Source organism: Salvia miltiorrhiza, chromosome 4, assembly GCF_028751815.1.
Source record: "Salvia miltiorrhiza cultivar Shanhuang (shh) chromosome 4, IMPLAD_Smil_shh, whole genome shotgun sequence".
Lineage (NCBI taxonomy): Eukaryota > Viridiplantae > Streptophyta > Magnoliopsida > Lamiales > Lamiaceae > Salvia > Salvia miltiorrhiza.
Window position 1 is genome coordinate 14,970,814 of NC_080390.1, and position 72,089 is coordinate 15,042,902.

General features: G+C 37.6%; 4 protein-coding genes and 1 long non-coding RNA gene across 10 annotated transcripts; 3 read left to right on the top strand and 2 right to left on the bottom strand.

The window, feature by feature from the left end:
* Positions 1 to 6,017: 6,017 nt before the first annotated feature.
* On the bottom strand, positions 6,018 to 9,987 carry LOC131019785 (uncharacterized). Its single transcript, XR_009100457.1, has 3 exons — positions 8,790 to 9,987; positions 6,770 to 6,833; positions 6,018 to 6,259 (listed from the first exon to the last, which is right to left on the bottom strand). It is a non-coding gene; the product is annotated as an uncharacterized LOC131019785 (long non-coding RNA).
* A 9,145-nt stretch (positions 9,988 to 19,132) lies between these two features.
* LOC131019786 (uncharacterized) lies at positions 19,133 to 20,122 on the top strand. Its single transcript, XM_057948348.1, has 3 exons — positions 19,133 to 19,547; positions 19,638 to 19,823; positions 19,909 to 20,122. The coding sequence occupies exons 1-3, from the start codon at positions 19,272 to 19,274 to the stop codon at positions 19,933 to 19,935; spliced, it is 489 nt and encodes a 162-aa protein (XP_057804331.1). The 5' UTR covers positions 19,133 to 19,271; the 3' UTR covers positions 19,936 to 20,122.
* Positions 20,123 to 26,958: 6,836 nt separating this feature from the next.
* Positions 26,959 to 30,840, top strand: LOC131019788 (probable serine/threonine-protein kinase PBL11). Its single transcript, XM_057948356.1, has 5 exons — positions 26,959 to 27,255; positions 28,358 to 29,051; positions 29,403 to 29,660; positions 29,792 to 29,911; positions 30,003 to 30,840. The coding sequence occupies exons 2-5, from the start codon at positions 28,398 to 28,400 to the stop codon at positions 30,627 to 30,629; spliced, it is 1,659 nt and encodes a 552-aa protein (XP_057804339.1). The 5' UTR covers positions 26,959 to 27,255; positions 28,358 to 28,397; the 3' UTR covers positions 30,630 to 30,840.
* A 49-nt stretch (positions 30,841 to 30,889) lies between these two features.
* Positions 30,890 to 36,916, bottom strand: LOC131019787 (B3 domain-containing transcription repressor VAL2-like). 6 transcript variants are annotated; one of them, XM_057948350.1, is made up of 14 exons: positions 36,397 to 36,916; positions 35,672 to 35,924; positions 35,434 to 35,555; positions 34,770 to 34,851; positions 34,562 to 34,663; positions 33,745 to 34,334; positions 33,557 to 33,653; positions 33,289 to 33,463; positions 32,967 to 33,046; positions 32,472 to 32,885; positions 32,338 to 32,387; positions 32,114 to 32,227; positions 31,949 to 32,016; positions 30,890 to 31,820 (listed from the first exon to the last, which is right to left on the bottom strand). In XM_057948350.1, exons 3-14 carry the CDS (start codon positions 35,544 to 35,546, stop codon positions 31,066 to 31,068), a joined length of 2,640 nt encoding a protein of 879 aa, XP_057804333.1. In that variant the 5' UTR covers positions 35,547 to 35,555; positions 35,672 to 35,924; positions 36,397 to 36,916; the 3' UTR covers positions 30,890 to 31,065. The 6 variants fall into 6 exon arrangements, with proteins under 6 accessions (XP_057804333.1, XP_057804332.1, XP_057804334.1 ...); XM_057948349.1 differs by having other exon boundaries at positions 32,472 to 32,888; XM_057948351.1 differs by lacking the exons at positions 35,434 to 35,555; positions 35,672 to 35,924; positions 36,397 to 36,916 and adding an exon at positions 35,258 to 35,417 and having other exon boundaries at positions 32,472 to 32,888.
* Positions 36,917 to 49,916: 13,000 nt separating this feature from the next.
* LOC131023049 (protein FAR1-RELATED SEQUENCE 5-like) lies at positions 49,917 to 52,525 on the top strand. The gene is made up of 4 exons (XM_057952591.1): positions 49,917 to 50,016; positions 50,289 to 50,381; positions 50,467 to 52,322; positions 52,472 to 52,525. The coding sequence occupies exons 1-4, from the start codon at positions 49,917 to 49,919 to the stop codon at positions 52,523 to 52,525; spliced, it is 2,103 nt and encodes a 700-aa protein (XP_057808574.1).
* Positions 52,526 to 72,089: the final 19,564 nt, after the last annotated feature.

Consider the following 72,089-nt stretch of genomic DNA (forward strand, 5'->3'; position numbering starts at 1 on the left):
AAACATTTAAATTAAAAACAGGCCCAAGTTCTTTAAATAAAAGAAGCCCATCAGATTTTTTTTATTTAAAAGGGCCGAGCCCAACAGATATTTATTTAAAAGGGCCGAGCCCAACAGATATTGAAGCCCAAACATTTAAAATCTAAGCCCATCAATTAATTAAATAAGGGCCCAAACACTTATTAAAATCGGCCCAAGTCTCGGCCCAACATTCAAACCCACTCCCCAAGCCCTAGCCTTTCTTTTCTTCCTTTCCTCCCTCAAAGATGCGCCTCTCACGCACACACACATAGCTTCAGCGCCTAACTCTCCCTCTCAAATCACACGCAGACACACACTCACGCATACACAGACGCGGCGCGGCTTCTCCGGCGAAGCAGCGAACCAGCCGCCGCCCGTCGACTCACCACATCTTCCTCGTCTTCTCTCATTCCCTCTGTCACACTCTCACACGCGCACGGACATGGCGTAAGCCACGCCGCCGCCGGAAACAGGACAGCAAACGCCCCACCGCGGTGCGCCGCCGCCTGCTCCTTCTTTTCCGATGAACAGCCGAAGCTACCTCCGCCTCCGTCGACCGCCGACAGCCAGGTAACCCCTATCTCCCTATTCTCATTTTTTTCCTTTTCCTCATCTTTTTCTCTTTTCTAGATTAAAAATCTGAAATCCCTCCTCTCTTTCTCTCTTGGCAGAACGGAGACAACGGCAGTTTCGCCGCCGCCGCTCCGACGCTGGCAACTTGCCTCCGCGGCAGCCGCCTCCCTGAACCCTTCTCACACACGAATCAGGGGATTCAGCCCCGATTTCAGTCAACACATAGAAATAGGCTTTTTAATGAATTCATTTTCAAATACTGTAAATGTACTTCAATAAAGCGTACTGCACTTAAACATTCATTCATGTAATTTCAACCCTCCATTTGTATATGTAAATTCTGTTTATAACAGGCTGCATATGCACATAAAAAAAATGGAATATGAGAAATTCGTATGTGTTGGTGGTTCTCTGAAAATTGACAACGAAAGGGTGATGATACCTTGAATAGGTGGATTTTTGTCTCTGCATAATTATGTGTATAGCATAAGTTAGAAATCTGCAGTGAAGAAAATTGAAAGAGGGAGAAATTTCCCTTCATTATTACCGTAAATCTTGCTGTTGAAAATGGGCTGCAGTAGTTGAAAATGGTGGTGTGAGAATGGTGAAGGGTTGGGGAAAACTTTTAAAGATATAGAATTGGAGACTTTAAAGATATAGAAAATCTTGCTGTTGAAAATGGGCTGCAGTAGTTGAAAATGGTGAAGATGGTGAAGGCGTGGGATTGGCTTTAAAGAAGAATGAGGATCGTGAAAATTCAGCTTGATTGGTATGAACATGAAATTCTTTTTCAGCATGCTTAGTATGACTGAAATTCTTCAGCATTCTGAGTATGACTGGGGAATTTCTTCAGCATGCGTAGTATGACTGGGGAATTTCTTCAGCATGCTTAGTATGGTTCCAACTTAATCATCAAAATATCTAAGAGATTAATACATTAATCATATGGTTCCAAACTCATTTAAATACATTGACACATACAAGACTAATTCTTATTTGAAGTATAAAATCCATTTGGGCTTGTCAATTTAATAAATTAACTAACCACATGGATCAACTTTAGTAATTAATAAAAATTCATATTTAACACTTCAATGTTAAATCCTCATTAATAAATTAATGGACTCAAAATATATTTTGAGTGCATCGTCCACTGAAAATAAAAATAAAAATAAATCATCACGTATATAAATCATCAAATTCATATAAGTTCGTATTTTATTAATGGATGCCGAACCCTAATTATCATAATAAATCCTTAATCAGTCATTAGAAGATTTTAAATCCTCAATTAAAAGTCGGGTCATTACATACTATCCCCCTTAAAAGAAATTTCGTCCCGAAATTTGTACCGCAGAAAACAACTCTGAGTACTTCACTTTCCTGTTAGACCGTAGTCTATTCTTGACCATGATATATTCATAGGTCCCTTACTATCGGTATCGACTTAGTCCTTAGTACCTGAACTTCCCGATCTAAGATAGATTTGGATCTTCCTTCGTAACTCAAATATTGACTAATAACAATGTTGTTCTTATGGATCATATGCTTTGAATCGTAAACATACTTCTCTATTCGCGACACAAGGGATACGTTACGCACATTCTCAAAGCTTAGCGCTAACGCTAACCAATAAGTTATTGGGCTCATCCTTTCTACAATCTCGTATGAGCCTATAAAACGGGGTTTAGGTTTACCCTTCACATTGAATCCAATGATTTCTCCTGATGGAGAAACTTTTATGGAAATTATCTCTCCACTTTGACATCATAGGTTAATTCGTCATTTGTCAACATATGACTCTGTCAATCATGGCCCTCTTTTATTCACTATCAAATTTTGACGGATGATTTCAATCGTCTAGCCATTTCATCCCAACAAAGTGGTGATCTATATTTCCTAAGGTATAACGCCTCATTTGCCAACCTATCGATAGTCGATTGATAACTGGTATTATATGTCTCACAAAGAGTGGCAAAAACATGTTCTCAGCTTTCACCCCGGTTTAGCTCGGTCGTCTTCAACATACCTTATTAGTAATTTCTATGTCGTTTAAGCGGAACTATAATGACTAATATCTCTAAAGCATTCTTAAGGCAACTTAAACAGTTTGTAAGGAGACCAACCATTTCGAGCATGTAGGCAGACAGCCTAAAACGCCGTTATAAACTTTTATTCATTCTTCGACGGAATCTCGAGTCATGTGGGCATTGGCTACCCCCTTTCGTGACAACCTTTGCTTAAGTCTGAAGGATTCGAAAAATCCATCTCGACAAATCCATTAGTTCGTTAAGGGTTCGGTTTGTCCCAAACACGATATTAAGCTCGACTTTATGAGCTCAAAGACTCAAAGCAACAATATGATATGTTATAAAACCTTCACTTGCTAGCACGCAAGACATATTTCAACAAATGAGGTTACATCTCGTTTCATTCCTCCTAACTAGAATTTTTTTTTTTTTTTTTTTAGATCTTAATACATCTTAGTACTTCCTGGTGATAGTATAAGGGTGCTGTGGCTTTATCTTATTCTTAAGTTCATTGTCATGGAGATGCATATCTTCCCTTCAAAGAAGTTAGCATTATTTGATTCCTCGTGGTAATTCTTGAAACTTTTTATCCTTATTCTTACTCTTAACTTCTCATCCTTCCTTCGTGCTCCTACCACCATTTTCCTCAAGCTGGGTGGTTTAATCACTTCTATCATCATCTTATCATATCTTAGACGAGGCCTTCCGGCTCACTATATTATCTACTACATTGGTCTTGTCCATGTGATGGTTAATACCAAAATCATAATCCTTTACGGGTTCAACCCATCCTCTTTGTCTCATCAGCTACTACAAATTCCTTATCAGGTTTTAGAATCTCTAGCACTACAATTCAAAATCATCAAAACTCTTTATCAGTAAACTATCATTTATACTCGACACCAATTGTTCGAGTATCAGATACCAACATTTATGTGCGTTATTCATAACTCTCACACTCACTCCATTTAGACACATAATCGATATCAAACTCAAAATAATAAATTATATCTTAACCATTTATCATGCTCATAGTTCTCGATTAAATCTCGGACTTTGTAATTAAATACTAAATTCCAACTATAATTAATTATCATGCTTCTCTAATTTATTTATCTCATTTAAACTAATAAATCTAATCCATGCTAATTTCTCATACTTAGCCATTTTATATGCATTTCTCATGCAATTCAAAAAAAACTCAATAACTTACTAATCATGCTCATCTCATAAATACTCAAATAATTCATATAGTCTTACTAACATAGCATTAACTCATATGCATTGCTAGTTCACTTACATGACTTCACATACTCCACATATCTCAACTTAATAAATCATCGAATAGTTAGAAAATTTGTATTTAATGGAAATAAATTCCAAAAATTTAAATACAAATATTTTTAATTATTCTAAACACATTGGCATGCTCAAAATAACTCAATTAAAATTGAGCATCGCTCGTCTCTGGCCTTATGACTCACGGCCTTCATCAAATTTGAACCTTGGTGTTCAAATTAATCTAAGTAAATTATACGTGCAATATTTAATAAATATAAACACATATATAAACTCAAATCATTCAATATGTTCCAGAAAATGCCACTTCCTTGAGCAAAACTCACACCTACTGATTTGGCATAAATTCGTTCACCCAATAGTACTTGTGTACATGGTCCCTAAATGTTCCTTATGTTCATCTTCATTCTTGGAGTCACTAAGACGAACTTATCCAGGTGAAGGTAGAATACTCTATCAATGATGCCCATGAATATATCTGGGCATTTGTTAGCCTGAATGGCACAACTACAAACTTGTAGTGGTCATAACCCGTTCTAAAAGTTGTCTTGGGTGATGACATCCGATCCTCAATCGATCTTGGAAAACACATTTGCACCTTTGAGTTGGTCAAACAATTCATCTACCCTCAGTAAAGGATATTCATTCTTGAGTATTAATTTGTTCCACGCTCTATTGTCTGTGCGCCTTTTTAAAGTACCATACTTCTTCATAACATACAAAATATGCGCTCCTGATGGGAATGCACTAGACATGATTAAACTTAGGTCTAGTCGTTTTCTGCAATTGGATCTCTAGGTTCTCCAACTCCTTTGGAGTCATCTTGTTCGATGCTTTTGATACACGTGTCGATCTTGGTACTAGGTCGATGGTAAATTCTACTTGTCTATTGGGTGGCAGTCTTGGTAAGTTCTCCGGATAATCATAATGGAATTCACGTATAACTTTTACGTCCTCGACTGTCCTTTCTGTTCTAGCTCCTCCGTTTAGGTATACAAGGAAAATTTGGTAATGTTTCTTATTTATCACTTTCATGGCTTGTATGTATGAAATAACTGATATTCTCTCCTTATACTTATATCTTGAAAACTTAATGCGTCTATTCTTGAATGTTTGAAGGAGATTTCCCATTTAATGCATAAATCGTAGCATATAGTTCTCAGCTAACCAGTCCATTCCTAGGGTTACATCTACGTTCCATATTGGTATAACATCAAGTTATTCGCTACCACCTTAAGTGATCCTACATTCAATTAAAGGTTCATATAACTACGTGTTACTATCATCGTTCCTTCTATGGGTGAAAAGTTTCTTATGTCTTGATCACCTTGTTCAGTTTGAATTTGTGTCGGGTGATCCCCGTGCATAACTACCTGGACGTCTAGAGTTTTGCTGAGCAATTCAAAGTACGTAAACTCAACGTGGTTGGCGAATGCCATTCTTATCTCATACTTTAGGCCAGGTCGAAACTTCTTCTGGATCTTTTCATTGGTGTCCACCTATTGTGGGGCATAACGGACATGCCACAACAAATGTGGTCATACTGGGTCATAGATATCCTGTTTTGCTTTAGATTGAACATTTTCGTTTCTCTCCTCCTATCGCAGATATATAAAAAAATATATATGTAATATGTGTCCGTCTTAAAGTCATTCTAAGACAAGTTTGCTAACCACATTCTTGAGTCATTGCTTTTCTTTTGGCCTCCCACCAAAATCTGTAGATCTAGTCAACTGGAACGCAACACATGGAGTCTTTCTTGTGCGGTACAAAGAAAATCAAAGGTTTTCTTCATCGTCTTAATCTAGAGTTTACCCTCAACTGGATTTTTGGTTTCATAGCTATAACAAGCTTTACTCGAGAAAAAGTTCATCCATCTTTCGTAATTGTCGCAGCCCGATTCCCGACACTAGTGATAGTGGGGTACGAGTATCGATACGACTATTTTTAAAAGAATAAAAGATAAGAAGAATAGGTCGAACATCAAGCGGAAGCTCGCATCAAAGTATGCTAAGGAAAATCATCATAAATGAACCCAAGGGTAAAATCGTCAACGTCGTTATAACTTTTTAATTATCAGGAATTTCACGAACAAAAACAAAACGGGTATAGCTCATTTTTCATAAGGAATCATAAAATGCAGAGTATCGCAGCAAAAGGCGAATCGATTACATGTATGAAGACACATAACCGTGAGTAAATTGCTTGATTTCAAAAGAAAACAAAGTATCTCAATCCTCAAGACTCTATTAACATGAAGGCAATACGAAAACATAATTACATCGATTGAAACGTTTCCCCCACTAGCACCAGACCAATCTCGCTCCTCGCTTAGCCTGCACATTTAGCAATACATGCAGGGCATGAGTACATAATACTCAGTGAGCAAACGCCGAAAAACAAGAAATGTGCTCTTAGAGCTATAGGTTTGAAACTTGCCCCATCTCAGCAATACACAGGAATAAATTTAGCGTAAATGAACCTGTGTAAGCAGTTTTAATAATCATGATATCATAAAGAAACGACTGCAGTCAAAGATCTCAACATGTATGCACCACATCTACAACTCGTTATTATCAAAGGTACTGAGAAGTAGGCCTCCCTCTCAAGTACCGTGACCGGCCGACCCGAAGACGGCTCACAGTCACCTCTGTGCACAAAATCCCGCTTGTGGCAGGACCGAATTCGTCTCAGTAGAGGGTAACACACAAGTCATTATCAACAAAAATCGGCAAGTCAAACAGTTCTCAAATATCATTTATCTCAAAGCATTTGATAAATTCATAACATCATCAAAACAGTTTCGAAAGCTCGTATGATATATGTATACTCAAAATATTGCCCACCTGAAGACCTTACTCAAACACTCCCGTCAAAGCGGAGTTACTTACTTCCTTGCTCTGCTCGTGTCTTCAGGGATCATCGTCATCATCGAAGGTTCATGTCATAAAATGAATCTCGATTAGAACTCAACGACAAAAACTCATGCCTTAACTCATGCTCTATCTTATATTCTATCTCTTGATCGACTCTACATAAACTTTTTCACTCATTTCAAATCCTTAAGTCCAAGGATAGGTTTCAAGAAAATCATGGTTCTAAGTCTCGATTTATCTCTCATATAAGACTCGTCTAATCTCATTAAAACACTTAAGCAACATAAACACATAAGGCACATAAGAAAATACAATCAAACATCAACAAATCATGTTCTGTTTTCCCACTGACTCAACTTCAAAATTTAACACGTTCTGACTCCGACATCTTCTAGACTCCAGACTCATACCAAAAGAAAGGTATTTGAGTCTAGTTTCATTCAAAAAAAAGTATAGTCAGAAACTCCAAGTGGTTTGGGAGATATGGCGTTTTTACCACGGTCTACCATATTCGGCAGTTTTGAGCAATCGGAAACATTGATTTTTGAAAAATAGTAAACGTTGTCAAACTGAGCTTAAGTTTGGTGGATATCTAGACCATACAGTAAGGTTGATACCATAAAAATCTGGAAAGCTAGATCACACAGGAAGCTACTGAAATGAATGACTTTGTCCCCTGTTCTCTGAAATTCCCGGTAGAAATGTGCAGATTTGGTTTTGCATTTTTTAAAAATAGTAAATCAAGTCCAAATGACTTGAAATTTTACCGGTATGCTCAAGACTCATGTAGGGACATGCTGTAAAATTTTCAAAGCCATTAGACATCGACAACCCGTCGATCACAGTAGGTCAGTAGCCTACGAAAAAAAATCACCAAAACTCATCTCAAACTCTTAAATGCTCAATTCAACATTTCTTCAAAGAAAACCAATCAAAGTTCATTTTAAACACATATAACACTCAAAAACATTCAAAACATTTAAAATACTCATCATACTCAAATTAACTCTCCTCTTTTACATCTTAACTCAAATTTCAAGGAAAACGTTTCTACAAACGTATCAAGTCAATCCTCTTCTCAATTTCATGCTTAAAAACACTCAATCATTCAAAATGACCTCATACATCATATAACTCATTTTATACACATAAATCCCCTTTAATCATACCAACCAAACTTTAATAAAAACTCATATATTCACATAAACTCTCAACAAAACATGACAACTTCACAAAATGGTCATAAAGCAAATTAGACCTCATTTTATCAATTATTGACTTCTCAAAATATGAAAACTCAAAAACTCTCATAAACTAACTCAAGTCAAAATTTTACTTAGCTTCCAAAAGACTTAATCAAACATATTAAAACACCAACATCATGCTCAATTACACATATCTTAAGCCAAATCATTTATTAAACACATAGACAAGAAAGTCCCAATTTTTATTAAACTAAACTCTTTGAAATTTTATGAACTCACATGGATCTTTAATCTCATCATATATCTATTAATCTTAACCCATTTAACTCACATATAAACCATCAATTTACAAATTAGAGCATAGATACACATAGCCCTAATTTTAGTAAACTAACTCATATCAAAATCATCATTTGACATCATATACTCAATTTACTCCATCAATCATCATCATATACATCTCATAGACTCATTTACATCATCAATTTATCTATTAACTCATTGACTCAAAATTTCCCATTTTTGGGTAAACTAACTTCCATCAAAAATTCAAATCTCAAAGCATAGCTTTGCAAAACACACATCAATCATCACCAAACATATCATAGATCATTTTTCTCACCCCAATTCAAGGAAAGAAAAAGAAAATTTTTTGAAGGGTATAAGACCCATATTTTCGAAAATTTAGAGAAAAATGAAGGGGGTGGTTTTCTTGCTTCAAACTCTCAAGAATACTTATATATAATCTCAAACAAGTCTAATCTATGAATATGGAGATCACTTACCCAAACTTACACCCAAAACCAAACTTTCTCTCTCTAACTTTGAAGATCAAACTCCAAAGATCTTCTTGGATTCAAGGAGGTGGAAGTGTTTAGTGTAAGATTTAGAGGGTGATTTGTGTTTTTGGTGTGATTTTGTGAAGCTCCGAAGGTCTTGTTAATGGTTGTCAATGGTGGAAAGTAGAGAGATGAAGGGAGGGAGAAGGTGGTGATCGAAAATTTGGGGTGGAGTGAGAGAGAGAATTATCTTGAAAGATTTGAGAGGATTTTGCTAATCTTATAGAAGATTTGGCAATCTTAGTGAATATTGGCATTAATTGCCTTGATCTCTCTCTCTCTCATAATCTCTACACTCTCTCTAATCTCTACTCTCTAAATCTCTACTCTCTCAATCTCTACACTTAGTAAATTTTAGTAATTAGTCTCATACTTGGGAAATTAAAAATAAATCATGTGAGAAGGGTGATTAAATAATAATCACAAAAACTATGGAAATATTACTCATTAATAAAGTACCATAGTATAATTATTCATGTGACCAAAATAAAATAATTATAGCACTAATATTAGTGCACTCACTCAATTATAATATTCCTCATCATAGGAAAAATAATTTAAAAAATATTATGCTTGGAAAAATTTCCATAAACCGGCATCATTCGATTTCTTGGTAAAAATAAGCCGCACTTTCTTTGGAAACTTAATAAAAATTCCCAAGTGCTAAGGTTTCAAATAAAAATCATAATAATATGGTCATATTGACACACGTCACAAAATCACATAATCACTCAGTCACGTAAATTCACATAACATCACATCAAAACAGTCGGCAGACTCAAATAAGCTAGACGTCTCTTTGACCGACTCAATTTATCAAGGTTTCTCACTCTTTCTTCCTCGACTCTATTTCCAACTCATTATTCCTATTTTTCTTAATAGGACAGTCAATCTCTAATAATTCAGTATCCGGTAACTCTATTCCCGGTAGTTGGAAATAAAATAAAATCTCAGCTCAATTCAATCAGCATCTCTATCTCAACTCATTTCTCAAATCTCATCACTCTAATTCCATCATCGGTTTATTCACTCGTATCTCTATTTAAAAGACAATCTGTCTTATCTGCTCATAAAAAAAAATTAGTCTCGTATTTCGACATCTCAGTACTCTTATTAGTGTTAAGACACTATCCCACAACATGAGGAAAAGTACGGGGTGTTACAGTAATGGTTCATTTTTGTCCCCATCTCGTTTCTAGCTTCTCATCTACCAGACATTCTATTTTTCAAAGAAAAACGATCATCAATACATTCCTTTTCTCATATCACATGCGTAACACTTTTTCCATGATTCCATCGTGAAATCAGCATAGACAAAATAACTCAAGTCCTTATTCTCAAACCTTACGGTTTGTACTATAAATTGTTAACAAAAGGAGTGGTCGATAATAATCAGAGGAGAAATACTAATCTCAACTAATTTAGACACAACTGAAGGTCAATTAACCATGTTATAGTTTGGGTGACTTACTAAGTCAATATACTAACACTTCTTAGTCGTATACCTCAAAAGAATCTACTAGGGCAACTCAAAGTTGCAAAAGCTCAAATCTCAAATGATATTAAAATAAAGTGTTGCAGAAAATTTGTTCAAGATACTCAAATAAATAACCAGAGGGTAGAAAGGAGTAACTACCAGGTCGAACAAAATGACCTAGAGTGAGAACCCATCTGATTTTTAAACTGAAGTTGAAATATAGGGGTTTATAAACCCAAAAGACGTCTACTGAGATTTGGATCATGTGGACTGGCCAGGTCCAACATAATCACTTCCCAGTTACACGGGAAACATCATCCCGAACTTGGTAATTCTGGGTCTTCTAAACCCTCAAGATACTATATATAACAAAACTTCAGCTCGCAGTAAGCTAAAAGTTCAAACTTAGGATCATTTGTTCTAGACTCATATTCTGAACATTTAACATTCTTACATAAGTAGACATATTACAACATAGTAATGTAACAATCAAACCATATTCTTTCTACAACTCATCATGAAACGAAGTCAATTCGATGTTCTGTCATGTGTGAACTATCTAACGTAAAGACTATGCTTAAAAACCTTTGTAGTGTAACGCCTATCTTGAAGTTGTCTCATGCCACCTTTCGTTGACTTACTATCATCGTGGCACGTATCTTTTCAGTCTATCTTTGAGTTTTAACGAAACTACAGTCTCCCGAAGGAGACCAAAACATTCGAGGTGTTCAGTCATTTTTCTCATTCAACATATCAAGCATCTAGAATATAGGAATATCCTATTGATCCATCAATCTATGTTATTTTCCAATTATGATCAAGTAACTCATAGCAATCTATGTTCCTTGAAAAACGTGTCCATGTCCTTTCATTCGTATAATCGTATCAACATAATATGCACAAATTGTGCCATAAAAAGGTAAAGTATCAACATATCATTCATAACATGCGTTTCACAATCACATCCTTGCAACTGTTTAAAACCATAACATAATTAAACATTGTAACTTCAGTTACCTTTTCCTTTGATTGAGCGTGATGCAATGGAGTGTTGAGCGGTGTCGTTTGAACCCATATAAGTCTAGTGACTCGATCTAGGCTTTACTTTGAAGGAAAATTCTTGGGCCAGAGCAAACGAACTGCTCTGATACCACTCTGTCACAGCCCGCAATCCCTAAGGATGGCTTAACCGGGGTTATGACTCGGGAAGGGGATTAAGAAGCGGGGAAAGAAAGGGGCATTTACTTAACAATCAAACATTTTACGAAAAGAGACATTTATTATATAACACTAGGATCATAACTGATCACTTGAGCAAAAACAAGACGTTCGTTCGGGAAGGCCCGTCGAAGTGGATTACCCAACAAAAGAGTATCATACTTAAAATAAAACATTAGCATAATCAGAGTATCTTGCAGCGGAAATACGTGTGAGTTATACATATGAAGATGTATACTCAAGGTTACATTACTGTTCTACGTCACAAGGGTACATCCGCTCAACTCCACTCCATTCCATTACCCGCTCAACCTGCACATTAGGGAAAACAACATGCAGGGCTGAGTAAAAATACTCAGTGAACATATGCCGGAAACATAACATTTTATATTATTTATTGTACTGCCAACAGTAACACACAGGGTTTTACTTGAAGGACCTGTGCTTACTAAACATTTTCTTTCATTTCATAAAGTTGGATGGCCATCCCATTTTCAGTCTATATGATCCATATCTGTTTCTTTCACACACCGGGAAGGAGGCCTCCTTCCACGGACGCCAAGACCGGTCGCAAGCGACACACAGTCTCCATGAGTGTACACGTTAACCCTTACTAGCAAACCTTCGTCTAGCGTAGGGTCCGAATTCGATTTCCTTTATAGTTGGCGAACCAACACAGATAGGATACATACATAAAACATAAACATTTTTGGCAGACAATCATTTCATAAACATTTCCTTTCCTTTCATAAGAACCATTCATCAATTAATCATTTCCATAAACATTTCATTCATCATTTGAAATAATACAGTCATATCATGTCATTCATTTCATTTCGTATAAGAAGCCTGTATGCAGGGGATCTCTATATACGTGTTTTAAGAAAGCCCACCTCATTCTGTTCCCACTAGGGGCGTAGAGTTACCTCCTTCTTTAGCTTTCACTTCCCGTCTGGACCTTTATTGACGAAGAGTCGATAAGTTCGAGAAGAAAGTCGTGTAAGAAAGGAAGATTGATCTCTAAACTAAACTATCTCCTTTTTAATGATTTTAGGGTTCTAGCATCCATATTAATCTTGTCTCGTTCAAAACCTTAAACTCAAAACATCTATCACATAACTAACATTTAGGTTCGAAACCGTTTATTCGAACATCAACATGCGCATCAATCATAATTTGTCCTACTCACGCCATCAAGTTAAATATTCCATCATTTAATAACAAATCATATAATATCACATAGACAAATTAAATCATCATAGATCATTCTTTCTCATACTTAAAATAATTTATTCATTTTCAAATAACCCATATTAATAAGTCATTTGAAAAGAATTAATTAAATAAGAGTTTAACTCAAAATATTTTATTTTAAAGTTCATTTATAAATACTTGAAATAAAATAACTTCATTTATATAATTAATTTAAAGGTTAATATATAATTAAATTAATCAAGCTCAATTTAAATTAATAATTAAGAGCTCAAATAATTTAAATAGATATAAGCCCAAATTAATTAAATAAATTAGATCCAATTTTATTTATCAAGAAGCCCAAACATTTAAATTAAAAACAGGCACAAGTTCTTTAAATAAAAGAAGCCCATCAGATTTTTTTTATTTAAAAGGGCCGAGCCCAACAGATATTTATTTAAAAGGGCCGAGCCCAACAGATATTGAAGCCCAAACATTTAAAATCTAAGCCCATCAATTAATTAAATAAGGGCCCAAACACTTATTAAAATCGGCCCAAGTCTCGGCCCAACATTCAAACCCACTCCCCAAGCCCTAGCCTTTCTTTTCTTCCTTTCCTCCCTCAAAGATGCGCCTCTCACGCACACACACATAGCTTCAGCGCCTCACTCTCCCTCTCAAATCACACGCAGACACACACTCACGCATACACAGACGCGGCGCGGCTTCTCCGGCGAAGCAGCGAACCAGCCGCCGCCCGTCGACTCACCACATCTTCCTCCTCTTCTCTCATTCCCTCTGTCACACTCTCACACGCGCACGGACATGGCGTAAGCCACGCCGCCGCCGGAAACAGGACAGCAAACGCCCCACCGCGGTGCGCCGCCGCCTGCTCCTTCTTTTCCGACGAACAGCCGAAGCTACCTCCGCCTCCGTCGACCGCCGACAGCCAGGTAACCCCTATCTCCCTATTCTCATTTTTTTCCTTTTCCTCATCTTTTTCTCTTTTCTAGATTAAAAATCTGAAATCCCTCCTCTCTTTCTCTCTTGGCAGAACGGAGACAATGGCAGTTTCGCCGCCGCCGCTCCGCCGCTGGCAACTTGCCTCCGCGGCAGCCGCCTCCCTGAACCCTTCTCACACACGAATCAGGGGATTCAGCCCCGATTTCAGTCAACACATAGAAATAGGCTTTTTACTGAATTCATTTTCAAATACTGTAAATGTACTTCAATAAAGCGTACTGCACTTAAACATTCATTCATGTAATTTCAACCCTCCATTTGTATATGTAAATTCTGTTTATAACAGGCTGCATATGCACATAAAAAAATGGAATATGAGAAATTCGTATGTGTTGGTGGTTCTCTGAAAATTGACAACGAAAGGGTGATGATACCTTGAATAGGTGGATTTTTGTCTCTGCATAATTATGTGTATAGCATAAGTTAGAAATCTGCAGTGAAGAAAATTGAAAGAGGGAGAAATTTCCTTTCATTATTACCGTAAATCTTGCTGTTGAAAATGGGCTGCAGTAGTTGAAAATGGTGGTGTGAGAATGGTGAAGGGTTGGGGAAGACTTTTAAAGATATAGAATTGGAGACTTTAAAGATATAGAAAATCTTGCTGTTGAAAATGGGCTGCAGTAGTTGAAAATGGTGAAGATGGTGAAGGCGTGGGATTGGCTTTAAAGAAGAATGAGGATCGTGGAAATTCAGCTTGATTGGTATGAACATGAAATTCTTTTTCAGCATGCTTAGTATGACTGAAATTCTTCAGCATGCTGAGTATGACTGGGGAATTTCTTCAGCATGCGTAGTATGACTGGGGAATTTCTTCAGCATGCTTAGTATAGTTCCAACTTAATCATCAAAATATCTAAGAGATTAATACATTAATCATATGGTTCCAAACTCATTTAAATACATTGACACATACAAGACTAATTCTTATTTGAAGTATAAAATCCATTTGGGCTTGTCAATTTAATAAATTAACTAACCACATGGATCAACTTTAGTAATTAATAAAAATTCATATTTAACACTTCAATGTTAAATCCTCATTAATAAATTAATGGACTCAAAATATATTTTGAGTGCATCGTCCACTGAAAATAAAAATAAAAATAAAAATAAATCATCACGTATATAAATCATCAAATTCATATAAGTTCGTATTTTATTAATGGATGCCGAACTCTAATTATCATAATAAATCCTTAATCAGTCATTAGAAGATTTTAAATCCTCAATTAAAAGTCGGGTCATTACAAACCTTTCCTCCGATGTTGTTGACCAGTCTTTTCGATGGAAAGTTGCTCATCATGGGAGACTGCATCATGCAGTTCTTGACTGTTTCTTCCAGCTTGTGATTTAGCCTCTTGATCTCATGTGATGCTCTTTCACATTCTGAGTTGGAGATTCTGAGCTCTTCTTCCAGTCGGCTGTTCTCCATGATTAGCTGATCAAGACAAGTTTCATCCGGAAAGTAGATGATTGTCTGATTCTTAGCTCGTTCATCATTGATCTCCTTGTCCATTTTCTGATTCTGCTTGAGGAGATCTTCGAACATTTTCCTCAGCTGACAGTGATCAGTCATGAGCTGTTCAAACTCGTCAGTTTCATCGGATGAGCTATCTCCAGATTCTGAGTGGTCTCCTGAAAGCATCAGGAAGTTATCAGTAAAAGGAGTTTTTGAGTGAGAGTTTACCTCTGAGCCATTCATTCCATTGTCGTAGCTGTTGTCAGCCACGTTTTCTGATTCATTGGCCATCAGGGCTCGGCTCTCATCATCTGAGCTGGAACTGTCAAAGTCGGATGATTCTGATGTGTCCTTGGAAGAGTCAGCATCGTCAGCAACCATCGCTTTCTTCTTCGAAAAGCTACGATCTTTCTTAGCTTTCAGTTCTCTGCGCTCAGCTGGAGTCAGATCAGGGCATTCATGTCGAAAGTGCCATTTCTTTCTACATCCAAAGCATTCCATATCTTTGATGTCGTAAACGGATGACTTCCTTTCTCCGCTTCGATCTGTGGAATGTCTGGAGTTGCCTTCTCTTTCTTTTCCTTTGTAGTGCTGCTTGTGGAACCTTCTGTACTTCCGGAACTTGGACTCCATCTTGTTGAATCTTTCAGTCAACAAAGCATATTGACTGAAGAAGTCCTCTGGGTTGAGTTCCGTTGGTTCCTTGATCTGCTTCTTGCCTTCTCTGGTTGAGGCTTTCAGTGCTACTCCTCTTGAGGTTGATGGACCATCTTCGTCTGATCCTCCAGCCTTCTTGTTACCAAGATTTCTCAGAAGGTCGAACTCATTTGCCATGAGATCGGACAAAAGCTTGTTTGTCGGGAGCTGACTGAATCCTGGCTTATGTTGATGAGCGACTGAGTAGATCTTCCATTCTCCACGTGGCAGTGCTCGAAGAATCTTCAGGTTGATTTCTCGTTGAGTGTATTTGTCTTTGGAAATGGATTGAACTTCATTCAAGATAAGATTGAATCTTTGTTCCATTTCCTCGACAGATTCATTCTTGAGCATGAGGAAGGAGTCGAACTTCTGGTAAGCTATCGATAGCTTATTCTCCTTGATTTCCTCGGAACCTACGCACATTCTTTCCAGAATGTCCCACATCTCCTTTGCAGTTCCGCACTTGATGATCTTCATGACATGCTTATCGGGAACAGTGCCGGAGATGATGCTTTTGGCGAGATTGTCTAACTCATCTTGCTTCTTTCCTTCTGTGGTGAAGTCTGCCTTTGACTTGGGCTGGACCTCATCGTAAGGATCCTGATGGAGATCATTAGGAACCCTTTTGACAGTTTCGGTGATGGTGATCGGTCCGCTGGTGATGACTTCCCACATTCGGCAATGCTGGGCGGTGAGGAAGCTTTCAAGCCGAAACTTCCATATGTCGTATTTTTCAATACTAAACATAGGTAGAGAAGATAATCTGTTGTGGTTAGTCTCCATCAAAAAAGAGAGAACAGATAACAGCAGATAGAGCAAATAGCAAGCACAAAAAGAAAGAGTAAAACTTTTTCGAGACATTTAAGAAAAAGGATCTAGTTCAAATAGAATATAGTCAGATGCAGATAGTTCTTGCGAACAACCTGCTCTGATACCAATTGTTAGGTCCTGAGGGTCTCGAATAGGTGTATGGGGGGGAGAATACACCTATAGGCTATTTTTGACTTAATCTACTGACCTCAATCAGAGGGATCTCAGTCAGAGATCAAAACGAAACTTTGCACGCAAACAAGGACTCATGTTTTTCTGAAATCAGTTTTGACCAACAGGGTTGACGACTGATACTGAAAGCTCTTCAGTAATGAGTTATCAGTTAAGTTACTGGAACTTAACTGATCCAAGTAAGGGCTTCAGTCGTGTTTGCAAAGATAGAGATGATATCACTCTTCCTTACTATCAGATGATAGTTCAGTCAGATTGATATCATACACAGCGGAAATTAAACTTAGTTTCGTAATAGCCTCGGTGGAGCAGGTTGTTGGATTAAGGTTTCTCTTTGCTGTTATTCAGTGTTCAGTTTTATCAATTGAAATAGCGCAAGTAAGAATGTAAAACTGAAAGCTGTAAATAACACAAAGACTTTTACGTGGTTCGGAAAAACCCTTTCCTACATCCACGGTTGGTTGATCAGACCAACAATCCACTCTGCAAATGCTTCACTGGTGCACTGCAAACCGTACCCGTGTGCTTGCCTGGTGCACACAACCGTAAACTGAAGAAAACCCTTCTTCAGTACCCACACACCTCGCGTAGGATTTCCCTGCTAAGCACACCTCGTGCTCAGACTTTTCACTCAGAGTTCAGAGTACCTTCCTGAACTCCGAACCACTCAAACACTCTTATGGGGAGGAGGTTTGAACGAGTGCCAACTATACTTACAAAGAACAAGTTATTTGAAGCAAGTTTGACCTTTGGTTTCTGGGTAAACAGATATATGCCTAGGGTCTAAGAGAATGTATGTAATCAGTAGTGACTGATTTTGGCTTTGGAATTCTCTTCTTCGATTCAAGCTTTGGGGCGGTTAAGCTTTAGGCTGAGTAGCAATTTTGGCAGAGCTTCAGCTTATGTCGTTGAATCGGTGAAGGTTGAAGTGATCCTCGAGCGCTATTTGTAGGAGAACTCATAAATAGATCCGTTGGCGTAAATCGTCCTCAAGATTTCTTCCGTTGGAGAGCAATTCGAATTTGGGCTGAGGCTTCAATCTTCGAGGTTCCTTGTCTGTGTGGAAACGACTCTCTTTGATGGACAGGAGATGTGACATCTCTGAAAAGTAACCACCAGATAGGAATGACCTCTGCAGAGACAAGATATTCTGAGATCTCTGCATTTAATGCGGCTGTACTTGTGCGTACGTGGCTTCCTCTGAACGTTGGAAGATCAGTCCTAGGAGGAATGTTCAACTGATACTTGACTTTAGTATCAGTCCTTTGCGCGCATTAAATAATCAGTCTTCAACTGATTCTTCAACTGATACTTCAGTTGGTATCTGCAGTCTTCAGTCTTCGTTCTTCAGTCTTCAGTCTTCGACACCGCAACTAAACTAGAAACGAACTCTAACACTTGAGTTCTAAACGATTCTAGTCTATTACATATAAGTCCTATGAATTTTGGTATCATCAAAACAAGGGTTAGGATATTCCACAAGGTTCCCAACAGTAATGATAAAAAAAAATTAAAAATTAAAAAATAAAAAAGAGAGGCAATTTTCAATTGAAAATCAATTTCAAATCAATTTTAAAATTTAGTGACAATTTTATAATTATGATAAAATTGAAGATTTATTTATAAATTCTATTCTTTTTTTATTTCCTTTTCTTTATCTTCTTTTTGTTTTCTTTTAGTATTTCTTTATAAAATTATGAAATTCAATTAATTATAAAATATTCAATATATATATAAATTAAATATCACGACAAGAGCTTTAATTTGATACTATATTTTATGAAGATATTTTATTTAAAATGTAAAATTTATATTTATAAAAAAAATTCTCTCCACTCTCATCTTTTTTTGAATAAATCTATTTTTTTTTTCTATTTTCATCTTTTTAAACTTTTTTGCCTTTTCATAATAGCAATTTTTATTATTGTTAATTCTTCTTTATTGTTTTTTTTCAATATTCAACTCAAATATATTCAGTTAAAATTAATATTTTATTATATTTTTAATTAGTATAATTGATTTTATAACAGTTTTATATAAATATAGAAAATATAAAAACGTTCACGTGCGTTGCACGAGGTGCAAATACTTATATAAGTAAACTAACAAAACTATGAATGTCCTAAAAATGAATTAAAAAAATCAATGTTGCAATTTCATGTATGAATGTTTATCTAATCAATTAAGCACAACTTTTTAAAAAAAATGAATCAAATACAACTTCAGAAAATGTTAATATAGTGATGTATTATGCATGAATTAATTGTTGAGACTATGCAGTAACGGCTAGTTGGAGGGTGGAGAGAGACAAAGGCTAAAAATGTAAATTCGAAACGGCATTTTGGCGTCTCTGCTGATGAAACAAGCAGATGAGCTGCAGCCATGGACGCTCAGCATCCGAGCCAGGGCAAAACGCTTCCATTTCAATCTCAAGTATTCGAAAACCTTCCCCATTTGCAAACTCTTCCGCCTCTCGATCCGCTTCAAGCTCCGCCCTTTTACATTCAAGTTCGAATCGAAACCCGGACCCGCATTTTCCTTGAAACGGGAATGTCTTCGGATATTCAAGGGTTTTCGCCGCAAACGATCTGGAAAGAAATGGATTGTCAAAACATGGCTCGCTCGTCGTGAGGTACCGATTTCGCCTCATTTTTAATGTCAATTTCATCTCGCGCTGCGTATCGATTAATGAATTTGCTTTTTTCTGGGTTGAAATTTGAAGAATTATTGGTTTGGGAGAAGAAAATTTCGTGCTTGGTTTTGGGTTCTGCTTTTCGCGGCCGTGGGCTGCTTCGTGATTATGCAGCTGCGCTCTTATTTCCGTTCAAGATTTCTGTGGAATTTTTTTTGGATGATTTGGAACTATGCCATTCCTGCCCCTTCTGCTTTATTCCACCAATTTTTCAAGGTAATTTATTTTTATTATTATACTAGCTTGCAATCTTTTCTCTTTTTTATATTGTAAATTGAAAAAAAAAATCAATATTTTTCAGGTGATTTTCGCTGGGTTTTCTGGATAATCCGGATTAGTCGCTCTTATCATTAAACACTTTATATCACACACTATTTTGTGATTGGTATCATGTACTAGTTATTTTATTTTATACTGGAGTATTATTTAATTTTGAAATCTCGAGTGCGTGTTAATGTGTTATACTATCAGCGATTTTAAAATAATATTTGATGGATGATAATTCATGCATTAAATTTGTATCGTTTACACCTCTATTTGCATTCCACATTTGACATCATCATGTTTTTCTTTGAATTCATGCATTAAATTTGTGCTGTTTGAAATTTGTGAGCAGTTTTTCAAACAGTATTTTCTCTGTAGCTCATGGTTGTTTTTGATTTTGGAATTATAGTTTTTGGGGGGGCTGAATCTTTGTATATTCGGTTGTATACATTGAATGTTTTGGGAAAAAAAAAATCTATGGATTTTTGTGTTGTGGTTTGAGTTTTGAAGACTCTATGAATTGAAATTTTCTGCTTTGGTCAATTTAGGCTATTTTTTCTGCGGCGCCTTAAGATAAAATGCTGTCTTTTGATCATTATTCTTGATCAAATTAGTACATTGACTTTCAAATACTACTTCTGAAAATACTATGAAGATTATACATTTGAAAATGAGAATAACTACTATTATTGTTTACAATTTATTATTATAAACATAAACGATAGATATGTTTTAAATCTGTGTGCGATCATTATTCGTTTTAAATATTGGTGTATTGTGTGATAGTTGTAATATAATTAAACATAATACAATTTGATTGGTCGAGCCACATTGAAGGTAATGCTTACTTGGAAGTAAAAAAACTAACTTCGAGGATTAAAAAGCAATAAGTTTTGGTGATTTCTGTGTTTGTCAAATGTGGTTTTGATCGAGATTGATCAGACCCTTAATCAAATTTATTATATCATTATAAAAATAAAATAAAAATTAGGGTCTTTATTAATTCAAAAAAAAAAAAAAAAATTGGGGTCTTTATCAACTATCAAGACTAGTAGTACTAGCAGCAGCAAAGTGTGATCATACGATTTACCTTATCCGAATATAATAATTGAGGCATTACAAATGAGGTAGAAAAATTAATACTCCACATAATAAAATAGGCTACGCATATTGGTGGATTTAAAACCACATAATAACTAGGCATATAAAGGTCAATCCATTATATTCATTTTCAAAATAACTAGCGAGTCGCCGTCGAAATTCGACGAAAATCTATTACTATTACATAATTTTGTGATGTTTTATTTTATTAAAATAAAATATTAAATAAATTATTTTAAAATAAAAAATATTTGATATTTATTTAAAGTTGATTTAAATTATTGATCTATAAAATATTAAGAGATAAAATGTTGGTCTACTACATTTATTTGAATTTTATTTAAATTAGATGTATGTGGCTGCAATCAATTACTAAAAAATATTAAAACAAAATGAATTAAATAATACATTAATTATGACTTCAGCTTTCAAACTTTGAATACATTTTTAAATTTACAATTACCTTTTAATTTATCAAAAATTTTATCATACACACGTTAGTTGTTGTGTCATGCGTATGACCATTCTCATTTGATACTAAAATCTTTAGACCTGTTTTTCTAGTTACTCTTGAGATTTCCACGTACAGTTGTTCATGACTGAAAATAGGTTTCAGTATGTATAACCATATGCTCGAAAGAGATTGTCTCTAACTCTTGCTTATTATCATAATAAAACAAAAATTCTCAAGGAATTGCTCTGGAACCTAGCTGACAAATTTTTTTGTGAAATCAGATGGACTTATAATCATTCTAGTTATAAGAAACTTGTTACCCACATTTTTTTCCTAAATTTTGTTTGCCTTTAATTATGTGTTCCCCAAGTTAAGTACTATCAGTCTAGTGCTATTGCATAGATAAAAAAAATACATTTAATCGCTTCTTTATATAGAAATAATATTCATTTGATTGGAATAAAGATCATTTGAATAAATTATGCATGCTAATATAATTTATTAGATTATATATTGCGATTAAGAGTGTCTTACATGCAATCTCATCTTCTTAGTTAACTTGAGAACTTAACACGTATTCGTTAGTTTAAGATGAAATTATGATGGCATGCACGATATCAAACCGACTTCCCTTAGGGATCACAGAGAGTATATGTCGAAAGTCGCCTCCTAAAACAACCACCAAACCTTCAAAAGGTCTTTTAGCCCTATCGGAAGATCTCATAATATAATTCAAAGCAGTATCTGTGAGTAATCGGTGCCTCATCCCAAATAATAAATTTTATTTTCTTGTGACACGTGTATCTCTCATCCTATAGATTGGAAATACATTATTATAAAGCTTTATACGACTAACATGATTTTTTGGGCATCTTTTTAAGCACTTTGAATTCACCATGCAAGGTGTTTTTTTTTTAGTAATATTTTTCTTGCTTTTCAAATGATTTAGTTGTTCATATTTTTATGATCTAAGGGTCGGCTGGATGTAACAGATCAATTGTAACCTTTGTATTTTCATCATGGTGTATCGGTCCACTAATTTTTCCTTCATGATATATTTAAAAACTAAATATCTAAAAAATCATTATATAAATATTCTAATAAAATAAATTATATCCTACGTGGCATCGTATAATCACTCCATTATAATTTTCCTCAATTCTCATCCATTCTTATTTTTTTAATTTTTAATCACTTTCCATATCCAAAAACTATTAAATATCTAAAAATCATTATATCAATATTTCACTGATCAATAAAATTTTATTTATATCTATTCACGAAAAATAGAAAGTACGCAAGTATTTGTAATTTTGAGGTTGTAATGATTTGTAATATTATACTTCATGATATTCAACTTTGCAATTTCAATTTAAAAACGTACATGATTTACTTTAATATATATGACTTTGATGTTATTAATTCTATTTATATGTTTTAGATTTGAATTTCATAAATTAATTTTATGTTTAACAAACATAAAGATTTGAACATGTTGTAAGTTATCTATAGGTTTGTATGATTATTTAATGGTGTAGGATTTTTATTAATAAGTTTATATAATTATTTAATAATTTTTAGATGTAAAGATTGATTACAGATTTATAAATAAATAAGAATAAATTAGAATTGAGGAAAATTGAAATAGAATGATTTTTATATAGTTAATGATTTTTTTTAGATATTTTTCACTTGATCCACCGAAAAATATGTTTTAAAATTTTATTTTATGCATATTGATGGCCAATATTATAGTATATATCTTTGTTTAATAGTAGTATGTATTTTTGTTGTTTAAAATTAAACGCACAATAAATAGATATATACTTTAATGGCATGATGAAATTTCGTTGAAATAGAAAAATATTACTAGTTTTTTTGAAATTTTTGGATTTATTCTATTCAACAATATTATATCGAAATTCTCAAAAGGAAGAATGGTTGAGTCGAAGTTATTGGAGTTTATCATTTGATAATTTAGAATTTTTCAAAAAGAATAATGGTTGAATTGGAGTTCTAGCATATATATTACTCCCTCCGTCCGCCAAAAGTATGGCACTTTGGCCGGGCACGGAGATTAATAAAATTGGTGATGATGTTGATGTAGTGGAGAAAGGGTCCCACCACTTTTTGAGATGTGTGGTGGAGATTGATTTTGGGGTGGGTTTTTTGTAAATAAAGAGTGTTTGTAAGGATAAAATATAAATGTGGATGGTGGGACCATGGCTTAAAAAGGAAAGTGGAATACTTTTTGCGGACGCCAAATATAGTAATTGTGCCATACTTTTGGCGGACGGAGGGAGTATTTAATAGATATCGAAATTTATTATTTAGAAAAAATAAAAATAAATGAGAATTGAAGAAAATTGAAATAGAGTGATTATATGATATGATAGAATTTATTTTGCTTTTAATATATATATAGATTAGGAAAAGTCGAAATATAAATCTAAAGTCGATCCAAAGAAAAAGACGGCAGGGCCAGCAGAAGGCGGCAACCTTGCAAAGAAATAATATTACCACTATAAAAAATTAGAGTTTTCATGATTACTGAATTATAAAAAATATATATTCTAAAGTAAATCTATTAATGGATTACATGTGTTTAAATCTTTCAATCTTAAATATCCGATCATCAGCCAATCGCTTTGTCGTAGAGTCAAAGCCCCATCTTGTAAGTATCTTTGACTACACAGAAAAAAACTAATCAATATTGATAATAAAAAAATAATACAAGCACAATATATTAATATGCACAATATACGTATATTTATTAATTATATGGAAAAAGGAGAAAATATAAATATGTCACGACATTTCTATACTTTGACTAGGCTGTCACTTCAATCGAGGCCCTTCTTTGTTGAAAATTGATAGCGGTGTTTGTTGTGGGAATTCATTGACTATAATACCCCTCAATTCACCTCTAAATTTGTGGAGAAATGTCTTCTATGCCCCCAAATTATTCTTCTATGAGAGGACACGAATTTTAAGAAAATAATAGAAGATGTGTATAAAGTAGAGAAAAGATCTCATTGAAATTGAATTGTTAGTTAATTAATAAAGTGTTAATATATAAGAGTAGCCACTTTTATATAGTAAAAATAAATTTTATCAACTAATATAAAAACTTAAAAAAATACCCACATTTACCATTTTACCCTTACATATAAAATTTTACAAATATCCACTGTTCATTGGTTGTGAATTCAACTCGAATTCACAACTAAATTCAAGTATTGGTTGTGAATTCGCGTGAATTCACAACCGATAAAACTTGAATTCACAACCAACATTATTTCAAATTGTGCATTCACAACCAATGAAACTTGAATTCACAACCAACACTATTTCAATTGTGAATTCACAACCAACGCTGATAATTCAGTTGTGAATTCATAAACCTGGTTGTGAATTCAAGAACATTTGTACAAAATTGTGCGATTTTCATCAATTTCTTCGTTACTTTTATATTTTTTCGATTACATTCAATTGAATTAGGGAGAAATTTATCCAATCTGCAGAAATTCATTCCAATCATTCTCATCGGGCATCAAAATTCATCTCTAAATTCATCCCTAAATTCAAAATTCATTCTAGAACAAAGCTTCATCAAAATTCAAACTTGATCCCTAAATTCAAATGAAAAATTATCACAAAATTAAAGCTTCAAATTTGGAGAAGAGTAGAGAGGAAGAGGCGGCGCCGCCTTCACTGCTGCTACTGATAGATCAGAGACAAGATGAGAGAAAAAGGAGAGAGAGAGAAGAGAAAGAACGAGGCGGCGATGGTGAGGCTCGAGATCTGATCGCCGAGATCGATGACCTTCTCCAGAGCCTCGACCGCGGCGAGGGGGCGGACAGCGGCGGAGGTGCGTGTAGACAGAGGAAGAAGGAAAGAGAGACCGCGCGGCGGCAACGCCGAGATTGGAGATGAGGAAAGGAAAGCGCGGTGACAACGCCGATGTCGCCATGGCCGTCCTCGACCGCCACCGCTGTGCTCCAGTCGATTCGCCGCCTCAATGGCCGCCCTCGGCCGCCACCGCCGTGCTCCATTCGATCCGCCGCTTCAATCGCCAGAGAGAGAGAGCGCTGAGGAATGAGAGAGAGAGGAGAGAGCGGGTAGAGAAAGAGAGAGAAAAATGAGAGAATGAAATAAAATTAGGGTTTGCCCATTTATATAGAGGGTAATTTAGTCCTTTAACACAAAAAGTGGGTATTTTTTTATGTTTTTATTTGAGTGGGTAAAATTTATTTTTACTATATAAAAGTGGCTATTTTCAAAATCCACTCATTAATAAATGGTGTGTGAGATGGGCTTTTAGTAAATATTGTCTGTAAATGGAGTAAAAGTATAAAGGTATATGTCCGAAAATGAAAAACCACACTTATTGTGGACGTACGAAAATAGCAAAAAGACCACACTTATCCTGGACGGAAGGAGTAATATTTTATTCGTCCACTAAATAAGTATTTATTTGAAGATAACACGAGTTTTAAAAAATTGATTAAATGTATATGTGTTAAATAAAGATCTCACTTTTTATTGTTAGTGAATTATGTGAGATATGGTTACCAAAAAAGAAAATATGCACTCATTTGATGGACAAATTAAAAAAAAAATATGAATATTCATTTGGTAGACGGGCGGAATATAACATACATACTCTCTCAATTCCACTAACACATGATCCACTTATTTTCGACAAGAAAATCAAAAAAAAATGTAAATTTTAAAAAATGATAGGACCCGCAACTTTCAATAGTTATATTGTCTTTTAGTGGGATAAAGGACTTTTTTGATAAAAGTTTAATTGTGAACGGATAAAAAAAAGTGTTAATTATCTTCAAAAAAGTAACAATTATCTTAAAAAGAAGCGTAATTCACATTCATTGGCATATAAATCCACCCCATTAATAGTTTTACAATGTATATTTATCTAAGTTTAATTTTTACTTTTTGCCCTCCAAACATAAAAAATTCACCAAAATCTCTTCTAAAAGGAAAAGTGTTAAATGTAATCGATATTTCTTTAACAAATGAAACAAGTCTATATGAAACAAAAGTTTAAATTTTCAATATTTACAATATTATGGACGATGAGAGTATTAAATTTAATCAATTATTATTAATATGACACGTGTACATTAATACATAGAAATGTTAATAATATTGATAAAATCTCATATGTCATCACATTAAACCTTATAAATAGCATAAAAATTTAGCCTATGATGCATCAACTTTCAATCCACCATATGCCTATATGTAAACAAACAATACAACTTAGCAAAAAGATGTTGATAAATTTAACAAAGGTTCAAGGGCATTAAAGTGATTTGGAGGAATTGTCCTAAAAAGAAATGTGAGGTCAAAAGTGTCCAGAAATGATGGATAGACAATTCATTGGTGTATGGAATGAAGCCCAACAATAATGATTTTCTTTGTAGATGGGGTTTTGGTTTGACCACTGCTGCTTGCTTGCTCCCATATATATATATATATATATATAGTATATACTGTGTATATATATTCATTTTTTTTTAATCTATTCTGCTTCTACTCTCTCTCTCTCTTACTATTTACTTTTAATAATCACCACATTCCTTCACCCCTCTCTCATCTCCCTCTCAAAATTCCTCACTGCATTTCCACATTTGTATTCATTTGACTTGCCTCTAGGGTTTTTCTATTTCCACCAAATTTTAAGTTGCAACTTGTCCAGATTTGAAATTTCACCTCATGGGTGCCTGTATATTCCGTGGAATTAAGTAAATATCCAATTCCTCCCCCAAAAGGGTTCAACTTTCAGCTGAATTTCGCCTCCCGGTTAGTCCTTTTTTTCTTTTTTTTTTCTTTTTTGAATTTATCTTTCGTCTAGGGATTGCCATTTCGTGATGAATTGCTCTGGAATTTGGGCGGGGGAATCTAACTAATATACTTCTTTTAATTTGCTTCACATTTCTTTTTTAATCTATATTAGTTGTGATTATTGTTCTTGGTGGAAATCTGGATCTGGACTCGATTTCGGTTTAACTAATTCTGTGCAGTATTTCTCTGCGTGGTTGTTTGTGTCTACCCAACGAGCTGGAGTAAAACATGCCACGTTTTTAATTTGCTTCACAAATCTTTGCTATATGTGATAGAATTCAATTAATTTGAGTCGCGAAATAGACTATAAATGTATTGAGGAATGAATGGGAATCAGTTTGAGCAAACCAACGATTTTGGGCATTGTCATTAGTGAATTTTACTCTGCTGAAGTGTATGCCTGCGAGATCAGATCATCGTTAAACGACAGAAATGCTCGTTCGCTGAAATAGCAAGTACATTTAGTGCTCGTTTGGTTCAAGTAGAGGAATGGAAAGGAAATGGAATCAAATAAAGGAGTGGAATGGTAACAATAATTATTACTTTTATTGAGTGTTTGGTTTAACAATGAAATGAATCATTAGTAAGAGATTCCCTTTCTTTTGTTTCCCCTCTATTTGGAGAGGTAACAAATTGGGTGATTGGGTTACCCTCAAGTAAGGGTAATGGTTAACTCATTATCCAAACCAAACAAACAAGTAATTGATTCCCTTTCCAACCTCTAAAAACACCCAACCAAACGAGGGCTTAGTCTTTGTTTTGCAGAATTCTGTTGAGCAATTATGTGTTAACCTTGCATTTAGATTTTGCTCATTACTTAAATATGTCGCTGTCTTTGCTGTAGGAAAGTTAAGATTTAAAACTTCTTGATAAGCTAGGAGTTATAGCTCTTATATGGTTAAGTGCATGAGTTTGTCCCCTTCTTTGAAATCTCAGTCTCTTGTTGCAGAATTTTGATACTTTGTAAGCAGGATGGAACTTTTTTGATCGTTTGGTAATGAGAATCAGATATATAGGTTGCCAGCATATTAAATGCCTTCCATATGTTTTGCATTGGCAGGTACTTGCTTCTTCAAGTTGGAATATCTTTCTCTTGCAGCATGGGTTGCTTTACAGTTTTAAAGAGTAAGAAGAAGAAAACTGAGCAGACAATCTATGTTAAACGTGTAAATCCGCAGGAGCATTCCCCAACTGCATTGCCTGAACCCCAGTCCCAGACACGTTCTTTACAGTCTGCACCACCAAGCTTTAAAACCAGAGTAAAACCTGTTCAGTCTAGTGCTAGAGTAAGCAGTAGCAGGGCACGAGCATTATCAGCACCATCAAGTCTTGATGCTGCAGAACAAGATGCACTTGCATCTACAGAATGCGAGGAGCAAGAAGAGCCTAGGAGTCGCTTTGGGTCAATGAAAGAATATAATTCACCAAGTCCTCAACCTCTTCCTCTTCCGTCACCCCGTGGCACGAATTCTTTTAAGGCTACAACAAGCTTCAAGATGATAAATTCTAGTGGCCCACTTGATATGTCTGGGCCGCTTCCGCTTCCTCCTACTTCACATCCAACTCTGGCAGCTAAAGGAACGCTTGTTAACTTTTCTTATGAAGAGCTTGCATCAGCTTGTCATAACTTCTCTCCTGAGAGATGTATGTCTGAAGGTCTCTCTTCTGTCATCTACCGGGCTTCTTTTGCAGAGGATGCATCTGGATCAAGAAAACTTGAAGCCACTGTAACCCGTCTTCACCCTTGCAATCAGGTAAAGTTTGTTGGATTTCATATGTCTAGTTTGGTATTTCTACCCAGGTTATTTGTTGAAGTTCTTGCATATCCTCTCTGCTTGATTGGAGAAATATTCACTGGGCATTGGTTGCTTTGAGTTTGTGGGTGATGAGACCTTTTTTATAGAGATAGGGACTCTGTCGCTGATATGTACTGGAATAGAGATGGAGAGCCTATTACCCTTCATTGGCAAGCTTCTGTCTACATCGAAGTTTTTGTCTTCCTGCAAGCTCTTGTGTCTGTTGTATTAGTTCTGCCTTCTGTGTAGAGATATCTCCTGTATCTTTTAGTCATGCACATTTAGTCTGACATTATCATGCTTTTCCAGGGGTTGAAGGAGTTTGTGAATGATGTGAATACTCTTGCTTCTTTGCAACATCCATACCTCTGTAAATTGATTGGTTTTCATGCTCGTGAAGGCTCAGACCACAGGATGTTGGTCTATGAGAGGCTATTTCATGGGAGCTTGGATAGGCTTCTATATGGAAGATCAGACGGTCCACCCATCGACTGGAATAGTAGAATGAAAGTTGCTTTATGTGCTTCACATGGTCTAACCTTCCTACATGAGGAAGGACCCTTTCAGGTAACTCAAAATATGGCCGTTACATCCACTCCTCAAATGCTATGTTTTGAGACATGTGAACTGTCATTGGTCCTTGTTTTAATCAATTGGCTACTATCATATAGTAAACTTATGCTTTTGCTCCCTGACAGGCGATGTTCCATGAATTTTCAACTGCAAATATACAGATCGACAAAGATTTTAGCGCAAAACTTTCTGGATATGGTTGCATAAGCCACATCCCAGAGGGGGATATCTCCAGCGGCTCAGTTGTAAGTGCTATAGCTACCTTTTTCTAGTGCACGGTATCAATGGGCTCTAACTCGATTGCATCTTGCTGAAATTACCCATTGCTTGTTTCAGGCTGTGGCAAATCTTTCACTGGAGACACTGGAGAGGGGTTTGCTTACCCCGAAGAGTAATGTCTGGAGTTTTGGTATTGTGCTTCTTGAATTGCTTACGGGCAGGAAAAATCTTGATAGCCGGCATCCAAAGGAAGAGAGGAATCTAGTGAAATGGAGTCGGCCGTTCCTGGCTGATGATTGTAGATTGTCGTTAATAATGGATCCTCAGCTAAAGGGCCGTTTCCCTGTGAAAGCAGCTCGGACAGTAGCTGATATTGCTCAACGATGTCTCCTAGTAGATCCTTCGGAGAGGCCGACCATGAGAACCGTTGTGGAGCATCTCAAAGCTATACAAGACATGAAGTACACCTCTCGATTTCCTCTGCAAGAGCCAGGATCGATTAGTCAGAAGAATATGTCAAGATCACCTAGTCTGAATGGGATCATCACTCCGCCAACTAGATCAAATTGTTCTCCTACGCCTCCAACGAGACCATCCGTGACCCCTCCAAGTCTCCACGCGCTGCCCTTGGCTCTACCTCCTAGAACAAGTTCGTCTTCGTATTCATTGGAGGAAATTGATCGACAGGAAAGCCGGAGATCATCATCCTCAACTGTTCGTAGATCTAGTGTGGAAGGATTTTGATAGTTAGTGAGAATTTTTTTATATTTTATTTTCCTTTTCTCCTTTTACCATTATGAAATGTGATCTTACATATTATATAGAAGATAATGATATTTTCACATAGTTGGTCAGAAATTATTGGGGTGCCGGCCCCAGTTTTTTTGTATATAAAGTTCTGTTCGCTTGCGATGGAGCTGCTTTCTGCTGGCTCCGATGCTGTTGTTGATGATTATATGCTATTTTCCTCTCTCTCTCTCTCTCACACACACACACAGTAGATGTGTAGTGAAACCTGCAAACTGAATTACCATTCAAGGAAAGTGGTTTGATTTGTATAAGCTGCACAATTGAATATATGAAATATTACATCTCAATCTACTTCATGGATGTGTAATCTTAAATACTTCACTTAACAGCAGAAATTCAAGAACAGAACTCAGAGAGAGAGAGAGAGAGATCACGATGTATCGTCTTCTCTCTGCTCTTTTTCCGATAAGTCATTGCTGCCCTCGTGCTCTTGCGCAGCGGTCGAACAACCGGCATCATCTCGTGCTTGCGTCGTCGTCTCTCCTGAAGCCTGAGCTATCACAGGCATCGAACTCTCTTGCTGCTCAGACACCACCAAGCTTGTAAGACCGTTCTGTCTCAGGTATGTCTCCAAAGGCAAACTAGCTTCTTGAAGCAGATTCATCATGCTTATGTGCGACGACGGCGCCGGACAGCAGTTCAAGTCCAATCCTCCATTAAAATTCTCTGCATTTTCTTGAGAAGGCCCTCCATCGCTCTGGCATTTCAAAAGATTCTCACTTTCAGATCTCTTTGCATTATTATCCAACTGAACATGCTGCGGTGGCGCCACGCTGTCGACCTCGGCTTCCTCCTTAGCAAACTGATTCCTCTGCGCGATCTCTGCCTCACGCTCCGACTGGCGCTTCTTCTTGCGCATCATCAGGGTTTTGAAGCGCCGTTTCACGGTCATGCAGACGTTGCACGTGCACGTGGGCTTGTGCTTGCCCTTCCCGCTGGGAGGCTGTATGCAGACGATGCAGGAGCAGCCCGGACGATGCCTGGGATGTCTTGTAGTTGTTGCGACAGACGAAGATCCTGGCTCGCTTGTGTTGCCTGCTCCATTTGTGAGTGCTTCGACGTTTTCCTGAGATTCCTGTCCGTGCACTGGTTTGGGGATTGATAATGCTCTCCTTTTGGTGAAGTCTACAATGACAGTAGATAAGAAGAGATACAAAAAAGAATTTTACTATAAATGCTGCTATTTAACTAACAAAGGATGACCCAAAATCACACGAGTCAAGGATAGTGTTATATGATACTCCATATGATACCCTTGTGCATTCTGAGAAGATTCTCAAGTTCCCTTGAGTCCATTTCGTCGGGAGCAGAACACGAGCATCTGATTTTAAAAGAACAACGAAACTCAATAAAAAGAGACGACAAAGATATTCCAAAGTTTCGTCTTGTTTCCTATTCAAGAATGCAACAGAACGAACCTCATCTGGTCATTGATATTGTCTTGGCATGTCCATCTGAGAGGGAGCAAAAGATCGATTGGTAGTTTTCGCCATTTTAAGCAACTGTCGCATTGAGTCCATTGCTCTTGTTCCCTATATTAGAATCGAGTTGTGTATATTATCCAACCGGTATAGCTAAGTAGTAAGAGCGAGCAGCCTCGGAAATAGCTCTTCATAAGTTAGTACAAGCATTCTTTTCTTACCCGGAGTGACGAACGATGAAAATACTTCTCTTTCCAAAAACAGGTGGTTCCTGAAACACATCACTAAAACTTGAGATTTTTTATATAGAGGATTAATGATGTTGACTTGAAAAGTGGTAAAAAAGTCTTCTTACATCAAATTCTTCGATTTCATGATCCTCTACTGAGACGGTGCTTGGCTTGGCAGTTGGTGGTGGCCGGAGCAAATCCTGTACCTCTTCCCACGAGAGTCTCAGCTCCAAAGAATCATGACCATCAATAAGTAGTCGTTTGCTCTTCGCCCCAATGTTTCTTCTTTTGTGCTCAGAAGGCACCAACGACTGAGGCAAAAGATTATCTCCTCCAGACTTACACACGTTCCTCTCAATGATTTGGGGGCTGATGTTGCTAGGGTAGACGTGCTTAGGGAACAGAGTCATCGAAGGACTCCCGCTTCCTTTTAGGGACTGAAGAAGGCCAGAGTAGCCGCTTATTAGAGGTAGACTCTCGGCATTTCCTATGAGCCCATCACCTTGAAAAGCACTCATATCCATTGGATAATGTGAATCCTGCTGCGCGTGACAAATCAACAATCTCAAATCTTTTTAATTTAGAGTATCACACAACGAATTGTATAAAATCGTAGCTACCTTCTGTACTAAAAGGCTGTTAGATGCTTTCCGGAACCCCATTAGAAGTTTTCCTTCTGGATCCATACGACTGAATGTAACTGAACATGAAAACGCGAATAGGTGAGCAAAGGAGGATTTGCACTTAGTAAAAAGGCTCTTCTTAATTTTATATTCACATGTCGTTGCAATTACTGGTGGAATATGACTACTGATAAGATCAATAAACTAGAACATTGCGTTCTGGATTCGAACTTACTACTACTTTAATATCAGAAAAGGGTGACCTGATTGTTCTTTATAAATAATTGGAATTCAGATGAAGAAAACTTGATAAAAGTACCGGTATCTCCAGCTTGTAATTGCATCGACTGAATGCAGGGGGTTACGCCCTCCAAAACATACATTCGGCTATTATTATTTGGCCAAAATCGGAATTGAAATACCCATTCTTTTCCCTTCACGTCCTGAATCCTCAAAGGGAGGCCCTCCGGTTGAGAGATTGGAGGGAAATACGCCTGAAATGAGACAAATTTATGTATATCATTTGTTATAAGTGAACGAGGGTAAAACACTACTTTCAAACAGCACTAGCTAGATCGGAAACGTACTTCTGCACATGCTTTAGGAAGAACCAGACGACCAATACGACCAGCGTCGCTGGCACTCAAGACCTTTTCAAACAAGGGAACAATCGTAGAATTCGAGCTGAAAATTACCAAAATTAAGGATATACACTGCTTAAGAAGAAGTTAACAAAGCATGAAAGTGTTAGTTAAAAAGCAAAACATTAGGATACTCTCCAGAAATTTGCTGTAGCTCCTGGTCTGTTATTCGAGGCCAATACCGTGGAAGCAATTGGCTTTTAACTCTTCCTTCTACAGGTGGCCTTGCGACACGTAATTGTGAAATAGAGCTAGAGTTTGTTTCTAACCCTGCAGCCAAAATGGTCGGTACCCTCGGTAAGAGATGGCGGGGCCTGCAACCCTGTTGGAAGGAAGAAATTGCAGTGTTCAATTGCCTTTCTTCAGCCATCACCCCGGATAAGGTATTTGAGTTTGACGAAGCGGACAAGCTGATGCTCAGGTTCGTCTCAACTAACGACTTATGTAGGCTTTTACTTTCTTGGAACATGTCATAATTTTTTGATGGCCCAACAGGTGACTGATTAGAACTCGACAACAATTTATAACCTATTCCTTCAGGACTGGCAAGCTCATCCTCGAGTTTCCTTGAAGTCACATTGGCATTCGGGGACGGTAGCAAGTTTTCTTGGCAGTCCATTTTAGCATCATCACCAGATTGTGCAGGTACAATCCTTTCGGAATTTCTATCAGTGCCGTTTTCGGTTGAAAGCCCACATGCTTTATGTTTTTCTTCTAAGGGGGTCTGCATAGGGCTTTGGAAGAATCAGAGTATATCTCAGTTAGAGAAACTAACACTTACTGCAGCTAGCAAGATTACATAAATTCACGCAATGAGTCAATTTCATGCTCTCACACGACACACAGATATATATACCAATAGCACGTCAGATGCATCAGCAGAATAACGAACAACACGGCATCCATTGTCTAGTTAGTAGTTCATTGTGAGCATGTGTAAATTAGCCTTACATAAGGACGCGGACAGCTCTTGCTGCAGCCCGTACAATTCACCCCACCAGTGTCGAGTAGCTCCAGCAATGTACTGGAAGCAATGCATCCACAATGAAGACGCTGCAAAGCTTTCGAGTCAAGTTCTACCAGTAAATGACAAGAATCCAAGAGAGAAGACGAAGCATATTAACAAGAAGCCGAAAGGACAAGTAATCTGCTCGCTCACCTTCCCACACGAAGTGCACTCCCTCCAACCTGTTTCCTCTGAATGGAACATTTCGCAGAAGACCAAATCTTTATATGCAGTCCTGTCGACAACCAATTTACAATGAATAAACACGGCTAGTTGAACTGAGACCTCTCCCTTTTACACAAAGAAGTCCACCCCTAAAAGAGCCTAGTTTTTTATAGTTAACACAAACTCAAGAAGGTAAAATCTTGATCTAGATATATACTGATTTCTTCCAAGATAGCTTAAAAAAGATCTACAATTACACACTACAAAAATATAGGAACATCATTAACATGATTAAGATTTCAACAAAGTTACCTTTCCCACACAAACTACTAAACAAGTTATTTAGGTCTCCCTAAGTACTATAGCCACATCTGAAATAAAACAATTACTTAAGCATGGATTATGCCCATAATCACCCCATTTTCTCCAATACTGCTACTATGTTTATCTCAAAAGGGAAAAGTAATTTGACATACACACAATTATACAGTTGTTCAGCATCAAGGTATGTAAGAGTTACAGACTCAAAACTTAAAAGTTGCACATTGATTCCCTACATCACCAAAACAAGGATTAAGCCACAATTAGACATTGATCCCCTACATCACCAAAACCTAACTATTTAGAGAGAGAGAGGGAGAGAGACAGAGACCCGCAATTATGACAGAGAGTAGCAAAGCCACCGGATCGCAAGGGCCAACCCTTTTTCCATTCCACCGAGCTGGATGAACCGCAAATCCCATTCATGCACACTCCACCCTCCATTTCCAAACACTTGATGGAAAAAACAAGCAAAACTAAAGAATCAGGAAACCAGAGATTGTCGAATTTGAAATCCTTAAAAAACTGGCACAGTAAAAATAAATCCGAACTGGGAAGTGCGCGCTCACCAAATTCTCAGTTAAAAAAGTATTTCTTTTCGCACGAGCAATTTGTGTTTTGATTGGTCTATATATTGCGGCTTTACTCGAAGACTTGGTTGACGCAACAAACAACTAAGCCTCGAAGCCGCCGCCGTGGCACCCGACGGAATATTCCGAGGGCGGTGAGAGGCTGATCCCGGCGGCGATGTGATTCAGCTCATCTCGCCCAACTCACCTCCTTTTTTCTATATGGAGTATTTATTACTCCATTGTTATTTTACTGAAAAAAAAAAAAAAAAAAGAGTCTCGTCAAATTCAGAACCTACTGTTTGGAATTAAATAATCAGAGACCAAAATATAGTACTCCATGGTTGACTCAAAACCGAACCGATCCAATATGTACAACCGAAATGAATTATGGAAAGGTCGAACCGAACCGAACCGCTAGAAAGCCAAAAACCGATCAAAACCAAACCGGCAAAATTGATCGGTTTCGGCCGGTAACCGAACCGAAACTTTTACTATCTTTTTTTTTTTTCGAAAAAAACATTAAAATCAAACCCTCAACACAATCTGAAAATGAACTAATTCAGCCATGAGCCAACTAAATCAGCCACTAATTCTCGCCACAATTTTTGTTTCTTGAGTTTAAAAGGAACAAAATTTATTGTAAAATAGCAGAAAGTCGAGCTAAATTCAGCTAATTGATTTATCATGCAAGAACAAAATCAGAACAGATTCCCTAAATATACCAAACTTTCAGATCCAAAATCATATCATCTTGGCGGAGGAGAAGCCGGGGAATGCGCCGGTCTGCTGCTAGTCGGCGCCGTCGTCAATCTTGGCGGCGGAGGAGAAGCCGGCAGTGGCGCTGGTCTGCTGCTGCTGCGTCGGCCTGCTGCTAGTCGCCGGCGGGGATGAGTGGCGCGGCGCCGCAGTTGAGGGGGTGAGGAAGGAAGGCTGACGAGGCTAGAGAAAGGGAATGCGGCGGATGTTTGTAATTCAAGTCCAGAAATGAGAAAACGCTTTCGCACTCTCTGTTTTTGTGTTGAAGCAATCATCATTGCCTTTGCCTCGTCGGTTATTTGGTGCTTTTCACCTATGCTTTGATGACGCTACGCTGACCTCATGCTGCCGTCATCAATTTTCATTGGGCTTTAATTTGGGTCCGCAGAAATTAGGCCCAATTTTCTCCGCCCCCAAAAAAGAAACGCGCTGGGAGAAAAATAATTTGAGAATTTATTTGTAACTAGCACGCTGGCCCATGCAATACACGATGAGCATTGAAATTAAACGATATATTAAAATAAATAAATATAAATATTATACAAAATTAAAATATAAGAAAATAAAAATATATATTTTAAAAATAAAATAAATCAACATCAATTACCCAATAAAAATCTGAATTTGAAAACGTAAATTTTAAACTTTGTATAAAGTATAATGATAATTATAGTTATTAAATATTAAAAATTATATGATAATATAAATTTGCATTACATCTTATTGTTATAGAGTATTATGCGTCATAATAAATAAATAAATATTTTAATACACACACATAAATAAAAAGTCATATTTAAAATTATATTTTAATATATATAACTAATTATATATGTCCACCCGTGCGATTTGCGGTGGGCATCTAAATAAAACGACATTTTATATAATCTAACTTATTCATTGAGTGGATTTTGAAAATAGCCACTTTTATATAGTAAAAATAAATTTTACCCACTAATATAAAAACTTAAAAAAAATACTCACATTTACCATTTTACCCTTGTATATAATTTTTTTACAAATACCCACGAATTCACAACCAGTGAATTCACAACTGAATAACAAGTATTGGTTGTGAATTCAACTATAAATAGTGTTAGTTGTGAATTCGCGTGAATTCACAACCCACACTATTTCAAGTTGTGAATTCACAACCGATAAAACTTGAATTCACAACCAACATTTTTTCAAGTTGTGAATTCACAACCAATAAAACTTGAATTCATAATCAACACTGTTTCAATTGTGAATTCACAACCAACGCCGATAATTCAGTTGTGAATTCATAAACTTGGTTGTGAATTCAAGAACATGTGTACAAAATTGGGCGATTTTCATCAATTTCTTCAATCTGTGATCCAATATACTTAGTATTCAATCAAAGCAAAGCTTATGCAGAAAATTTATTACATTTCCTTTCTTGAAACGAAATACATCGCTTGTAAACATCAAAAATCCCCAAAATAAGAAAAATTTAAAAAAAGCCCCAAGTTCATCTCAAATTAGGGCACGATTTCCCCAAATCAGGAAACTAAATCAAAAACCAAATCAGGAAACTAAATTAGCTCAGAATGTTGATCAATTCATCAATACGATCGCCGCAATCGACGACAAATCGTCCGACTCACCGGAAATCCCCGATTTCATCGAGACCTTCTCGAAAATCATCGAATCAAGAGTGAAGAAATACAAAAAATCCAGCGACACCTGCACCAGATTCGGCAAGATGACGGAGGACGATTTGTTGTTCATCCACTCCGTCCGACGCATCTCCAAATTGACGAACGCGTTGAGCGAGTTCCCGGCGGATTCAAACCCGTCGATGAATCAAACGAGCGCGGCGCTGCAGCACGCCATGGTGTTTCTGGAGGAGAAATTCTGCTCCTTGTTGGAGGATTCGAGAGAGAGAGAGAAAGAGAGAGAGAGAGAGATCGGCGCTGAGGCGGCGGCGTGGTGAAGGACGGAGTTGGCGGTGGCCGTGCTGAGGCGGCGGCGTGGTGAAGGACGGAGTTGGTGGTGGCCGTGCTGAGGCGGCAGCGTGGTAAAGAGCATGCGGCGGCGCCGCTTGGAAGAGAAAGATCGAGAGAAAGAGAGAGAAGCGAGAGGGCGTGTATAGAGAGAGAAGAGAGAGAGAGAGAAATGAGAGAATGAAAGGAAATTAGGGTTTGCCCATTATATAGAAGGGTAATTTAGTCATTTAACACAAAAGTGGGTATTTTTTTATGTTTTTATTTGAGTGGGTAAAATTTATTTTCACTATATGAAAGTGAGTACTCTTATATATTACTCCCTCCGTCCCACTTCAATTGGCACACTTGCCTTTTTTGTTTGTCCTACTTCAATTGACACTTTTCAAAAATAGCATGTGGTCCCTACCTTCTCTACACACATTAAATAAATGGCCCCACCCACTTTACACACCCAACCCTTTATTCTTAATCTTCGTGCCCAAAGTAAAAGTGTCAATTGAAGTGGGACGGAGGGAGTAACACTTATTCATTTATAGTCTATTTTTATGTATTTTATATTAGTATATGTAAATTTTGATAGTAACAATATTTTCAAACTAAGTACAACAATTAACAAACTTAAATGTTAAGTATAATCTTCATTGTATTTTTATTTAAGCATGAATTAAAACTTTTTTGAGGTAAGCATGGATTAAAACATAGTATCATTAATATATATATATATATATATATATATATATATATATATATATATATATATATGGAAGGGCTAAAATAAGAGCATTTCTTAAGATATAAAATAAGAATCATTTTTAGCCCTTAGATCACCAAGATCTACGGTTGATTCGTAATCCTATTGGATGGATTTATGGTCCTGAGTTCGAATCCCAAAGATAGCAAAAATTTATTTTTCACAATTCATACTTTTATACAGCGAATTCATACGTGTTCTACATAAAATTCATACATTAAAAATTACTTTTATTTCTTATTTTAAGATGTGCTCTCATGGCAGCCCACCCCTATATATATATATATATGTATATATATATATATATATATAGAGAGAGAGAGAGAGAGAGAGAGAAAAGTTAAACAGAGAATGGTAAATATTTAGAGAATAGAGAATTCGTGAAATAAAAACGAACAGATCTACAATTTTTACGAACAAATCAATGTACCGCATGAACAGCAATTTGCCCCGGGTTCGAATCCTGCTGGTGGCGAGTTTTTCTCTTTTTTCACTAAATACATCTGTTCGTTAGTTATGTTGATCTGTTCGTAAAATGTATAGACTTGTTCAAAATGAAATATATAATAATTCTCTGTTTAACTTGACCCTATATATATATCTATATATATATATATATATATATATATAAAGGTTAAGATCTAAAGAAATACATGGAATTGTTAATATACAATATATTGTCCCTAAAAAAAACATATTTCAATTGAAATAATAGAAGCCCACTAAAACCAATTCATTTCTTTTTTCTGTTTTCGCGGCCTATCATTTATTTTTATTTTTGAAAATTTATATTATATTACTAAGTTAATGTTAAAAGGAGAACTATTAATTAAATTAATAGTAATAAAGAGATCTATTGCATATTATAATAAATCCAAATCAAAATATTATAAAAACTATGAAGAAAATTGTCGAGCCTAATAGTACTATTTAAACAATTTTTTTTGACTGAAATTTAAACAAAAATTAGTTGGTCTTAAATAATACTCCCTCCGTCCCATTAAGCTTGTCCTATTTCTTTTGGGTACGATTATTAAAGAGAGTATAATTAGTGTAGTAAAAATATGTATATGTGTGGGGTAATGAAAAATCATTACCAAATATAGAAATAGGACAAGATAAATAAGACAATCTAAAAAGAAAAAACAAGACAAGATTAATGGGACAGATGGAGTATAAGCCCATTATCATCAAATGCAAAAAACACAGATATACATTCAACTTCATCTTTAGCTGAATTCTCCACCGAATAGCTCTCATAATCCTCTGAAACTCACGTGTCGTCCAATCAAAGCAGCTATGTCCTTCAATTTTAACATAAACAAACCAAATGTAATACAGACGATCTCTTGTGCGGCAGTCGCACACCCATGCGACGGGTCCGCCCCGACCCGCGCCCGATTCGACCCGGAGCCCTGACCCGGAGTTTAAATAGGTATTAGAGTTACTGTTCACATTTGTTCATCCCCTTTCTCCCAAAATTCGTCCGCCTCCTCTGGAACCTTCGGCACTCTCAAGCCAAGGCGGCGCAACCAACGCCGTCGTTCTGCAACCTCCGGCACTCTCAAGCCAAGGCGGCGCAACCAACGCCGTCGTTCTGCAACCTCCGGCACTCTCAAGCCAAGGCGACGCAACCAACGCCATCTTTCTATAACATCCGTGCCGAATAAATGGCGGCGCGGAGATTTGCTGTTCTATTGAGCACGACCTCCGATTTCGGACCTCCAATTTTATCGATCTCGGACCTCAACAGTCGAGTTTTCTTCAATTCTCGCCGTTACCTCAATCTCCGACGATCTCAGCCTCTCGACGACGGCGCAAAGCATAAAGTTCTTTGAAGTTTATTAAAGTTCTGAAACAGACTTCATAATTTAGGTATAGATATTTAAATGTATACATTGTTTCACTGTAACGATTACTTTCGTTTATAATAAATTATATTATGTCTGAACGTATTATATGTTATCATAATTGAAGTTTTATTATTCTATTATAGTTGGAATGTTTACAATAAATTATACATTGTTTCACTGTAACTATTACTTTAGTTTACAATAAAGTTTACTTTTTTACATAAAATATTGTACATTTACTGACTGTAAGATATTATGTTGTTATTGAAGATTTATTGTTTTGTTATTGTCTTTTCTTTTAGAAGAATGATGACTATTGTTGGATTTGTATACTGAAAGCAAGAACGTTTTATGCTTGTATACAATGATTTCCTGTTTTCACTATTTAATCTCCTATCTGATTGAGTTCATGATTGCATATGTATGTTCTTTATCTCTATATAAGTAGATTATATGGTGTGTTGTAGATCACAGAAGACCATATAATTGGATTAACCTTAAGAGATATAATATGATCACAACCAAAATAACTCTAGGACAAGTTATTGGTTTAGGTTGCAGTATAGATGGAAGTAGTTTGTCTTGACTACTTATCTATACTGGTACGTTATACGTATTGATAGGACCACAGTGAGATATATTCTTCTATCTGATTTAAGTGAAGAATTAGAGATCTCGGTGACTTATAAGATCTTAATACTAATAAGATGTCAGATATATATGTTGATTCGTTTATCACTTTGACTTACTATGAGCAAGAGTTATATAGTAACTTGTGTACTCTGTATCTTGGGTGATAGCGGTTAATATATGATATCTGATTATCTGTATTAGTACTCGTATCCGGTATAGGATAATGACATCCCCTTAAGGAGCTCAATAATGTTTATTGCGCTAAACCCGACAGGTTGATTAAGTTCAGGCGCAATAATAAGGTTTGAGTGGTACTGCTTAAGGACTACAAAGAGATTAATTAATTTAGGCTGTCAGAGCTCTAATTAATTAATGGATGTCGGATATTTTAAATACGAGGATTTAATAAGTCTAAATACAAGCCCCGACTCATCACCGGCAATAAAGGGGTAAGTCAATATCGGTTCTCTAGTGGAATGAACTGATATTTATAAATTAATTATGGTCTGGGCTGACCATTGATGAATTAATTTATTTGAGGCCCATCTTTATTCCTTGTATCTGGTCCCTGGACTGGCCCAATGTCTCCTAGCCCAAGTAGGGCTAGAAATCGCCCCATACACTATAACTGGCGCTTCCCCCTCTTTTCTATAATATAAAAATACAGCTGTCAGCTCTCAGGAAATACACACTGATAATTATTAGGGTTTGAGAACTGAGAAGGGGCGCAGGAAACGGTGGGGATTTCTAGCTTGGGATTTCTCACAGTTCGTTGTCCATCCAACAGTGAGACTTGAGCGGGATACAGTCGAGAAGATGAGAACTGGAGTCTTTCGACACGATCATCAACCATCTGTGCATCCGATTTACAAGTAAGTAATTCCTAACACCTATGTGCAGCTGTTAAATTCATAGGAGCATGTTAGGATTAATCGTTGTATGATAAATTAATAATAACCAAGAAACGATCATCGGGCAAAGCGGAACGTTAATTCAGTTTAATATTCCTTCAATTGGTATCAGAGCCCAGGATTAATTTCTTGGCTCTATTATTAATTTATGTACGATTAATAATGTGCGTTGTTTTTACTGCTGTTGTTCTTCGTGGTCTGTTGATTCGTGGAATACGTCGTTTGACGTTGTAATCGTTTTTCACCGCGAGAAAATCCGTGGTTAGATTAGGATTTCAATTGTATTTGTTTTTCCTGTGTAATCTGTAAATCTGAGGAACGAGACGAAGATGACAACGAATCAACGACGAAGAACGATGTAAGGAGACACGACGGGTACGGTGCGGCACGGGCTGCCGGCGCCGAGGGCAGCGCGCGCACGAGCGCTTGCGCGTCGTGCGCCGCGCGCGCCTGGTCAGGCTGCCGGGCTGCCGCATGCTGCTGTCGCCGAGATTGCCGGATGACGTCGAGACGAGGCGGGCTGAGGCGAGGCGGGCTGTGGCGGGGCGTGCGACAGGAAGTAGCCGGCAGGGGCAGTGCGCGCCCGGGGCAGCGCCTGCGCGCTGCGCGCCCGGCGGGCGGCGCGCTGCGGCTGCTGCCGCTGCCGTTGCCGTATGTTGCTGCTGCTGCCGCGCGCCAGGAACTGCCGCCGCTGCTGCTGTGCTGCTGTTGCTGGACGCCGAGGACGCCGAGCCGGCTGCTGCTGTGCGCCGGATGTCGTGTAGAGGCTGCTGTCGCTGAGCTGCCCGCACGTCGGGCTGCTGGTGCGGCGCACGCCAGGCTGCTGTTGCGGCGGCTGTGCAAGGGAGGCGGCGGCAGCTAGGGTTTGGAAACCTTAGCTGCAAATCTCAAACCTTAGGGGGCCCAAACCCTAGTTCCAATGACGGGCCAAAGTGTTCGGGCCGAGTTTTTATTTATTTTATTTTTCTTTAAAAATAGAATAGATGTTGGGATTCCACGAATGGGTCACGAAGAATTTTAATTCTTTTATTCTGTTCTTTGCATGTCGTGGTGTTAATCCCTTATGCTCTTTATCTGCTTTTGTTTGTCTCTGCTTGTTAATATGCTTTATTAACTGCGCTTAGACAAGCATGATAGTAGGTTTATCATTTTCTTAAGCATGTTTTAGAATTCTGCGAGTATGTTTTACATGTTGCATTCTAGAAAAGCATGATTAGGATTATGTGCTTGAGCATGAACAAACCTTTTGAATTAAAAAAGGACCAAGCTGTTTTAATAATTTTAAGCAATTAAAATTATTTTAGACCTCCACATGCGGTCTCTAGACAAAGTGTTTAGCAATGTGAGTAAACGTCCACCCAACATGGCTTACTTCACATTTGTTTTTCATAAGTTTGTCTGAAGAGGTTTCTATAAAAATATTTAAACCATTAAAGTAGTGGGAGTTATGCAGTAAACGTCCACCCAACGTGGCTTACTTGTGTAATTTTCATAAGTACTTTGGAGAATGGAATTAAATAAGATAACCAAGAAAATTAAATTGAAAGCGACATGGTCCGTGTGAGTATGTCAATTTCGAGAATTTAACTTTCAAGGTTAAAATGTGGTCATTGCTTAGATATCATATCAAGTACAATGTACAACTCCCAAAGGAGTCCCTTCTTGATGATGATATGGTCTGGTTAAGGTGCCAACTATTAATTTCTTTTGTCAAAAGGTTAAGTTGACATAGAAATTAAATGACTAGGTGAATAGTCTGGTTGAGGAGTTCGTGTGTAAACGTCCACCCAACGTGGCTTGCACATGGGATTCTTTGAGCCGTTGGAGGTTTCACTAATATTGTTTTATCAAAAGGTTACAATATTATTGTTACGAACTATATGCGTTCATGTTTTTACATGTTTAATTTGTTTACTTTCAGATATGTCTATGTCTCCGATTATTAATATTCTAGCAAACAATCCTCTCACCGGTCCTAACTATACCGAATGGAAACGCCACATAATGTATATTCTTGACGCTGACGAGCACAGTTTTGTGCTTACCACTCCACGTCCCGCGGCCTTAACTGATCAGTCAACTGATGCGGAACGTGAGGCGCATAGGAGGTGGCACAAGTCGAATAATATGGCCAAGTGCTATATTATGATGACTATGTCGCAAACTTTGCAACTCCAGCATCAGGGCATGGACGATGCGACTACGATCATGTTAAATCTCTCTGAGGTTTATGGGGAGTCCGAAAGATCTGCCCGCTTTAACATGATGAGAGAAATCTTAGCATGTAAGATGAGCGATGGCAGTTCTGTGCACGATCATGTCATGCATATGATAAATTTGTTTGACAGGCTTGATCTGCTAGGAGGGGGTATCGAAGGCGAAGCCAAGGTCGATATCATCCTCAACACTCTCCCCAAATCTTATGAGAACTTCCGTCTCAATGTCGTTATGAGCAAGGCCAACTATACTCTTAATGAGTTGTTGAATGCTCTAGTTACGGCGGAGGGAGTCATGGGCACGCGAAAAGGGAAAGAAGTTCTTGTCGCTGCCAAGGGATCTACTTCTTCGTCGAAAGACGGGAAAAAGAAGTGGAAAGGTCCAAAGGGTAAGAATGACAACGAAGCTAGTGGGAGTGGCAAAGCCAAAGTGGACGGCCCTAGCGGCGGCGTGAAAAAGCCGACGGGAAAAGGGAAGTGCTTCAAGTGCGGCAAGACTGGGCATTGGAAGAAAGATCGTCTGATGCTCAAGGCAAAGGGACAAGGTACGTCACAAGTTTTAGTAACTGAGACATGTTTAGCTTCGTTTTCTACTCATTCATGGGTAGTGGATACAGGGGCAACTGATCATGTTTGTTACACCTTGCAGGGCCTCAAGCCAACAAGGGAGCTGGAAAGTGATGAGATCACCATCTCCATGGACAATGCGTCGAAGGTCGCAGCTGTTGCTGTTGGAGATTTATCTTTATGTTTTGGTGATGACATTAGTTTTGAGAGATATTTTATATGTGCCAGAGTTTCGGCGGAACATAATTTCTGTTTCAAAATTGTTTTTGGATGGATATTCTGTTACTTTTGATAGAGGCGTTTCTATCATGAAAAATAACATGACTATTTGTTCTGGAATTTTGAACAACTCTCTCTATACTATTACATGTCCAATTAAAAATTCTGTCCATGTTGCATCTACATCACAAATCCTTCCTAATCCGAATAAGAGAAAGTATTATTCTCATGAACAATATACGCATGCGTGGCACCTAAGGTTAGGCCACATCAATCTAAATAGGATCCAAAGGCTCGTTTCAAATAGAGTCCTGAAAGACTTTCAAGCTGTTCCATTTAGAACCTGCGAATCCTGTATAGAAGGAAAGATGACGGCAAGGCCTTTTAAGGCCAAGGGGAATTTGGCCTCGCATGTGTTAGAATTGATTCACTCTGACTTGTGTGGACCGATGTCCATAAAAGCTCGTGGAGGGTATGAGTATTTCGTCACTTTCATTGACGATTACTCAAGATATGAATATATTTACCTACTTCAACGCAAGTCTGAATGCTTTGAGAAATTCAAAGAATTCAAGACAGAAGTGGAGAAGAGAACGGGTAAATCTATCAAGTCATTGCGGTCTGATCGCGGTGGCGAATACCTCGGAAACGAATTTTTGCAATACTTGTCAGATTTTGGGATTACATCCCAATTGACTGCACCGGGTACTCCCCAACATAATGGTGTAGCGGAGAGAAGAAACAGAACTCTTATGGAAATGGTACGATCTATGATGAGCTATGCATCATTGCCTATTTCGTTTTGGGGATATGCCTTGGAAACAGCGGTTTATTTGCTAAATAGGGTACCGTCCAAATCGGTTCCTAAAACTCCTATCGAGTTATGGTCAGGGCGTCAGCCCAGCTTGAACCATATTAAGGTATGGGGTTGTCCTGCATACGTGCTAGACAAGGAAGCGAAGAAATTGGAGCCTAGATGCGAGTTAAAGCTGTTTATAGGATATCCTAAGGAAACGAAAGGTGGTTATTTTTATAATCCTAAGGATCACAAAGTGGTTGTTAGCACCAACGCACGATTCTTGGAACAGGATTATATAAATGAACACAAGTCAAGGTCCGAGATTGTCCTTCAAGAAATCGAAGGAAATGGACAGGCGATTCCATCACCCCAGCCAAGTGTGCAAGTGAATGCACCACAGGATACTGCACGGACCATTGTCACAGCTGTACCACCACCGCTTCGTCGTAGTGGGAGGGTTATAATTCAACCTGATCGATTTATGTTCTTGGGAGAATCTTCGGATCTTCTTCCTGTTGATGAACAAAAGAATGTCGACCCTGATAACTATAGACAAGCGATGAAAGATCTAGATGCAGATTCTTGGTACGACGCCATGGTTTCTGAAATAGAATCCATGACTGCTATGGATGTATACGAGAAAACTGTACTACCGGATGGCTTTGAAGCTATAGGTAGTAGGTGGGTATACAAGAGAAAGCGAGATTCGGATGGCGAAGTCGCAGATTTTAAAGCTAGACTGGTGGCGAAAGGCTATACCCAGGAACAGGGTATAGATTATGATGAAACTTTTTCGCCGGTTGCCATGCTTAAGTTTATCCGAATACTCCTTGCCATAGCAGCCCACATGAACCTTGAGATTTGGCAAATGGATGTCAAAATCGCTTTTCTAAACGGTTTCCTTGAAGAAGGAAGGGACATCTATATGCAGTAACCCGAAGGGTTTGTGAAAAAGGGCGAAGAGCATCTTGTATGGAAGCTGAAGAAGTCCATTTATGGACTTAAGCAAGCTTCGAGGTCATGGAACAAGCGTTTTGACGAGGTGATTAAATCCTATGGATTTACTCATTATGAAAACGAAAGTTGCGTGTACCGTTTAGATGCCAATGGCGACATGGTTTTCCTTGCACTTTATGTAGATGATATCCTCCTCATTGGCAACAATGTTGAGCTATTATCGAACATAAAGAAGTGGTTATCCGAACAGTTTCAAATGAAGGACTTAGGAGATGCAGCGTACATCCTGGGGATCAAGGTTATCCGTGATCGCTAGAAAAGGATGTTGAGCTTATCTCAAGCGACCTACATTGATACTGTAATTGCTCGTTTTAGCATGCAAAATGCCAGGAAAGGCTTGCTAGCTTTCAGACATGGCATTCCTCTGTCTAAGGACATGTGTCCTAAGACGCCTAGTGAGGTTGAGGAGATGAGGAAGATACCCTATGCTTCCGCCGTAGGTAGCCTCATGTATGCAATGCTTTGCACGAGACCTGATATTTGCTATGTCGTTGGCATGGTTGCAAGATATCAGTCGAACCCTGGACCAGGACACTGGACTGCGGTAAAGCATATTCTCAAGTACCTGAAGAGGACTCGAGATTATAGGCTAGTTTACCAGTCAGACAGTCTATCTCCTTTGGGTTACATCGATTCAGATTTCCAGGCTGACCGGGATGAGAAGAGATCTACCTCTGGATATGTGTTTACCTTGGGAGGTGGAGCCGTATCATGGCGGAGTGCAAAGCAGAAATGCATTGCAGACTCCACCATGGAAGCCGAGTATGTAGCTGCTTCCGAAGCTGCTAAAGAGGCTGTATGGTTCCGGAACTACCTCTTGGATCTAGGAGTGGTGCCTAATTTGCCTAAGAGTATCATAATTTATTGTGATAACTCGGGTGCAGTGGCAAATTCTAAGGAACCCAGGAGCCACAAGGCGACCAAACACATAGAGAGAAAGTACCACATCATACGAGAAATCGTAAGCAGAGGAGATGTGCTAGTTGAGAAGATTAATACCTTGGAGAACTTAGCTGATCCTTTCACGAAGAGCTTACCGCAAAAGGCCTACGCTGCAGTTGATGCCACCCACTTAGAGAAAAACTTTCAGTATAAGTGGGAGAAGAAGTGAAGTGTGAAGTGGATGTTGTAATAGCTAGTATTTAGACACATTGTATACTAAAAGTTTTGCTTTAGTATAAGTGGGAGATTGTTGGATTTGTATACTGAAAACAAGAACGTTTTATGCTTGTATACAATGATTCATGTGTTCACTATTTAATCTCCTATCTGATTGGGTTCATGATTGCATATGTATGTTCTTTATCTCTATATAAGTAGATTATATGGTGTGTTGTAGATCACAGAAGACCATATAATTGATTAACCTTAAGAGATATAATATGATCACAACCGAAATAACTCTAGGACAAGTTATTGGTTTAGGTTGCAGTATAGATGGAAGTAGTTTGTCTTGACTACTTATCTATACTGGTACGTTATACGTATTGATAGGACCACAGTGAGATATATTCTTCTATCTGACTTAAGTGAAGAATTAGAGATCTCGGTGACTTATAAGATCTTAATACTAATAAGATGTCAAATATATATGTTGATTCGTTTATCACTTTGACTTACTATGAGCAAGAGTTATATAGTAACTTGTGTACTCTGTATCTTGGGTGATAGCGGTTAATATATGATATCTGATTATCTGTATTAGTACTCGTATCCGGTATAGGATAATGATATCCCCTTAAGGAGCTCAATAATGTTTATTGCGCTAAACCCTGCAGGTTGATTAAGTTCTGGCGCAATAATAAGGTTTGAGTGGTACTGCTTAAGGACTACAAAGAGATTAATTAATTTAGGCTGTCAGAGCTCTAATTAATTAATGGATGTCGGATATTTTAAATACGAGGATTTAATAAGTCTAAATACAAGCCCCGACTCATCACCGGCAATAAAGGGGTAAGTCAATATCGGTTCTCTAGTGGAATGAACTGATATTTATAAATTAATTATGGTCTGGGCTGACCATTGATGAATTAATTTATTTGAGGCCCATCTTTATTCCTTGTATCTGGTCCCTGGACTGGCCCAATGTCTCCTAGCCCAAGTAGGGCTAGAAATCGCCCCATACACTATAACTGGCGCCTCCCCCTCTTTTCTGTAATATAAAAATACAGCTGTCAGCTCTCAGGAAATACACACTGATAATTACTAGGGTTTGAGAACTGAGAAGGGGCGCAGGAAACGTTGGGGATTTCTAGCTTGGGATTTCTCACAGTTCGTTGTCCATCCAACGGTGAGACTTGAGCAGGATATAGTCGAGAAGATCAGAACTGGAGTCTTTCGACACGATCATCAACCATCTGTGCATCCGATTTACATGTAAGTAATTCCTAACACCTATGTGCAGCTGTTAAATTCATAGGAGCATGTTAGGATTAATCGTTGTATGATAAATTAATAATAACCAAGAAACGATCATCGGGCAAAGCGGAACGTTAATTCAGTTTAATATTCCTTCATGATAATGCTAAGGAAACAAATGATGATACAAACATGGGGGGATCTAATTCACATACTCAAAATGATGATTCATTAAGTGTGAATGTGGAACAACGGAGTGAAAATACTTTACAAATCATGTCAAGTGCTCAAGGTAATTTACTACATCAATAAGTATTCCACATGTTTCTGTCAATAATTGTCTAGGGTATAAATTTGTGGGATAGATGTAATCAATTTCTTAAGGATAGAAATTGATTACTTCTTAAGGATCTTCTCCCAATAATTTATGTGAATAAATTTTATGATTATATATGTATTCATCAAGAGTATAATTTTTGTTCAGCAAATGTAATCATTCATACGAAGCAAAGTATATGTTTCTGTAAGCAACTTATGTGAATAAAAATGATGATATTTTTTTAGGTGATCTTGATAATATTTGTGGATCTTTGGTTGGTGAAAAACACGAGGATATTGAAAAACTCATGAAGTTGTACTCAAATCATGCTAAAAAAGGTTGGATTTAGTGTGAGAAAGTCGACTACAAGATATAATAGTAATGGAATGTTAGTCTCTAGGGTTATGGTTTGTTCATGTCAAGGATTAAGAAAAAATGCTAGCAATGTAAATGAGGTTAGAAAGAAAATTGTACTTACAACAAGGACTGATTGCAAAGCTTTTTTTAGGATTAAACTGAGTACTAGTGATGAAGGTTTGTATGAGGTGAAAGAACATGTGTTGGAGCATAATCATCCACTAACTAGAGAAGAGTTAAGCTATATGCATCGTTCTAATAGAACAATTAGCGATGAAAATGTTGTCATTATTGAAGATATGTTATCATCTGGGATAGGAGCCACTGATGCTTATAGATATATGGCGCAAGAAGCAGGGGGTGAGGATATGATTGGCTATACAAAGAGAGACTGTATAAACTATGTAAATATGCTGAAAATCTTAACAATAGAAGGAGGTGATGCTCAAACACTTTTGAACATTTTAGAAGATCAATCTGCTGAAAATGATGACTTCTTTTATAGAGTGCGATTAGATGAAGATGGTAGATTAAGTCATGTGTTTTGGAGGGACTCCATGATGAAGGATGACTTCACAATCTTTGGAGATGTTATGGTGTTTGATACTACCTATAGAACCAACAAATACAACCTAATTTGTGCGCCATTTGTTGGATTGAATAATTACAAGAAAAATGTTATGTTTGGCTGTGCATTTTTGTCAAATGAAAAGATTGAAACTTTTGTGTGGTTGTTTGAGACTTTCAAGAAGAGCATGGGGGGTCAAAGTCCTATATCATTGTTTACAGATCAGGACTTGGCAATGAGTAAAGCAATTGAGAAGGTGTTTCCACAGACAAGGCACAGATTGTGCATTTGGCATCTACATCAAAATGCACAATCTCATTTGGGAAAACTAAAAAGTGATAAGACTTTTTATGATGCATTTCAAAGATGTATAACTGGCTGCATTGATTCATATGATTTTGAGGAATGTTGGAAAGCAATGGTTGAAAATCATAACTTGCAAAACAACTCGTGGATTCAGAGATTATATGAGTTAAGAGAAAAGTGGTCTAATGCTTTCAACAAAGAATACTTCTCTGTAGGAATTCTTTCATCTCAAAGAAGTGAAAGCACTAACCATGCATTAGGATTTAAAGCAAAAAAGACTACAAACTTGACTGAATTTTATGGACTGTTCAAGCAGACCATAGAACGTTGGAGATCCAATGAATTGAGTGATGAATTCCAGTGTATAAGAGGTCAACCAACGACGGTATTACCTATGACTGGAATAATAAAGCAAGCTTCCAAGGTATACACTCTTACAGTTTTTAAGGATTTTGAAAAGCAATTTATGAGATGTCTTGCTGGTAGTTTTTCTTTTCTAAGTGAAGAATATGATTTCAAGCTTTATCAAGTGAAAGATGGACAACATACATACCAAGTTAGTTTTTATAATGTGATGAATACTTTAGTGACTTGCACTTGCAACTTGTTCGAGGAATGCGGGATGTTATGTAGTCATTGTTTGAGGATACTACTCACTCATTCAATAGACAAAATACCAGACTGCTACATAAACAAGAGGTGGACAAAGCTTGCAAAACAAGCACTATGGGATAAAAATGTTGAGCAACAAAGTAAAAGTGCTCAACCTTGGAGGCATCAATTTGTGAAAAACTGCTTGAATCTAGCTCTACAAGTCCAAGACAATGAGAATGCAAGAAGACTTGTTGAAGATGGGTTAGAATCTATAAGATTAGCAGCACTTCAAGAGATGAAGAATACTATGTCAGAAACAAATGAAGCTCAAGATTTAGAGGCATGCTCTGAATCTAGTATAAGTGTTAAAGATCCTAAAAAATCAGTGACAAAGGGACGGAAACAAAGGATCAAAGGACACTTGGAGAAAAATACAAAGAAGAAAAGAAAGAATGTTGATGAATCAAACTTACAAAAACCAAATGAGTTTGGCTCAAAAACACCAAATCAACATTTATTTTAGGTAAAAGTTTTGATATTTAATTATACATTCACTTTAGACGTTTTTTTTGTTCTCTAAGTATATTTTGTTCTAATATGCAGGGTATATTGGATATAACATTCTGGACAGGTATTAAAATTGTTGCTTTACAGTAAAAGTAATAATTGTTCTTAGGTAAAGTATCAGTTCAAATGATGTGATGTATAGTTTAATAAACGTTAATTTTATTCATTACAATATATATAAATTTGTTAATTAACAATATATTGTCACTTTGTTTTTTAGCAACCTGAGTTTCAAGGGAGTTACGTTTCAAGCAAGTGGAACTACTATTTCATTGATCATATTATTGTCTTCAGTTCAAACAAGACATCATTTATTGAAACTTTCGAAGTTTATTGTTTATTATTGTTGAGACTTTGAAACACACATACATTTCAAAATTAATTGTTGTGAATTAATGTATTACTATGAAAGTAATACAATTATTTTTATCTTACTTTTGATACAAGAATATGTACTGTAAGTTAGTTTAACATTTACATTTCTTATCAACAATGTATACATTTGTTTACTATAACTATTACATTTGAAAATACTAAACCCTAAACCCCGAATATTGAACCCTAACCGGATTATTTACATTTGTGAAGCCTAATATTTACTTTTCTTGACCAAGATGTATACTTAATATAGATATTTGGCTTATGTCAATATAAATATCTCCTTTGATTAAATATTTTCTACAACCTAACCATTGACTATTGAACCATAGACCTAGAATACTGAACTCTAAACACTGAATACTAAACCCTAGATCGGGAATAATAAACCTAACCCATAAAACTGAACCCTAAACACTGAATACTAAATCCTAAACCCCGAATATTAAACCCAAACCAGAATATTTACATTTGTCAAGCCTAATATTTACTTTTCATGCCCAAGATGTATACTTTATCATAGGTATTTGGCTTATGTTAATATAAATATTTCCTTTGATTAAATATTTTCTACAACCTAACTACTGACTACTAAACTCTAGACCTGGAATACTGAACCCTAAACACTGAATACTATACCCTAAACCCCGAATATTGAACCCTAACCAGATTATTTATATTTGTGAAGCCTAATATTTAGTTTTCTTTCCCAAGATGTATACTTTAATATAGGTATTTGGCTTATGTCAATATAAACTAGTTGTGCCCCCGCGCTATGCGCGGAACAACATATTGTGACAGAAATAATCTAAATTTTAAATAATTTAATATTTATTATTTGAATGTATACAAATGTGCGACTTATCTTTTATAATTTAACTTTTATAAGAAGTAATTATAAATTGATAAAATTAGAAGTAATCAAATGCTTATACGCTTTGATGAATACATCATTACCAAATTGCAATGGTCAATGTCAATATTTTTGAAACATTGATTCAACAATTATACCCTTGAGAACTACTCCCACAACTAAAAAAATGAAACAAAAAACTAATGTACAGTGTCTTTTTTACACAAGAAAATTCTATCTATTATACTAAAGGAAAGTAGTCTGTCAAAATTCTCCCGCCTAAACACATTTGGACAAAATAGTCTTTTCATATTTCTCTCAAAAATTGATGGCCATATCTTTTCATCTGTCCAGAATTTTTTAGTTTTTATGCAAGACTATCTCCTCCCTTTCTTCTCCATCTTCTCTGCCGCCTCATCTCTCATTCCGACTCAGTCTGCAGCTACTCCACCTTCCGATCTACAGAAAGATCACTCCGGTGAACTTATTAAATTCGACGTCTTCACCACCGACCTGATGGATGAGAGGAGATGACTTCTCATTCACTGAAGATAAAATCAGGAACATCGGCGATTCATCTGGCTCAAATAAAAGGTTTGAAAAATCACCAATAATGGCTTCTCTTTCTCCCTCTCTTTGCTTTGTTGGTGTTAATGGGTTGTTTTTGTTTATTGTTAGATGACATTTGAACCGAAGAGATCCCCAATTTCTCCAATAAAAATAAGAAATTATAGTGTGATGACTTCCTACCTATTTTTGAACTATACCCCACCACTTATATATTGTATTAAAAAATTAACTTGTAATTTGAAATCAATTTCAAATTATTATTTTTTAATTCTTTTTTCTTTTTATTTTTTAACATATATTTTTTTTCGTAATATCAAATTTTATAATTGTGAATTCTTTTTTATTTTTTTATTTTTTCAATATTTAATTCAACCATATTCAATTAAAAATAATTTATATTATATTTATAAGTATGATAATTGAATTAATATATTAATTTTATATAAATATAAAAAAATTAAAATATTTTTATGTGCACAGTGCCTACATCACCGTAAAATAAAGTGTGGGAATTGTGTTTGTATGTGAATTCCACGAAGTTTTAACTGATTCTCGAAAACTTCATCTGTCTTTACAAAAAGTAAAAATAAATAAATAAATCTCTACTGCTTATCCCCTCATTCTTCACAAAAATCCTACTCGCTTTTCAAGAACAGCACTGACAACCTCTATCTTCAGCCATAATTCACACATTTCAATAGTATATATTTACCACATAGATACAAACATGCTGTAAAAAGGTCCAAAAGTCCAAAACATAAAGCCAAGGCCTCACAAATACAGATGTTGACAGTGTAATTTGAAAAGTAAAAATGTATTTTATGTACAATATTTATAAATTTTTTTAATGTATTTAATGTGAAAAGCTAGTTGTATTTTTTGGGGAAGCAAAAACTTTGCTTTTATATCCTAAGAAAGTGTGCGATAGGAAACTCACTATCTGTATGAAGAAGTATATGATTTTCTTGGAAAGGAAGGTGAAAAATAATGTGGAATTACAATATACAACAAAGAGAAAAAAAGGGGGAGAACAAAAATAAAAACTCGATTGCGCTTGTAAATTTCTAACTGTAATTCTTCCATTTCAAAATCCCTAATTGGGCAATAGAGATTCAAAAACCACAACAAAAACTTATTCACATGATTTTCACTCAACTTCGGTTGCTCGATTGCTCTTGTAAATAAAAAGCATAAGAAAACTCAATTGCTCTTGTAAATTTCTAATTGTAATTCTTCCATTTCACAATCCCTAATTGGGCAATAGAGGTTCAAAAACCACAGCAAAAACCTATTAACATGATTTTCACTCAACTTCGGTCATGCTCATCCGCCCATAGCCATCCGCAGATTGCCGCATTTCTGGAATCGCGCCACCACCAGAATCTAGCGGCAGGACAGGCACGTCGATGAAGGAAAAAAAGATAGGGAAGAGAAAGTTGGAGTCGAATCTAGAAGAAAGAGAGAGGCGGAAGGCCAGAACCAGATCTAGAAGAAGGAAGGAGGTGAAGGACAGAGCCTTACCCGCAGATTTTCTTGCAGAGGGAAAATGGAGGTTGAAAGTGATAGAATCTAAAAGGAAAGAGGAAATGTGAGAGAGAAGACAGACAGCTGCGAAATTTAGGAGAGAGAGTTAAAGAAGGAGAGATGGAATCATCAAATAAAATAAGTTGGAGAATATGAAAAGACTCAATTATGGAAAATTGGAAAGGACTATTAATTTTGACAGCTTTTTTGAAGAAAAAATAATAAAAAATGAAAATTATAGTAGTAGTTTGGGCGGGAAAAGTTGTGAATCACAACTTTCCTTTAGTATAATAGATAGATATCTCCTTTGATTAAATATTTTCTACAACCTAACCCTTGACTACTGAACCCTAGACCTAAAATACTGAACTCTAAACACTGAATACTAAACCCTAGACCGGGAATAATAAACCCTAACCCATGAATACTGAACCCTAAACGCTGAATACTAAACCCTAAACCCTGAATATTAAAACCTAACCAGATTATTTACATTTGTCAGCCTAATATGTACTTTTCTTGCCCAAGATGTATACTTACTCTAATATATATAGGTATTTGTGTTATGTCAATATAATAATCTCCTTTAATTAAATATTTTCTACAACCTAACCACTGACTACTAAACTCTAGACACTGAATACTAAACCCTAAACGTCGAATACTGAACCGTAACCAGATTATTTACATTTTTGAAGCCTAATATTTACTTTTCTTGCCCAAAATGTGTACTTAATTACTCTAATATAGGTATTTGGCTTATGTCAATATAAACACCTTCTTTAATTAAATATTTTCTACAATTTAACCACTGAATACTAAACCCGAGACGTAGAATACTAAACCCTAAAAGTTTATTACTAAACCTAAATTAGAATATTTACTTTTGTAAGGACTAACATTTACTTCTAGCCACATAAGTATACTTACGTTAATATATATATTTTGTGTATGTTAATATAGGTATTTTGTTTAAAAATTCAAACACTTAATTGATTGAGTTCAGATTCGGAATTAAATAATTATTTTCAATTAGTATATGAAGAGGTATTTAATATACGTATTTAATTATCAAACAGTATTACTTTTTCTAAAAGTAATTGTTAGGTCCGGAGGGTCTCGAATAGGTGTATGGGGGGGGGAATACACCTATGGGCTATTTTTCTTTCCTCAAACTGAGGGATCTCAAGATAGAGATCAAAATGAAACTTTACACGCAAACTGTGACACCTGTTCACTGAAAGGAGTTTTGACCAAACAGGGTTGACGACTGATACTAAAAACTCTTCAGTAAGGAGTTATTAGTTAAGTTACTGGAACTTAACTGATGCACGTAAGGGCTTCAGTCGAGTTTGCTAAAACAGAGATGATAACACTCTTCCTGACTATCAGAAGATAGATCAGTCAGACTGATATTATACGCAGCGGAAATAAACTTAGTTTCTTAATAGCCTCGGTTGAGCACGTTGTTAGTCTTAGGTTTCTCTTTGTAGATATTCAGTATTTAGTTTATCAATTGAAACAACACAAGTAAGAATGTAAAACTGAAAGCTGTAAATAACACAAAGACTTTTACGTGGTTCGGAAAACCCTTTCCTACATCCACGGTCGGTTGATCAGACCAACAATCCACTCCGCAAGTGCTTAACAGGTGCACTGCAAACCAAACCGTGTGCTTGCCGGGTGCACACAACCGTACCACTGAAGAAACCACTTCTTCAGCACCCACACTTCACTCGTGCCGGATTTCTCGCGCTTAGCACAACCCGCGCTAAGACTTCTCAGAGTCAGAGTACCTTCCTGAACTCCGAATCACTCAAACACTCTACTCTTTCTTCTTGAAAGGAGGTTTGAACGGTTGCCAACTGTACTTCAAAGAAGAAGTTCTTTGGAGCAAGTTTGACCTTGGCTTCTAGGTAAACAGAGGGTTTGCCTAAGGTCTAAGAGAATGTATGTAATCAGCAGTGACTGATTTTGGCTTTGGAATTCTCTTCTTCGATTTAAGCTTTGGGGAGGTTAAGCTTTAGGCTGAGTAGCGATTTTGGTAGGGCTTCAACTTATGTCGTTGAATCGGTGAAGATTGAAGTTGATCCTCGAGCGCTATTTATTGGAGAGGTCTTGAATAGATCCGTTGGTGGAGAACGTCTTCAAGATTTTTTCCGTTGGAGAGCATTTTGAATTTGGGCTGAGGCTTCAATCTTCGAGGTTCCTTGTTTGCTTGAAACGACTCTCTTGAAGGTCAGGAGATGTGACGTCTCTGATAAATTAGCCACCAAATAGGAATGACCTCTACAGAGATAAGGGGATCCTGAGATCTCTGCATTTAATGCGGCTGTACTTTTGTGAGTACGTGGCTTCCTTTGAACGTTGGAAGTTCAGTCCGAGGAAGAAAGTTTAACTGATACTTGACTTTAGTATCAGTCCGCTGAGTCCATGCGGCACGCATTAAGTAATCAGTTCCGAACTGATCCTTCAATTGATACTTTAGTTGGTATCTTCAGTCTTCAGTCTTCAGTCATTCGTCCTTCAGTCTTCAGAACCGCAAGCTAAACTAGAAACGAACTCTAACACTTGAGTTCAAAACTGTTCTAGTCTATTACAATTAAGACCTATGGATTTTGGTATCATCAAAACAAGGATTAGGATATTCCACAAGGTTCCCAACAGTAATGTTTACTTTTATCAAAGATAAGAATTACTTTTGCAAATATTTCTTCAACAAATATTAAAGCGAAAACTAAAAGTGTTACTTTTTTTAGAAGTAACATTTACTTTTCCTGAACAAAAGTATTACTTGAACAAATATTTAAGCGAAAACTAAAAGTGCTACTCCCTCCGTCCGCCAAAAGTATTCCACAATTACTATATTTGGCGTCCGCAAAAAGTATTCCACTTTCTTTTTTAAGTCATGGTCCCACCATCCACCTTTATATTTTATCCTTACAAACACTCTTTATTTACAAAAAACCCACCCAAAATTCAATCTCAACCACACATCTCATAAAGTGGTGGGACCTTTTCTCCACTACATCAACATCATCTCCAATTTTATTAAACTCTATGCCCAGCCAAAGTGGAATACTTTTGGCGGACGGAGGGAGTACTTTTTTGAGAAGTAACATTTACTTTTTCTGAACAAAAGTATTACTTGAACAAATATTAAAGCAAAAACTAAAAGTGGTACTAATCATCACAACTGCATATTAAAAAATATTTCATAAGAACCGCAATTTAGTACCAATTCATACCAACATCTAGTTAACCAAATCAACATAAGAACACCAAATTCTGCAGATTAATATGCAAAATGATACCTTATCACATAAAATCAATACTTGTAATACCTGAGCTTTTGATGACGTGTGTAATTGCTCGAGTTTGAGTGATTAGGGTTTAGATCCCTTGTGTGATTTACTTTGTATAGAGATGTTGAGTTATATGATGTTTTCTTGTTATTCTTTTGATGATGTTGAGACGTTCGTTTGATGATGTGAGAATGATGTGTGATTTTATATCCGTATTTGAGTTTGAGTATTCAAATAATTCTAGATAATTATTTGAATGAGAACGGTGAACTCGAAAGTGAGATCTGAGTCCGTTAAGACGTTTTTTGAATTTTTGACTTTTTGACGATGAATAGTAAAATACTGCTATTTCGTCTTTTTGTCGACTTTCAAAAATCTTACATGCACGTCGTCGGGAAATATTCTTAGTTTTTCGATACGAGTCCAATGACGAAGTTTTTATTTTTGGACGACGAGTGAATAGTAAATCAGAATTTCTCGATAAACGAACCGAGCTCGTTTATCAGAATTTCGAGAACGAGGTTACGTTTTCTATATTTATGTAGAATTACGAGTGTGATGAAAGTGAGTGGGAGTCGAGAGGGCGAGTAACGTAGAGTACGAGTAGTTAGTCGTTAAAATGAGATATTTAACGACTAAGTGGGATTAATATCCTAAATATCTAGGCCTACCCTACCATCAACCACCCCCCAACCGCCAAAGCTCCCCCCTTATAAAAAGGCGGCTGTGGGTCAGCGCACAGCCCACCTTTCTCACGCAAAACACACACACAACACCAAGAACACACACTACCTCCATTAAAGCTTCTTCAAGCTTTTGAGCTCCGATTTGAGCACCGAGACGAGCGCCGATCATCTTTTCGATCACGTATTTACGTAGGTAACATCTCTACCTATGTTTTGATGGTTTGATTTTCGTTTTTAGTCGACGTCGAAAAACGTCGATTCTCGACTTTATTTTGAAACGACGTCGGATCGTCGTGAGTTTTTAGTATGATGTTCTTGGGTAAATGTCAAGCATGTTTAATGAAAGTTAAGGATGGTTCGAACCCTAGTCATGGAATCCATGAGGGCAGTCGTCCGTGTTCTTCGTCGTCGTCACTCGTTCTTCGATTTTTGTTAATCGTTGTAACTTGTGATTGTGTTTTAGGAGCATGCTAGGTTTGTTCTTTGTTAATATTGTATTTACCAAGCATGTTAAGTTGTAGGTTGTAGAGATGGCTATACTTTGCGTGAACTTAGAAATGCATGCTAAGTTTCTCTTGAGTTTTGTGTTCTAAGTTAGAGTTGAGCATGTTAGAGTTAGTTTGATGTTTGGAGAATGGTAGGAAATGTGTAGGATGTTTGCATGAGTTTGCAGAGCATGCGTGCGTTTGAACTTGGTGAGTTTGCTGCGTGAATTCCAGCTCTGCTGAGCATAGTCAGCTCTGGCAGCGTGAAATCCAGCTCTGACGGGTGGTCAGCACTGCAGTTCAGCTCTGCCGAGTTGGTCAGCTCTGACGTGTGAATTTCAGCTCTGCCGGGCGAGTCAGCTCTGGCAGTTGAAGTGCTGTTGACTTCAGCTCTGGCTGCCAAAGTCAGCTCTGGCTGTTGAGTTAAGTCAGCTCTGGCGAGTTAGCTCTGGCTGTTGAGTCAGCTCTGGCTGTTGAGTCAGCTCTGGCGAGTTAGCTCTGGCTGTTGAGTCAACTCTGGCATGTCAGCTCTGGCTGCCAAAGTCAGCTCTGGCGAGTTAGCTCTGGCTGTTGAGTCAGCTCTGGCAAGTCAGCTCTGGCTGCCAAAGTCAGCTCTAACAAGTTAGCTCTGGCTGTTGAGTCAGCTCTGGCTGTTGAGTTAAGTTCAGCTCTGGCAAGTCAGCTCTGGCTGTTGAGTCAGCTCTGGCTGCCAAAGTCAACTCTGGCGAGTTAGCTCTGGCTGTTGAGTTCAGCTCGGGCGAGTCAGCTCTGGTTGTTGAGTCAGCTCTGGCTGCCAAGTCAGCGCTGGCAGGGCAGTAGAGTTAAAGTGTTAAGTTTTATTTTTCTATGTGAGTTTAAGTTAGTGAGTTTTCTGTTATGATGATCCTTCTTCTCATCGATTCTTCATATAAATGAAGGTCCGTTTGGGAAGTGACAACTTGAGAGAGAGAGAGTGACGTTACCTGTTTGCAGAGACGCAACGAGGTGGGCTTTTCTACGCTAAAATCAAGATGTTTACGCGTTTAAAATTATTGATGAATGATGAACTGAGAAACTATTTTCAAGATGTTTACGTGTTTAAATTATTGATGTATGATGATGAACTGTAAACCTATTTTGAAGTTATTGCATTGCCAAATATTTGAGATTTTAGAATGTTATCTATCTGTATGAGAAATGATATCGGTTCTACGCAAGGTAGAATTAGTGTACACAGTGATCGTGAGTCAGCTTTCAGGTTGGCCGATTGCAGTGCTGCAGAGGGAGGCCTCCCTCTCAGTACATGAGTTAACAGATATGGTACTTACTTGAGAACATAGACTAGCCAGTCAACTTTGAGAAACGAAAATGAGTTTGCAAACATAAGGCTTTAGATAAATTCCTTATGCTTTGTTTAAAGTATGGCAATGACAATGTTTATAGCTTTATAAAGCATGAGATGAGATGTTTTGGCATGTGTTCACTGAGTGATTTTGTACTCATCCCTGCATATGTTTTTCAAAATGTGCAGGTTGAGCCGGAGTGATGATGGTGCTGCATTGAGCGGAGTCACAGGGTTATTAATAAATATGTAACCTGTCTAGAATATGTCTTCATACATATGTCTAGCTACATTTCCGCTGCAGAGTACTTTTGGTACCATGTTATGTCATGTCGTACTTTAAGTTTGAGAGGATGGTTCCTGTTGATGTAATAACATGATTAACGTCTTATTAAGTTTTATGTCTTCTTTCTTTAATGCTTTAATTGAGTTTTACGTATCTTTCATTGGACTGTTTTATTAAGCATTAACGAGTAATAATGACGAGTTTTATTAAAATGAGTAAGTTTTACGGTTTTAAATGACGCCCCTTTCTTCCCCTTCTTCTTTAACCCCATCCCTAGTCGTGGATCACTCGGCCTAACTATCCCTAGCTAGGGCGGGGTGCGACAGAGTGGTATCAGAGCTTTGGCATGCAGGTTAAAGCTCTGAATTAGAAGTCTTGAGTTTAGTCTGGAATGAGTCACTAGGCTAATAGTTATTAACAACCGTGAGCTCAGCGCACCATCACACTAAGCTCAATGAGGTATGTAAAATTTCAAAGTTTAATTGTCATTAAATTTTGAAGAGTATGATGTTATACTTTGAGCATGATGTTGTACTTTGAAGATGCATAGTTTGAGTTTGAGCATGACAACATGATTAATAACGAGTTATTATGTTGCATGAGTTATGATGTGATGTATTTCAGATGTTTTGTGATGAGAATTGTTTGAGCAGTTGTGATGAGTCACGATGATTTAGATGGAGGAATCTAATATCATTGTTTAGAGAGATTTTCTACTAAGTAGAAGGATGAAATGAGAACTTAGAGCTAAAGCTTGAGAGAATTAACTTTGCGTTTAAGTACTTGTTTGTTTGACCTATGTTGTGCTTGTTTATGTTTCCTGAGTTGAGCCGAGTTAGTTCTTCGAGTCACCTTTAAGTTTTCCCTATAGGATGGCTAGGATTATTCGCACTGCGCGAAAGAGGACGACTATGAGATCGACCCCAGCACAGGTCAGGTATGAGTACGAGACGTACGACATCTGCCACAGAGACACGTTGGCAGAGTTTCTGGCGCATTACCATAGATTGTGGCTAGAGGCCAGCCTTCGAGCAGGGGTTACTGGTCTGGATGGCATCATGCGCCTAGTCAGTGTGCTGCCGGACGAGTGGCAGAGATGGGCAGGAGCTATGGCCCCCCATTACATCTATCGAGTGGGGCATGCCTTTGATCTTTATGGAGACTTCACGGGTTTCGTGGCAGTGGTGAGAAATCAGTTTTTGGCTTGGGGAGTTCTCCCGATTGGGCCGCACGAGAGGCCGTTTGATTTAGCCCGGGCTTTTGCGATTGAGCCGCTCGAGTTTGGGTCATTCCATGACGAGTCAGTGCCAACTCCAGCCCCTCAGGCTATACGATCGCCTAGTTCAGTTGACAGGCCACCATCTCCGTACTATACTCCATCTCCATACTGTGTACCCTCACCTACTATTCCCGCTGTTCCCGAAGTTAGTCGCCAGCCAGTGCGAGGCTGGAGGATCTCGCCCCGCAGGAGTTCAGAGGTCTGCCGAGGACGATCCAGAGCATCAGGTTCCAGTTGGGACGTGCCGTCTTGAGCCACTGGACCCGCATGAGATGGGATTCGTCACAGACACTCAGATTCTCTACGCGGACCTGTTGACGGGATATCTTTCACATCGGGAGCTCTAGGAGAGGTTGGTAGCCATCGAGTCCGTATTTGAGGAGGATTCGATAGAGGCTAGAGTTGAGGGTGATAATGAGAAGGAGCCGATGGAGGACCCGAGAGAGGCTATAGTCGAGGATGATGATGAAGAGGAGCCGATGGAGGATCCGATAGAGGTTATAGCCGAGGATGAGGACGAGGAGGAGCCGATGGAGGATCCGGTGGAGGCTAGGGCCGAGGAGGATCGCGAGAGTGTGGGCAGTACGCCCTGGCAATAGTTGTTTTTTTTTCTTTATGTTGTGATGTATATATGGTTGGGAGATGTGAGTACTTGATGTTTTTGACATGCTTAGATAGGCATGTGTATATATTTCCCTATAGATGCTATATAGATAGATGTTCCTAGTATGATAGAGTAGCAACTAGATGAGCTAGCCGGTAGAAATGACCGTATGAGGTCCACGCCGAGACATAGTACTACTTATGATGTTAGCTTAGAGTGACATCATAATAAGTACTATGGTATTTTTGTATAAGTCCTCTAAGGAGGCAATCTTATGATGGGTATATATGGTTGACCAGAGTGGTCTTTTGTTAGCATTGATGAGCTTTATTTCTTTTATGATGTTGAGTTGAGTTAGTATGTTGAGTTTAGTTTCGACGAAGCTTGGAAGGTTGTTTGATGTGAGATTTATCTTCTGTTAATACAGAATGCCTCCGAGACGCAACCAAGGGCATAATTTAGATGATAGGCGGGAAGATACACCCCCGCCACCACCGCAACCTGAGAGGAGAGTCGAAGAACTTTTTCTTCGACAAAATCCACCCGGATTTAGTGGGACTGGAAGTCCACAAAAGGCGGAAGACTGGGTAAGAGCTTTGGAGAGGATCTTTAAGTTCCTCAAGTGTAATGATCAGGAGAGGATGTTGTGCATGTCCTTCCAACTAACCGGATTAGCCGGTTACTGGTGGGAAGTACGTCAGAAGACTCTGACACCCGAGCAAATTGAGAACTACACCTGGGAACAATTCAAGGCTACGCTTTTTGAGAAGTATGTACCGAGGAGTTATCGAAAGTAACGAGAGGCTGAATTTGGGAGTTTGAGGCAAGGAAAGAAATCGATTTCAGAGTATGACCGAGAATTCTGTGATTTATCACGTTTTGCTCCAGAGAAAGTGGACACTGATGAGAAGATGTCTGAGCTTTTCTGCGCCAGTTTGAGGCAGGACATTAGGGTAGTGTTGGCAAGTCAGGCCGCACTGTCATACACTGAGGCTTTGAATCGAGCCTTAGATATGGAGTTGGCTATGCAGCCAGAGAAAGTACTGCAAGCACCTGCACCGCCGTTGACTCAGACGAAAATACCTGGAGGACAACAAACTGCGCCTCCAGCACAGAGTGGAAAGAGAAAATGGGAGGACAGATGACAGGGCAACAGAAAGCCGTGGCAAGGATAAGGCCAACAACAACAGGGTAAACAACAATACCCTGGACAGTCGTCAGGACAACAGAGGACGTCGCCGTGTGCCAAGTGCAACAAGATACACTTGGGGGTTTGTAAAGCTGGATCTAATAGTTGCTTCAACTGTGGACAAGCTGGTCATTACTCGTCGCACTGCCCGAGTAAACAACAAGGAATGGCAGGAGGGAAGCCAAGTCAGAATTCGGCACAGCCCTTAAGAGCCATTATGGGATATCCCCAACCGCCTCAACAACAGCGTCAGCCGCAAGGTCCACAGAAACAGCAGCAGCAGTAGCAGCAACTACCACAACCGCCACAGCATCAGAGAGCCTTTGCGCTCAATCAGAAACAGCCCGAGAAAAATCAGGGAAACCTGATAGGTATGGGCAAGATTTTGGATGTACCAGTTATAGTTCTGTTTGATACAGGAGCTTCGCATTCTTTTATTGCTCAAGCATGCGTAGATACCTTCAAACTAGAGCCAAAACGAGCTACACCCGAGTTGAGAGTAATTACTCCTGTAGGAAAAGCTACTACAATTTCTCACGTGATTTATAACGTAGAGCTTGAGTTAGGATCACTAAAGATGAAAGCAAGAACCTTGCACTTAATGCCTATGTGGGACGTAGACATTATTCTAGGGATGGATTGGTTAGCAGAGAACTTTGCCACGATTGACTGTAAGAAGAGGAAGATAACTTTCCAACCACCTGGGAAGGAACCGATGTGTTTTCATGGCATAGATAGAAGGAAGAGAGTTCCGATCGTTTCAGCACTTCAAGCGTCGAAGTTGGTAAAGAAGAAAGTAGCACAAGCTTACCTAGTTTACTTGAATAATGAAGGAGAATCAAGTAAAAACTTAGAGGATGTAGCAGTGGTAAGAGAATATGGAGATGTATTTCCCGAGGTCTTACCAGGATTGCCACCAACAAGACAGTTGGAGTTCACTATCGACTTAGAACATGGTTCGGCACCAGTGTCGAAGGCACCCTACAGAATGGCACCTAAAGAGCTACAAGAGTTGAAGATTCAGCTACAAGAACTACTCGAGTTAGGTTTTATCCGACCAAGTGTATCCCCGTGGGGAGCACCAGTCCTCTTTGTTAAAAAGAAGGATGGCACGTTAAGAATGTGCATAGATTATCGAGAGCTGAATAAATTGACACTAAAGAACAAATATCCTTTACCAAGGATAGATGACTTGTTTGATCAATTAAGAGGAGCGAGCATTTTCTCGAAAGTTGACTTGAGATCGGGTTATCACCAGTTGAAAATTAGACAGGAGGATATACCTAAGACAACTTTTCGAACGAGGTATGGACACTATGAGTTCATAGTTATGCCATTTGGTTTGACGAACGCACCAGCAGTATTCATGGATCTCATGAATCGAGTGTTCCATCAATACCTGGATAAATTTGTCCTAGTTTTCATAGATGATATTCTCATCTATTCGAAGAATGAGCAAGAACACCAACAACATCTGAGAGTAGTGTTGGAAACGCTTAGAGCTGAGAAGCTTTTCGCCAAATTCACCAAGTGTGAATTCTGGTTGAACGAAGTAACGTTTCTAGGACATATTGTTTCATCCGAAGGGATTAAGGTTGACCCCGCCAAGGTACAAGCTGTACATGAGTGGAGATCACCAACTAAAACCTAATGAGATTCGCAGCTTTTTAGGCTTAGCAGGTTACTATCGGAGGTTTATTGAAGGATTTTCCACGATAGCAAGACCGATGACCCAATTACTTAGAAAAGAAGCTAAGTATAATTGGACAGAGGAGTGTGAAAAAAGTTTTCAAGAACTCAAGAGGAGATTGACTACAGCACCAGTGCTGACAGTTCCGGAAATGGATAAAGAGTACACCATCTACACAGATGCGTCAAAGAATGGGCTAGGATGTGTTTTGATGCAAGAAGGAAGAGTTATAGCCTACGCATCACGACAACTTAGACCCCACAGATAAATTATCCAACGCATGATTTAGAACTTGCAGCTGTTGTGCATGCCCTGAAAATTTAGAGGCATCATCTCTACGGAGTTAGATGTGAGATTTTCACGGACCACAAAAGTTTGAAATACTTTTTCGAGCAAAATGATCTTAACATGAGACAGAGGAGATGGCTCGAACTAGTGAAGGATTATGACTGCGGCATTAACTATCACCCCGGAAAGGCCAATGTAGTAGCCGATGCATTGAGTCGCAAAGTCTCGTCAAAGTTAGGATGTCTTCTCACGAGGGAGGATGAGCTTATAAAGGACTTTGACAAGATGATGATAGAAGTGATAGAACCACCGGGGACAATAGCGAGTATTGTTGCGACGATGCCTAGTTTGAGGAAAATGGTGGTTGAAGCACAAAGATAGGACGAGAAAATGGAAAAGTTACGAGAGAGGATAAGGACGGGAGATGTAACACCCCGCATTTTTCCTCATTATAAACATTTTGAGATTTATTTTAGAGAGCACTAAGATATAAACAAAAGCATATAATGAGATGAGGTATCCCAATAGATTGAGTTATTATGTTTTCAATAATGGGCCAAGAATGAAGTACTAGAAAGAATAAGGATTTACAGAGATGATGGTCGAACAAGAGTGAAGTTATAATTTCATTTCTTTTAAATAGTTTTAGCAGCTCTGGTGATCGAGCTCTACTCTGCTCTGGTGGCAGAGCTGAAATCGAGCTCTACTCTGCTCTGGTGGTAGAGCTGAAATCGAGCTCTGCTATGTTCTGGTGGTAGAACTGAATTCGAGCTCTGCTCTGGTGGCAGAGCTGAAATCGAGCTCTGCTATGTTCTGGTGGCAGAGCTGAATTCGAGCTCTGCTCTGGTGGCAGAGCTGAAATCGAGCTCTGCTCTGGTGGCAGAGCTAAAATCGAGCTCTGCCTTGGTGGCAGAGCTAAAATCGAGCTCTGCTATGTTCTGGTGGCAGAGCTGAATTCGAGCTCTGCTCTGGTGGCAGAGTTGAAATCGAGCTCTGCTATGTTCTGGTGGCAGAGCTGAAGTCGAGCTCTGCTCTGGTGGCCGAGATATGCTCTGCTCTGGTGGCAGAGCTGATGTCGAGTTGTTCTCTGCTCTGGTTCCAGAGCTGAACCAAAGCTGAAGCAGCTCTGGCCACCAAGACTGTTGTGCATGGCTGAGTTTAGAGAAGAGAGTCATAGCAAATGGATAAGTCAAAGCAAGTGGATAACTAAGCAAATGGATAAGATATTTTGTGGATAATTAAGCATGTGTTTATTGAAAGAAACAATAGGGCCGGATGGCCCTATTGGTGATTGAAACTTAAATTTTGTCAACAAAATTTAAAATATCAATATTTGGCGAACCTCGCCGGTAACCTCTTGAACTTCACCGGAATGAACAAATAAATACGTGCGGAAGACTTGAAACGAGAAATAAAGTAAAGATAAAGTGTGGAATATCCCAAAACCCCTGACCTAATCTACGTAGTTTCCTAGAGAACGAATCTCTAGACCCCAACGATGCGATCGGTGCAGCAACTCGGAGACGTTGAATGACACACGACGAGGGATGATGAACTCGCCGATACGCCGATAAGTTGAATTTGCTTGGGCAAAATTCAGGAAGAACTCGTAGTTCTTAAGAGAGATTAACTCACAAATATCATATATCAAAATTAGTTAGGTTTTTCGTTCACATGTAGCCATATATATATGCAAAATAAAACTATAATTTAAAGAAGGAAATAACGTAAAAACAAGGAAACTTAAAAACAAGGAAACAAAAGAAACTTGATCAGCAAGCTTTGACAACTCGGGCGAGAACGCCAGCACTGGAAAACGCCCCTCTGGAAACGCCAGCTCTGTAAACGCCCGCTCTGTAAACGCCCGCTCTGGAAACGCCCGCTCCTCTACTCTGGAAAATCGGCTTCTCTGCTCTGGCAGCTTTGACTTCGCTGCTCGGGCAGACTTGAATTCTCTGCTCGGGCACAGTCGACTTCTCTGCTCTGGCAGTTCGGCTTCTTTGATCTGACGAGTTGACTTCGCTGCTCTTGGCCTTTTGATTTCTCTGGCGAGTGCATGACTTCGCTGCTCTGGACTTTTGATTTCTCTGCTCTGGCCTTTTGATTTCTCTGGCGAGTGCATGACTTCGCTGCTCTGGGCCTTTTGATTTCTCTGGCGAGTGCATGACTTCGCTGCTCTGGAATTTTGATTTCTCTGCTCTGGCGCGAGCTTGGTTCTGTTCGGGCTGCATCAGGGTTAGTGATACCCAAAAATCTTGAACGTTTTATGGTAATTATATATAAGTGTTAGAAACGTTCATGCAAAATTTGAAGTCATTTGGACATCGTTTGATACCCTTTTTAATTATAAAACTCCAACTGCAACTTGCTAACGAAAGTTTGGAAGAAACATCTACTAGAGCCACCCATTTCAGTAGCTTCCCCTGAGTTTTTGGTTTCCAAATTTTTATATAAACGAGATGAACATGTTAGATAATTACCCACAAAAATTCAAATCATTTCGGCAAGATATACTATTTTTCAAAAATCAAAACTTCCAATTGCACAAAACTGCCGAATATGGTAGGCTGTAGGAAAATGGTCATATCTCCTGAACCACATAGAGTTTTGCAACCTACTTTTTTTTAAATAAAACTAGACTTCAAGAGGTTTCAAATGGTATGAATTCCAAACCTAGGGAAGTTCCGAGGTAAAGCAGTTTATTTCTTGAAGTTAAAACAGAGGGTATGAGATCAAGTATAGGCATTCATAACACACCTACTTTTGATTTTTTATAAGTTCATGTGTTAATGGCGATAATTATACACCAAATTAATTCATAAAAATGCTAATGGAGTATATATATATATAGGGTTGGGTTCCGGTAGTATCCAAGCTTATAATAGATCCGTAGATCCAAATCTAGACCACACATTTATGACATGTGGCGCATCAAGATGGTGACACGTGGCAAGGCATTTCAAGGCAAAATCTGGAGAGCGGTAAAATTGGAATGTAATTTTCGAAATTAAAAAAAAAAACAAAAAAATAGATTTTCTCAAAATAGGTATATATTAGATGCATAAAGTTTCATACGAGAATACATGAACTTTCATATAAAAATGCATAAAGTTTCATATAAAAATGCATAAGATTTCACCCCACCCCAACCCCAACCCCAACCCCCCCACACCCCTGAACCCCACCCCACCCCTGAACCCCACCCCCACCCACCCTCTACCCCCCACCCCACCACCCCCCCCCCCCCCAAATTTTTTTTTTATTTTTTTAAAAACTGATTTTCTGACCACTGACCCACCCCTACCCCCCACCCCCACCAAAATTTTTTATTTTTTTATTTTCTCAAAAACTGATTTCTGACACTGACCCCCCCACCCCCCACCCCCCCATTTTTTTTTTGAAAAACTGATTTTTACATGCATAAAAAAATTACATGTTTTACATGCATATACTTTCGCACAGAAATGCATATACTTTCACACAAAAATGCATTACATTTTTTGAAAAAATATAATTTTTTTTTTGGGCTGGAGGGTGGGTGGGGGGTTAGCGGTCAGAAAATCAGTTTTTAAAAAAAATAAAAAAAAAATTGGGGGGGGGTGGGTGGGTCAACGACTCAACAATCAGAAAATCAGTTTTGAAAAAAAAAAAAAATTGGGGTGGGGGGTGGGTGGTCAGAAAATCAGTTTTTTTTTAAAAAAAAAAAAATTGGGTGGGGGGTGGGGCAGGGGTGGGGTGGCAAAAATACCAGATTTATTAAAATGAAATGCATTTTTTGTATAATTTAATGCATTTTTATGTAAAATCTTTATGCACTTTTGTTTGATTCTATATGCATGTGAAACATGACTATTTTAGGGGATGGTAATGGGGAGGGTTGGGGGGTGGTGTGGGGTGGGGTGGTGAAAATACCAAAACTGTAAAAATTAAATGCATTTTTCTGTTCAAAGTCATGCATTTCATGTGAAAACTTTATGCATCTTCGTGTGAAACTATATGCATCTAAAATATATCTATTTTGAGAAAATCTAAAAAATATATATTTATTTTTTAATTATTAAATCCGAAAATTACATTCCAATTTTACCCCTCTCCATATTTTGCCTTGAAATACCTTGCCACGTGTCACCATCTTGATGCGTCACATGTCATAAATGTGTGGTCTAGATTTGGATCTACGGATCTATTATAAGCATTGGATACTACATGATCTCATTCCTATATATATATATATATATATATATATATATATATATATATATATATATATATATGTGTGTGTGTATATATATATATATATGTATATGAGACTTTTTCCGAGTTTAATTAACTTAACCGAAATTGGATTTTCTTGAGTTATTTAATCACATAATGGTGAATTATCGAGAATGTATTAAAGAATGTGTTATAATGTTATAACTTCAGTATGTGATTGTAGATGCTATCTAGGTTTGAGTATCTAGGAGTTTGTTCCTTAATGGACTGTTTAGACTTAAAAATTTGGTGATGAGTTGAGAGTATAAACGGTGAATATTTAGGAAGTATTATTATTATAAGAGTGATTATTTAGAAGGTACCAATGAGAAACGAAGAGTAGTACTAAGATGAGAACAGTGAACTTAGTGAGGATTTGTCTGATCGACGTTTATCTTATTACATGAACCGTCTACGCCAATGATGATATCTGAAGATACAAGTCGAGGGCATAAGTAAGATTGCTCCAAAGTACGGGAACCGAAGCTAGGATTTCCAGGTGGGCATTACTTTCTAATACCCCTATTACTGGCTTTCTAAATGATGATTATAATGATGTTTATGAGTTTTAAAAATGATTTGAGATAAATTGATGTTTAAACTAATTAACTTGCCGAGTTTTGATAACGACGAGCCTGTACGTTACCCTCTACGGATGAAATGATTTCGGGTCCTGCCAAAGGCGGGATTGTGTACACGGAGGTAATCGTGAGCTGTATACCGAGTTGGCCGGTCAGAAATGACTGTGAGCCGACTGTCAGGTCGGCCGGTTACGGTGTTTGAGAAGGAGGCCTACTTCTCAGTACCTTGATGATGATGAGTTGTAGAAGTGGTACTACATGCTAAGTATTTTTTACTGCAGTCTACCGTTCCTTACTTTATGAGGCACATAATTTATCAATTGCTTACACAGGTTCTTTTGAGTAAAACCACTGTGTAAAG

Bases quoted from the DNA above. Each gene is read 5' to 3' on its own strand.
- LOC131019786 (XM_057948348.1), top strand. From the start codon at position 19,272: ATGAAACAAGCAGATGAGCTGCAGCCATGGACGCTCAGCATCCGAGCC. The intron at 19,548-19,637 runs GTACCGATTTCG...TGAAATTTGAAG, and splicing joins CATGGCTCGCTCGTCGTGAG to AATTATTGGTTTGGGAGAAG. The intron at 19,824-19,908 runs GTAATTTATTTT...AATATTTTTCAG, and splicing joins TATTCCACCAATTTTTCAAG to GTGATTTTCGCTGGGTTTTC.
- LOC131019788 (XM_057948356.1), top strand. From the start codon at position 28,398: ATGGGTTGCTTTACAGTTTTAAAGAGTAAGAAGAAGAAAACTGAGCAG. The intron at 29,052-29,402 runs GTAAAGTTTGTT...ATGCTTTTCCAG, and splicing joins GTCTTCACCCTTGCAATCAG to GGGTTGAAGGAGTTTGTGAA. The intron at 29,661-29,791 runs GTAACTCAAAAT...GCTCCCTGACAG, and splicing joins ATGAGGAAGGACCCTTTCAG to GCGATGTTCCATGAATTTTC.
- LOC131019787 (XM_057948349.1), bottom strand. From the start codon at position 35,546: ATGGAGGGTGGAGTGTGCATGAATGGGATTTGCGGTTCATCCAGCTCG. The intron at 34,852-35,433 runs GTCTCTGTCTCT...GGTTGTCGACAG, and splicing joins ACTCTCTGTCATAATTGCGG to GACTGCATATAAAGATTTGG. The intron at 32,017-32,113 runs GTTCGTTCTGTT...TTTTAAAATCAG, and splicing joins AATATCAATGACCAGATGAG to ATGCTCGTGTTCTGCTCCCG.
- LOC131023049 (XM_057952591.1), top strand. From the start codon at position 49,917: ATGGGGGGATCTAATTCACATACTCAAAATGATGATTCATTAAGTGTG. The intron at 50,382-50,466 runs GTTGGATTTAGT...GTTCATGTCAAG, and splicing joins CTCAAATCATGCTAAAAAAG to GATTAAGAAAAAATGCTAGC. The intron at 52,323-52,471 runs GTTGATGAATCA...TCTAATATGCAG, and splicing joins CAAAGAAGAAAAGAAAGAAT to GGTATATTGGATATAACATT.